The 68295-nt window shown below is 56.4% G+C and overlaps 6 protein-coding genes across 10 annotated transcripts in view; 1 reads left to right on the top strand and 5 right to left on the bottom strand.

Moving 5' to 3' along the window:
* AKT2 (AKT serine/threonine kinase 2) overlaps window positions 1–7597 on the bottom strand; it is a 29480-nt gene extending 21883 nt beyond the window's left edge. For all 4 annotated transcript variants that reach the window (XM_038767331.1, XM_038767332.1, XM_038767333.1 and 1 more), the window contains exon 1: window positions 7534–7597. The gene's annotated coding sequence lies outside the window, so the exon portion shown is untranslated. The remainder of the gene's footprint in view (window positions 1–7533) is intronic.
* A 4804-nt stretch (window positions 7598–12401) lies between these two features.
* C26H19orf47 (chromosome 26 C19orf47 homolog) lies at window positions 12402–22929 on the bottom strand. Of its 2 annotated transcripts, none has more exons than XM_038767124.1 (9): window positions 19790–19931; window positions 17940–18027; window positions 17381–17495; window positions 16618–16699; window positions 16365–16502; window positions 15170–15316; window positions 14722–14792; window positions 14275–14617; window positions 12402–12962 (listed from the first exon to the last, which is right to left on the bottom strand). In XM_038767124.1, the coding sequence occupies exons 1-9, from the start codon at window positions 19806–19808 to the stop codon at window positions 12868–12870; spliced, it is 1098 nt and encodes a 365-aa protein (XP_038623052.1). In that variant the 5' UTR covers window positions 19809–19931; the 3' UTR covers window positions 12402–12867. The 2 variants fall into 2 exon arrangements, with proteins under 2 accessions (XP_038623052.1, XP_038623051.1); XM_038767123.1 differs by adding an exon at window positions 22891–22929 and having other exon boundaries at window positions 12875–14617; window positions 19790–19862.
* Window positions 22930–26853: 3924 nt separating this feature from the next.
* Window positions 26854–36863, top strand: PLD3 (phospholipase D family member 3). Its single transcript, XM_038767223.1, has 12 exons — window positions 26854–26920; window positions 28982–29082; window positions 31240–31302; window positions 31800–31948; window positions 33452–33632; window positions 33903–34023; window positions 34402–34529; window positions 34902–35102; window positions 35219–35358; window positions 35522–35687; window positions 36385–36484; window positions 36627–36863. The coding sequence occupies exons 2-12, from the start codon at window positions 29056–29058 to the stop codon at window positions 36827–36829; spliced, it is 1479 nt and encodes a 492-aa protein (XP_038623151.1). The 5' UTR covers window positions 26854–26920; window positions 28982–29055; the 3' UTR covers window positions 36830–36863.
* Window positions 36864–38530: 1667 nt separating this feature from the next.
* Window positions 38531–44348, bottom strand: HIPK4 (homeodomain interacting protein kinase 4). Its single transcript, XM_038767482.1, has 4 exons — window positions 43884–44348; window positions 41185–41541; window positions 39317–40111; window positions 38531–39049 (listed from the first exon to the last, which is right to left on the bottom strand). Exons 1-4 carry the CDS (start codon window positions 44346–44348, stop codon window positions 38867–38869), a joined length of 1800 nt encoding a protein of 599 aa, XP_038623410.1. The 3' UTR covers window positions 38531–38866.
* A 3098-nt stretch (window positions 44349–47446) lies between these two features.
* On the bottom strand, window positions 47447–57886 carry PRX (periaxin). The gene is made up of 7 exons (XM_038767653.1): window positions 57831–57886; window positions 54814–54869; window positions 54095–54211; window positions 53851–53976; window positions 52855–53011; window positions 52384–52580; window positions 47447–51199 (listed from the first exon to the last, which is right to left on the bottom strand). The coding sequence occupies exons 4-7, from the start codon at window positions 53875–53877 to the stop codon at window positions 47447–47449; spliced, it is 4134 nt and encodes a 1377-aa protein (XP_038623581.1). The 5' UTR covers window positions 53878–53976; window positions 54095–54211; window positions 54814–54869; window positions 57831–57886.
* A 5592-nt stretch (window positions 57887–63478) lies between these two features.
* SERTAD1 (SERTA domain containing 1) lies at window positions 63479–65245 on the bottom strand. Its single transcript, XM_038767388.1, has 2 exons — window positions 65149–65245; window positions 63479–64300 (listed from the first exon to the last, which is right to left on the bottom strand). Exon 2 carries the CDS (start codon window positions 64294–64296, stop codon window positions 63595–63597), a length of 702 nt encoding a protein of 233 aa, XP_038623316.1. The 5' UTR covers window positions 64297–64300; window positions 65149–65245; the 3' UTR covers window positions 63479–63594.
* Window positions 65246–68295: the final 3050 nt, after the last annotated feature.

Here is a 68295-nt window from a genome sequence, read left to right as displayed (position 1 = left end):
CCACATGACCCCAGAAAGGGAAACGGACCCCCCCCCCCCCGCCCCCGGACACTCGACCTGCAGGGCCTGGTGGCTTAATATTAACAGAGGTCAGAAGGCAGCGCCAAACACCGGCACAGCGAGGACAAAGTCAATTCAGGGCAGGCCCAAAGGGAGATGGGTCCCTGGCCCAGCACGCAACTGCCCACTACTCCTGCCCCATGCCAATCCCTCCACCCACCGCTTCTGCCCCGCGCCATCCTCTTTGCCTGCCTGTGGTTTCCATTAGCAACCAGGCTGACTGGGGACAGAGGATCTGCCGGGGCAGGGGGGAATGACGGAGCCAGGTGCAGTGGGCACTGGCTGCCCATTTCAGTGAAGCCTGTCCACCTGTCCAACCCCAGGACTCCGGCAGGGGAAATCACAGCGGCCAGGGATGATTCTCCGTGGGAAACACACCGTGGATGTGGCTCCTCACCGTGGCTCTGTCAGGCCTCCGGGGCAGGAGATGGGGGAGGTTGCATGAGCTGAACAACAAAACCCTTCCCCTCAGGCCGCTGGGTCCCACAAACGAAGGCATCCCTGAGGCCCTGGCGGCTCTGAAGCCGCCAAGAAGCCAGGGGGGGACGCCCGGGGGGAGATGCCGGGAATCCTGGAAACGGCCAGGGCAAAGGTCGTGGTGTGGGTACATGTCACCGTAACGTCAGGGTGGACAGCCACCTGCTTTTGCTAACCCCAGAGCAACATCAAATTAAACATAACAATTCTGCCCCACCGGGGGGTGGGGTGGGGTGTGTGTGTGTAGAGTGTGGCAATGTGGGTGTCTGCTTCCATCGGGAGCCGCCGGATTGAGAAAACAAACCCAGATGGCTTGGGGGAGACGTTTCTGGGAGACATTTTCACCAAACACTACGGGCTTTTGCCTCCTACCAATCCCCATCCCCGTCCGGGGGAGGGTGTTGTGAAAATCCGATGCCCACACGAAGGGCCATTTTCACGGGAGGAAAAAAACGTTCCAGTCCCCACCCCCCTGTTGACTTACGACAATCCCACCTCCCCATTTAGCCTCCATCCTCTGCCTCGGACAACACTGGGAGGGCAGGACTGTCTCTGGGTAAAAACCCACCTCCCTGGACTCGCAGCTGATTTTGTACAGCGAACACCACCGCGGGAACGACGGAGCTGAGAACTTAAACTTTTAGACTGTGAACCCACCCTTTTAGATTGTGAGCCCACTGTTGGGTAGGGACTGTCTCTATATGTTGCCAACTTGTACTTCCCAAGCGTTTAGTACAGTGCTCTGCACACAGTAAGCGCTCAATAAATACGATTGATGATGATTAAACACTCCGCGGTCTGGACGAGAAGGCGGAGCGTAAAAGAAAGTTCCAACGACTGCCTGATTGTCACCGCCTGCCACTGGCCCCTGTCCCCAAGATTAGCCGACGGGTCCCGGCCTTCCCACGTTGTGGCGAGGGGGAATCCTGCCTCAGTGCCCCTCAAAAACCTTGGCGGAGTCCGGCCCCTTATGGGTCAGCCCGATCTCACCCCAAAATCCGGCCCGCCCCCAATCTAACCTGCTTTCACTCTTCATTCGGCGCTCAGTACAGTGTTTTGCATTCACTCATTCAACCGTATTTATTGAGCGCTGTGTGCAGAGCACCGTACTAAGCGCTTGGGAATTACAAGTCGGCAACGTATAGAGACGGTCCCTACCCAACAACGGGCTCCCAGTCTAGAAGTGTGCTCACTTGGCATACAGTAAGCGCTCAATACATCCTTCATTCAAGCGCTTAGTAGTCCTTTGCATACAGTAAGCGCTCAATACATCCTTCATTCAAGCGCTTAGTAGTCAATCAATCAATCGTATTTATTGAGCGCTTACGGTGTGCAGAGCACTGTACTAAGCGCTTGGGAAGTACAAGATGGCAACATATAGAGACAGTCCCTACCCAACAGTGGGCTCACGGTCTAAAAGGGGGAGACGGAGAACAAAACCAAACATACTAACAAAATAAGATAAATAGAATAGATATGTACAAATAAAATAAGTAAATAAATAAATAGAGTAATAACTATGTACAGACATATATACATACATACAGGAGCTGTGGGGAAGGGAAGGAGGTAAGGTGGGGGGTATGGACAGGGGGAGAGGAAGGAATGGACTCAGTCTGGGAAGGCCTCCTGGAGGAGGTGAGCTCTCAGTAGGGCCTTGAAGGGAGGAAGAGAGCTAGCCTGGCGGATGGGCTTTGCATACAGTAAGCGCTCAATATACCCTTCGTTCAGGCGCTTAGTATAGTCTTTGGCAAACAGTAAGTGCTCAAAACGTCCTTCGTTCAGGCGCTTAGTACAGTGCTTTGCACCCAATAAGCGCTCCATACGACTGAATCCTTCCATCCCGTTCTCCTGCCCGCCCTTCCCCTTCCGTCTTATGTACTGAGCGCCGACTGGGTGTAAAGCACTGTACAGAGCGCTTCCCCCGCCCCCCCCCCATCACCTGCTCGGGGGGGTAAGGTTGGGGGGGCAGGATGCGCTCTCCAATCATCATCATCATCAATCGTATTTATTGAGTGCTTACTATGTGCAGAGCACTGTACTAAGCGCTTGGGAAGTACAAATTGGCAACATCTAGAGACAGTCCCTACCCAACAGTGGGCTCACAGCCTAAAAGGGGGAGACAGAGAACAAAACCAAACATACTAACAAAATAAAATAAATAGAATAGATATGTACAAGTAGAATAAGTAAATAGAGTAATAAATATGTACAAACAAATAGAGTAATAAATATGTACAAACATATATACATAGATACAGGTGCTGTGGGGAAGGGAAGGAGGTAAGATGGGGGGGATGGAGAGGGGGATGAGGGGGAGATCATCATCATCAATCGTATTTATTGAGCGCTTACTATATGCAGAGCACTGTACTAAGTGCTTGGGAAGTACAAATTGGCAACATCTAGAGACAGTCCCTACCCAACAGCGGGCTCACAGTCTAAAGGGGGGAGACAGAGAACAAAACCAAACATACTAACAAAATAAAATAAATAGAATAGATATGTGCAAGTAGAATAGAGTGATAAAGCGCTTAGTACAGTGCTCTGCACATAGTAAGCGCTCAATAAATACGATTGATGATGATGATGATGATAAATCTGTACAAACATATATACATAGATACAGGTGCTGTGGGGAAGGGAAGGAGGTAAGATGGGGGGGATGGAGAGGGGGACAAGGGGGAGATCATCATCATCAATCATATTTATTGAGCGCTTACTATGTGCAGAGCACTGGACTAAGCGCTTGGGAAGTACAAACTGGCAACATCTAGAGACAGTCCCTACCCAACAGCGGGCTCACAGTCTAAAGGGGGGAGACAGAGAACAAAACCAAACATACTAACAAAATAAAATAAATAGATATGTACAAGTAAAATAAATAGAGTAACAAATATGTACAAACATAGATACAGGTGCTGTGGGGAAGGGAAGGAGGTAAGATGGGGGGGATGGAGAGGGGGACGAGGGGGACATCATCATCATCATCATCAATCGTATTTATTGAGCGCTTACTATGTGCAGAGCACTGGACTAAGCGCTTGGGAAGTACAAATTGGCAACATCTAGAGACAGTCCCTACCCAACAGCGGGCTCACAGTCTAAAGGGGGGAGACAGAGAACAAAACCAAACCTACTAACAAAATAAAATAAATAGAATAGATATGTACAAGTAAAATAAATAGAGTAATAAATACGTACAAACATATATACAGGTGCTGTGGGGAAGGGAAGGAGGTAAGATGGGGGGATGGAGAGGGGGACGAGGGGGAGATCATCATCATCATCATCATCAATCGTATTTATTGAGCGCTTACTATGTGCAGAGCACTGTACTAAGCGCTTGGGAAGTACAAATTGGCAACATCTAGAGACAGTCCCTACCCAACAGCGGGCTCACAGTCTAAAAGGGGGAGACAGAGAACAAAACCAAACATACTAACAAAATAAAATAAATAGAATAGATATGTGCAAGTAGAATAAATAGAGTAATAAATCTGTACAAACATATATACAAATATTAAAATAGAGTAATAAATATGTACAAACATAGATACAGGTGCTGTGGGAAAGGGAAGGAGGTAAGATGGGGGGATGGAGAGGGACATGAGGGGGAGATCATCATCATCATCATCAATCGTATTTACTGAGCGCTTACTATGTGCAGAGCACTGGACTAAGCGCTTGGGAAGTACAAATTGGCAACATCTAGAGACAGTCCTTACCCAACAGCGGGCTCACAGTCTAAAAGGGGGAGACAGAGAACAAAACCAAACATACCAACAAAATAAAATAAATAGAATAGATATGTACAAGTAAAATAAATAGAGTAATAAATATGTACAAACATATATACAGGTGCTGTGGGGAAGGGAAGGAGGTAAGATGGGGGGATGGAGAGGGGGACGAGGGGGAGATCATCATCATCATCATCATCAATCGTATTTATTGAGCGCTTACTATGTGCAGAGCACTGTACTAAGCGCTTGGGAAGTACAAATTGGCAACATATAGAGACAGTCCCTACCCAACAGCGGGCTCACAGTCTACAAGGGGGAGAAAGAGAACAAAACCAAACATACCAACAAAATAAAATAGAATAGATATGTACAAGTAAAATAGAGTAATAAATATGTACAAACATATATACAGGTGCTGTGGGGAAGGGAAGGAGGTAAGATGGGGGGATGGAGAGGGGGACGAGGGGGAGATCACCATCATCAATCATATTTATTGAGCGCTTACTATGTGCAGAGCCCTGGACTAAGCGCTTGGGAAGGACAAATTGGCAACATCTAGAGACAGTCCCTACCCAACAGTGGGCTCACAGTCTAAAAGGGGGAGACAGAGAACAAAACCAAACCTACTAACAAAATAAAATAAATAGAATAGATATGTACAAGTAAAATAGAGTAATAAATATGTACAAACATAGATACAGGTGCTGTGGGGAAGGGAAGGAGGTAAGATGGGGGGGATGGAGAGGGGGACGAGGGGGAGATCATCATCATCATCATCAATCGTATTTATTGAGCGCTTACTATGTGCAGAGCACTGGACTAAGCGCTTGGGAAGGACAAATTGGCAACATCTAGAGACAGTCCCTACCCAACAGCGGGCTCACAGTCTAAAAGGGGGAGACAGAGAACAAAACCAAACATACCAACAAAATAAAATAGAATAGATATGTACAAGTAAAATAGAGTAATAAATATGTACAAACATATATACAGGTGCTGTGGGGAAGGGAAGGAGGTAAGATGGGGGGATGGAGAGGGGGACGAGAGGGAGATCACCATCATCAATTGTATTTACTGAGCAATTACTATGTGCAGAGCACTGGACTAAGCGCTTGGGAAGTCCAAATTGGCAACATCTAGAGACAGTCCCTACCCAACAGCGGGCTCACAGTCTAAAAGGGGGGGGGACAGAGAACAAAACCAAACCTACTAACAAAATAAAATAAATAGAATAGATATGTACAAGTAAAATAGAGTAATAAATATGTACAAACATAGATACAGGTGCTGTGGGGAAGGGAAGGAGGTAAGATGGGGGGGGATGGAGGGGGGACGAGGGGGAGATCATCATCATCATCATCAATCGTATTTATTGAGCGCTTACTATGTGCAGAGCACTGTACTAAGCGCTTGGGAAGTACAAATTGGCAACATCTAGAGACAGTCCCTACCCAACAGCGGGCTCACAGTCTAAAAGGGGGAGACAGAGGACAAAACCAAACATACTAACAAAATAAAATAAATAGAATAGATATGTACAAGTAAAATAAATAGGGTAATAAATATGTACAAACAGATACAGGTGCTGTGGGGAAGGGAAGGAGGTAAGATGGGGGGGATGGAGAGGGGGACGAGGGGGAGATCATCATCATCAATCGTATTTATTGAGCGCTTACTATATGCAGAGCACTGGACTAAGCGCTTGGGAAGTCCAAATTGGCAACATCTAGAGACAGTCCCTACCCAACAGCGGGCTCACAGTCTAAAAGGGGGGGGGACAGAGAACAAAACCAAACCTACTAACAAAATAAAATAAATAGAATAGATATGTACAAGTAAAATAGAGTAATAAATATGTACAAACATAGATACAGGTGCCGTGGGGAAGGGAAGGAGGTAAGATGGGGGGGATGGAGGGGGGACGAGGGGGAGATCATCATCATCATCATCAATCGTATTTATTGAGCGCTTACTATGTGCAGAGCACTGGACTAAGCGCTTGGGAAGGACAAATTGGCAACATCTAGAGACAGTCCCTACCCAACAGTGGGCTCACAGTCTAAAAAGGGGGAGACAGAGAACAAAACCAAACATACTAACAAAATAAAATAAATAGAATAGATATGTGCAAGTAGAATAAATAGAGTAATAAATCTGTACAAACATAGATACAGGTGCTGTGGGGAAGGGAAGGAGGTAAGATGGGGGGGATGGAGAGGGGGACGAGGGGGAGATCATCATCATCAATCGTATTTATTGAGCGCTTACTATGTGCAGAGCACTGGACTAAGCGCTTGGGAAGGACAAATTGGCAACGTCTAGAGACAGTCCCTACCCAACAGCGGGCTCACAGTCTAGAGGGGGGAGACAGAGAACAAAACCAAACATACTAACAAAATAAAATAAATAGAATAGATATGTACAAGTAAAATAGAGTAATAAATCTGTACAAACATAGATACAGGTGCTGTGGGGAAGGGAAGGAGGTAAGATGGGGGGGGATGGAGAGGGGGACGAGGGGGAGATCATCATCATCATCATCAATCGTATTTATTGAGCGCTTACTATGTGCAGAGCACTGGACTAAGCGCTTGGGAAGGACAAATTGGCAACATCTAGAGACAGTCCCTACCCAACAGCGGGCTCACAGTCTAAAGGGGGGAGACAGAGAACAAAACCAAACATACTAACAAAATAAAATAAATAGATATGTACAAGTAAAATAGAGTAACAAATATGTACAAACATAGATACAGGTGCTGTGGGGAAGGGAAGGAGGTAAGATGGGGGGATGGAGAGGGGGACGAGGGGGAGATCATCATCATCATCATCATCAATCGTATTTATTGAGCGCTTACTATGTGCAGAGCACTGGACTAAGCGCTTGGGAAGGACAAATTGGCAACATCGAGAGACAGTCCCTACCCACCAGCGGGCTCCTTAAACACCGCCTTCTTTCCGAGGGACGGGCAAGGGGGGGGGGGGTCCCAAAGCTGTCCTAGGCACCCGCCCTCTTGACCTTTCACCCCCCCCCAAGAAGCCCCCCTCCTCCAGGGCGCCCTCCCGGCCGGGCATCTCAGGAGAGGGGCGAGCGTCCGTTGTCGCTCCCCCCCGCCCCCGTGTGGGGAGAGATGGTACATTCCACCCTGGGCGCCCCAGGGGGTCTGGGCGGAACCATCGGCGCGGGCGGGGGGGGGGGGGGTGGGGGAGGTTACTGGAATGACCCCGAGGAGGAGAACGAAGCCGCCCTCACCTGTCACCGCCGGCCACCGCGACTCCTCGGGGGGCCCCGGGTCCGGCCCATCGCCGCCCTCCGCCGGCCGCTGCTCCTCACCCCCCACCGTCGGTCGGGCCTCCTCCGTGTCCGCCCCGACGGCTCCCCCCCGCCCCCCCCCCACCTTTACTCCCCCACCGGAACTACCGCCCTCGCCCTCCACCAACAGGAATTGACGTCAGGGGCGGGAGGGGGGAGATGGGTGCGCGCGCAGCCGCCGGGTCGGGGGCGGGCGGGGGGATGCGCAGGCGCGAAGGTGGCTGTGCGCCGGCGCAGAACCAATGGGGGGGCGGGGCAAGAACCCCGTGCGCAGGCGCAATGAGGAAAGCAGAGCGTCCGCCCACCTCCGTTGAAGAAGCACCTGCGCAGGCGCAGGCGGGGAAAGCGGCGACAGGGCGCATGCGCAGAATCAATCAATCAATCAATCGTATTTATTGAGCGCTTACTATGTGCAGAGCACTGTACTAAGCGCTTGGGAAGTACAAGTTGGCAACACATAGAGACAGTCCCTACCCAACAGTGGGCTCACAGTCTGAAAGGGGGAGACAGAGAACAGAACCAAACATACCAACAAAATAAAATAAATAGGATAGAAATGTACAAGTAAGATAAATAAATAAATAAATAGAGTAATAAATATGTACAACCATATATACAGGTGCTGTGGGGGAGGGAAGGAGGTAAGATGGGGGGATGGAGAGGGGGACGAGGGGGAGAGGACTTCCCGGCCCCCTTTGCGGCTGATTTGCATATAATAATAATTGTGGCATTTATTAATAATAATAATAATAATGTTGGTATTTGTTAAGCACTTACTATGTGCGAAGCACTGTTCTAAGTGCTGGGGAGGTTACGAGGTGATGAGGTTGTCCCACGGGGGGGGCTCACAATTTTAATGCCCATCTTACAGATGAGGTAACTGAGACACAGAGAATCAATCAATCAATCAATCAATCGTATTTATTGAGCGCTTACTATGTGCAGAGCACTGGACTAAGCGCTTGGGAAGTACAAATTGGCAACACATAGAGACGGTCCCTACCCAACAGTGGGCTCACAGTCTAAAAGGGGGAGACAGAGAACAGAACCAAACATACCAACAAAATAAAATAAATAGGATAGAAATGTACAAGTAAGATAAATAAATAAATAAATAGAGTAATAAATATGTACAACCATATATACAGGTGCTGTGGGGGAGGGAAGGAGGTAAGATGGGGGGATGGAGAGGGGGACGAGGGGGAGAGGACTTCCCGGCACCCTTTGCGGCTGATTTGCATACAATTATAATTGTGGTATTTATTAATAATAATAATAATGTTGGTATTTGTTAAGCACTTACTATGTGCGAAGCACTGTTCTAAGTGCTGGGGAGGTTACGAGGTGATGAGGTTGTCCCACGGGGGGGCTCACAATTTTAATGCCCATCTTACAGATGAGGGAACTGAGGCACAGAGAAGTGACTTGCCCAAAGTCGCACAGCCGACAGTTGGCAGAGCTGGGATTTGAACCCATGACCTCTGACTCCAAAGCCCACGCTCTATCCACTGAGCCACAGCAGCTTCCCCGCGCTTACTCTGTGCCGTCATCATCGTCGATCGTATTTATTGAGCGCTTACTATGTGCAGAGCACTGTGCTAAGCGCTTGGGAAGTACAAATTGGCAACATATAGAGACAGTCCCTACCCAACAGTGGGCTCACGGTCTAAAAGGGTCAGGGCCGGGACCGTAGAGTAAAATTACTCTATTTATTTTATTACTCTATTTATTTTATTACTCCATTTATTTATTTTACCTGTATATATCTATTCTATTTATTTTATTTTGTTAGTATGTTTGATTTTGTTCTCTGTGTCCCCCTTTTAGACTGTGAGCCCACTGTTGGGTAGGGACTGTCTCTATATGTTGCCAACTTGTACTTCCCAAGCGCTTAGTACAGTGCTCTGCACACAGTAAGCGCTCAATAAATACGATTGATTGATTGATTGATTGAGCAGCATGGCTCAGTGGAAAGAGCATGGGCTTTGGGGTCAGAGGTCATGGGGTCAAATCCCGGCTGGGCCACTTGTCAGCTGTGTGACTTTGGGCAAGTCACTTCACTTCTCTGGGCCTCAGTTACCTCATCCGGAAAATGGGGATTAAGACTGTGAGCCCCCCGTGGGACAACTTGATCACCCGGTAACCTCCCCGTGCTTAGAACAGTGCTCTGCACGTAGTAAGCGCTTAATAAATGCCATTAGTATTATTATTCCACACGGTGCTCACAGCCCTATTCCCCATTTTACAGATGAGGTAACAGGCACATAAGTGAAGTGACTTGCCCAAGGTCACAGAGGAAACAAGTGGTGCAATGCAGACTCCTTTGAGGAATGGGTAGATACGTGGCATCCCGTCCCCCGCCGCCCACATGGCCTCTTCTTCCACCTCTTCCAGAGCAGCTCGGGTTGTTTCGGTCAAAACTAAACTTCTGAAGATGAGCTATTTAGGTTCTACATTGCTTGGTCCCTTGTGCTACAGGATCAATCTATTCAGTAGTACTTTGTAGGAGTTGAGGAGAAACGCCTCTGGCCCATCCCGTAGCGTTTTATTCATTCAATCATGCATTCATTCATTCATTCAATCGTATTTATTGAGCGCTTACTATGTGCAGAGCACTGTACTAAGCGCTCGGGAAGTACAAGTCGGCAACAAGTTTTAGAGGTACTCCCTGCTGACTTCCCTACTAGAGGGCCAAACATCCTTTGTCCAGTGGACAACATGAGTCCTATTTACCCTGACCTCTCACTGCTTCTCCAATCTCACATTTCTTCCAGCCTCCAGGGCGTCTCTTCATGGGTGTCCCACAGCACCTCAAAACTCGCTGCATCCACACTCTGTCATTCAATCGTATTTATTGAGCGCTTACTGTGGGCAGAGCAATATAAAAATAAAAATGATTATGGTATTTGTTAAGCGCTATGTGCCAGGCACTGTACGAGGAAATGGTGTGGATACAAGCAAATTGGTTTGGATGCAGTCCCTATCCCCCATGAGGCTCACAGTGACGATCTCCATTTTACAGATGAGGGAACTGAGGCACAGAGAATAATAATGATGGTATTTGTTAAGCGCTGTGTGTCAAGCACCGTTCTAAGCGCCGGGGTGGATACAAGGTATTCAGGTTGTTCCAAGTGGGGCTCACAGTCTTACTCCCCATTTTACAGATGAGGGAACTGAGGCACAGAGAAGTGAAGTGACTTGACGAAGGTCACACACCAGACATGTGGGGGAGCCAGAATTAGAACCCATGACCTTCTGACCCCCAGGCCTGTGCTCTAACCACTATGCCAAGCTGCTCCTCTAAACTAAGTGCTTGGGAGAGTACAAAACAAGAATAAACAGATATATTCCCTGCCTACAATGAGCTTACAGTCTAGGTGGCCAGGTGTAGGCCAGAGAATTGTGACTCTTGTGAGCTGGAAAGACCACAGTCCTGGGCTGGTTGAGGGGCGTAGGCATAGCAATGCAACGGGATTGCAACAATCCATAGCCAACAGCTTCCAGTTCCAGCGGTCAGGAAAGCCAGGACACTCAATCAAATGAGCCTTGTATCGGCCAAGCTCCTATCCAGGTGGGTTTTCCGTTTCTGCACTTCCTCTCTTCTCCCGTTTGTAAACCTGTCAGTAGATCACAGCTTCGGCTTAATGAACCAGACTTCTTAGGTCTGTGTGCACCGGCCCCAACAACTCCTTTAAGTGAAACCACATCCTCCCCAACCCTCCCGTGGTGCCCAATATAACGTGCATCCCTCCTTCCCTCAGGCTGGCCGCCCATCATGGGCACAGGTTGAGCCTCCTTCCTTTGCCCCTCTCCTAGCTCCCGGTGCAGAGTGACTACAGGAGTGGGCGTGCTGGCTCTCCTATCAGACTGAGACGGGAAGAGGTAGGGAAGGGCTTCAGAGAAGCCCATCACCTTGCCCTCTCCTACCTCACCTCGCTACTCTCCTACTACAACCCAGCCCGCACACTTCGCTCCTTTAGTGCCATCCTACTAACTATACCTCAATCTCGTCTATCTCACCACCAACCCTTCACCCACATCCTGCCTCTGGCCTGAAACACCCTCCCTCCTGTCTGACAATGACTCTCCCCGCTTCAGAGCCTTATTGAAGGCCCATCTCCTCCCAGTGGCCTTCCCTAAAAAAAGCCCTCTTTTCTGTTTCTCCAACTCCCTTCTGTCACCCTGACTTGCACCCTTTTTTCATCCCCCCTTCCCATCCCCATAGTACTTATGTCCCTATCTGTAATTTACTTATACTAATGTCTGTCTCCCCTTCTAGACAATAAGCTCATTATGGGCAGGGAATGTGTCATCTATTGTCGTATTGTACTCTCCCAAGAACTTAGCCCAGTGCTCCACACAATTGTCTGACTCCTTCCTTTGCCCCACTCCTAGCTCCAAATACGGGGTAAGTGTGGAAGCAGGTGTGCTGGCTCCCACATCGGCCTGAGAGAGGGAAAAGGGGTAGGGAAGGAGAGAGAGCAGTGTCTACTTCTCCCCATGTTCATCCCCCCATGCAGAGTACAGCGTGTGGAAGTGTGCCACCTCCCAGACTGGCCTGACAGCCCCTGTGGTCCCACGGGGCCCGGCAAGGCTGGGTGGCCGCCCCCGGTGCTGTGGTAATGGGCAGAAAGGGGAGCAGAGAGGGCAGCTCATGTGTTGACAGACACCCTCGCGATGACCCCCGGCCGGAGGGCCTGTTGCCCCGGAGAGGTGGGGCTGAGGGGGGGAGGGAGGGCCATGCCCCGGCTGGCGATCCCCTCTGCCAGAAAGGAGTCCAGGAGGGAGGAAGGAAGAGAGGGAGGCAGGACGGGACCGCTTTGCTCGCGGTTTGGTTTTTAATCGACAGGAGCTTGGCTCTCGCTAGCCAGCCGATGGGCCCGGCTGCACAAAGCAGGGAGCCATCTTTCAGCAGTCTCCCTAGCGCGTGAGGAAACACTCAGCCCACACGGGGTACATTGCTCTACGTCTAAAAATTACAGTGAAAAACATTTTCTCCTTTGCCCCATCAGGGCAAACAGTAGGAAAGTCACAAAAAATATATTAAAACCGGCTTTTTCCCCCTCCCTTCCTCCCCCACCCACGAGACGGGCAGGGGAGACGCTCACCTGGCCGGACCCGTGTGCACACACCCTCCCAACACACGCACACGTCCCTCCCTAAGACCCGGCCGCCGACCCCAGTCCGTCCCCCCCAGCCCCCGAACTCATCTGGACGGTGGGGGAGGTGACCCGGCGACCCCCGGTGACCCTGGGCAACCCGCGGCGGCCGGTCCTAACAGTTCCGAGCAGCCGGGCGCCACGGGCGGCGGCGGCGAGGGCGCTCCAACGGACGGACGGTGGTGGGCAGGGAGCGGCGGGTGGGCGGGCCTTCCCAGCGGCACAAGAAACAGAAGAGAAATGAGTGTGAAGGAGGCAGGTCGGCAGGAGAGAGCAAAGTTGGGGGGCAGGGAAGGGGCCGTTCGGTCCGCCCCCTCCCCACGGGGAACCACCGCCCGCCGGCCCACCTGCCCTCCCACTTCACAGCTGGCTCGGCGGGTTAGCGGGGAGAAGGACTGCATGGGGCAGGGATGCCGGGTGCCCTCCGCCTACCACTGCCACCCCTGGAGTGTGCAGAGGAGCTTCCCCACCCTCTGTCACAGAGAGACCACCGAAGGGCTAGGCACCAATGTCAGGGCCCAAGAAGCCCCTGGGACAAACGCCCAGGGTACCCAGCGTGGCCAGGGTGAAGAGCACCACTGGGCACCTCTCCCCTCGGTTGCCCCGCTCTCCCTGGGGACCCAGGGAGAAGACATCCCAGGGGGAGGGGGTGGATTCGTTCTGGGAAGCGGCCCAAACCCAACCCAAAGTCCGTCTCTACCACCTGCTTCGGCGGTTTGCAGGGGCGGGTACCGGGCCAGAGGGAGCGCAGTGGAGGGCCCTTGTACCCCAGGCTACTGCAGTGGCCCAAGTATTTGGTGGGGAGGAAGAGAAGGAGAGGGAGGAGGAGGAGGAGGTTAAAATGAGGTGGTCCACAGGTTCTACCGTGGCTAGTTTCAACCCCACCCTTTTCGCCCAGAATAGAGCAGGGCTGAATGGGTCCAGAAGTAAACTGAGTGGGCCTCTCTTTAGGGGTGCTGGGGGGAGAGGGAGTGCGTGCTGGCCACACACGGTGACCTCTAAAGGCTGCTAGGAAGTGAAGTCCCACCCCAGGCGGGCCCATGAAAATCTCCAGGCACTCAGTAGCGCCTGCGTGGAGGCCTGGCCACAGCCCGGCTGCTTTCCCTGACACCTTCCTCCCAGCACGGCTAAAGGCCCCCTCAGCCCAGCTGGCTCGGTCCAGGCTGGCCGGGCTAAAGGCCCCCTCAGCCCGGCTGGCTCGGTCCAGGCTGGCCCACCCAGGGCGCTACCGTCAAGGATGGGGAGGGGAACAGGCCGAGCCAGGCCCAGGTTGCGCAGCTGAAGAGGTGCGGCGGCCGCGAGGGGCCGAGGGCAGCGCAGACAGAGTCCAGCGAGGCCGCGGGGCAGCCAGCGAGGGGCTAGTTGCTCTTGCGTCCGAGTCTCTTGAACACGCTCACGGGGCCCGTGTTGTCCATCTGGGCACTGTGACCCTCGCTGGCGCTGCCGCTACCGCTGCTGCTGCTGACGCTCGCGGACGCCACGGTTCTCTGAATGATGAGCCGGAACCTGGCCGGGGACTTACTCTTGGTGCTGGTCACTCTGCAGTCCTGGGCTTCGGGGGGCGGGGCCGCTTTGCCCAGTCTCTGGACCACGCTGACTTTGGCGACCGGCTTGGCCTTCCTCTCCGGTGCCCCCTGCCCGGCGTCGAGCCGTCGGAGGGTGGGGGCGGCCGGCTTGGCTTGGGAGCTGGTGGCCTTGGCCTTGACGGGGACGCCGGGCTTGGGACTGTCCTTGGGCAGGAGCTTGGACGTCCTCTTGAGGACTCCGGCGTACTGCAGCACCGAGCTACTGTCGTCGTCGCTGTCGGCCACCCGATCTTCCTCGGGTTCCAGGGCGTCCCCCAGGCGGCTGAAGACCCCGGTGGGCTGTGGGAGGAAGCAGAGGAAAATAGCGAGTGGAAGCGGGTCAGCCACCCACCACACTGCCCTGGCCCAGCCCCCGCTTTTTAGGCTACTTCCCCCACCCCCACCTTGTTGGCACTGGTGGTGTCCGCCTTGGTTTCAGCGCCGAGCCGGTCGAACACGGACGTCCGCTGGTGTCCTGGCGGGGCGAGAACCAAGGACGTTGGTCAGGGACCGACACCCTCCCGGCCGGTGGCCGCTGCTCGGACACCCGCCTGGGCCACCGCGTCACCCAGCCCGGCTTCTGCCCCATTCTGGGAGCTGGAGAGCAGCTGGCCCTCGGTGGGCTGAGAGAGAGACCTTCCGTGGGAGACCCAGAGGGAGCGGCGGGGGAGGGAGGGAGGCGGGACAGATCCCACATTGGATGGGGAGGTAGGGGAGGGTGACCCAGGATTGTAGCAAGTACCAGAAGTGACAGAGGAGACCTGACAATGGGAAGGTGATGAAGAGGGGAGATGGGGCAGGTGGGCACAGGAAAGGGGGTGAACCAGAGGGAAGGCGCCCCAGGCTGAGTACCCCTGGCGGCTTGCTGCTCCAGGATCTTGCGTGTCCGCGGAGTGGTCCCCTTGGGCATGTTGATGATGTACTTCCCCTCCATCTCCGCCGTCACCCGGCGCCGCTTCACTGGGACGTCGGGGCTCTCGTCCACAGAGTCGGCCACAGCTGGGGACGGTGAGAGGCCAGGGGAGGGGTTGCAGCAAACCTGTTGCCGACCTGGCCTCCTGCCCACCCCCAGGAGACCCGATCCTAGAAGGGAGCTCTCAAACACACCAAACATGCTCACACGCGAATGCACTCAGAGACACCTTCACGCTCAGTCATCTATTCAATCGTATTTACTAAGTGCTTACTGTGTGCAGAGCACTGTACTAAGCGCTTGGAAAGTATGTCACACCAATACAAACTTACACATAGATAATCTCCCAGGCAGCCTCCCACATACGTGTTCACCTATGCCTATGCCAGGCTGGCCCCTTTCCATGCCCAAACCCTGCCTCCGGCCAGGTGCCCGGCTGTACCTGAGGCTTCGGCCTCACCAAACCCACCGACCCCAGGCTCCAGTGAGGCGGAGGAGGGGTAAGCTGCCCTGGTATGTGCCCAGAAAGATAATAATAATAATAATTAGGGTATCTGTTAAGCACTTACTATGTGCCAAGCATTGTAGTAGGCGCTAGGGTAGATAATCAGGTAATCAGGTCTGACCCGATCCCCATCCCACATGAGGCTCACAGTCTAAGGGGAAAGGGAACAGGTAATTCAACCCCATTTTACAGACAAGGAAACCGAGGCCCAGAGAAATTACATGCCTTCTCCAAGGTCACCCAGCTGTCAAATGGCAGGTGGTGGGGGCTTCCAGAGAGCAAGAGGGCACAGCTTCCCTAGGGATAGCATTCCTGCCTCGCGGTCCCGGAGCAAGGATGCCGGCCAGGTGTCGGGATGCCTGGTTCGGTGCCGGCTCCCGGGTCCCCAGTCCCACCTGCCCGAACAGCCCCCAAGATGGTCCTCTTCACCCCTGGAGCCTGGTCCCGCCCCCACAAAGCCCTCTGAGACAAAGTCCTGCCATCAGCCCCGCCCCAGAGAGCAAGCCCTGAGGCCAATCGGCCCCCACCCACAGGCCCCTCCGAGAATGAGGCCTGCGGCCAGCCCCGACCCCACGTCCCCCGCCTTCTGAGAGCGAGGCCCGCAGCCAGCGCACCCCCACCCCCCACACCTGCGGCCTTGGCGTTCTTCACTGCCATCTTGTTGGACACGGTGACGGAGATCTTAGAAGTGGCAGACTCGGGCCGCCGCACCGGAGTGGAGGGGGGTGAGTCCCGGCTCAGGCTGTTGGCGATCATCCGCGTGGCCGCTGGGAGAAGGGGGTGGCTGGGTCAGCGCTGAGGCCTCAGCAGGCTCTTCGTTCTCCCCTCCTCCCAACCCGACTCCTCCTCCTCCTCCTCGTCCCCAGCCAGGCCCACACTCACCGCTGTTGGCACTACGCCTCAGTTCCGACTGCAGGCCACCAGGGCTGGAGGACATGGACTCGGTCGCCGCCTTGCACACATCCTGGAGAAGGCAAGTTTGGGGGGTTCCGCACGGTTGTGGGGCAAGGCACAAAGCCCCCATCCGAACACCTGGGCCCCTGTGGGCACGGGGACTGACACACTGCCTGGAAGGGGAACGGCCCCCTCACTGCGTGCTAGGTATAGGCCCGCATCAGAGATGGCTCAATTGGGCTCTTACTTAAGGGGCCCAGGACCAAGGGTCAAACCTGGGATACCAACTCCTCTCCAAGACCCTCCTGGTCAGAAAGAACGGTTTAAGAGCCTTGGGTAATGTCAGTGACCTCTCTAAGGTCAGGCTAATCCAACTAGGAGGTGGCTGCCAGGGTGGATGCTACCTCAGGGGACGGGGAAGAAGAGGGTAGAGTGAGAGAGACACTCTGAGGAGCGAGCTCCAGGGCTGAGCCAGCTCCCGGCCTGACGGGCCCCAGGGCTCGTCGTGGGCAGGGAATGTGTCTATTTATTGTTGTTTGGTACTCTCCCAGGTGCTTGGTACAGTGACCCGCACACAGTAAGCGTTCAATAAAAATATGACCGAATGAATGAATGATCCCTCAAAACACAGTCTGGTGACATTAAGGAGAAGCGGACCCCTGAGGCTGGAGGTTGAGGCCGGGAGCCGGGACTGGCCTCCTGAGACCCCACCTCCCCAGCTGGCATCAGCGAGAGGGCCACGGGCACCCACCTGGCGGTACACCACCTTGGCGTGCTTGAGGATGGCGATGATGTCACCCACGACAGTCACCCCTAGCTCATTCATGATCTCCTTGTTGAGGTCCAGCAGCATGTTCTTCTGGATCCTGCCAGGGAGAGAGGAGCGCTGGGCTCAGGCCCAACGAGCCTACCTGGGGGGGGCCTCGACTCGGCCCGGCTGGCCATGGTTTGGCTCCTCTTTTCCATCGGCTTAAGCCCAAGCCTTCAGGGAAGCCTTCCCGCAACTCCTACCGCTCCGTGCCTCCTGGCTAATCCGTTCCCAGAGGGCGAGATCGGGCTTTCTACCTCTCCTGTGCTGTCCCCACCACGTTCCCCGGCTCTCGCACGCCACTATCTGCTCTGTGACCTTGGTCAAATCGCTTCACTACTCTGGGCCTCGGTTACCTCATCTGTTATTTGGGGATCGAGACTGTGAGCACCATGTGAGACAGACACTGTCCACCTCGATTTGCTTACAACCACCCCTGCGCTTAGTTCAGTGCCCGGCACAGTGAGCCCTTAACAAATATCATCACTATTATCATTACTACCTGTTGTCCACAAACATCACGGCGTAGTTAACGGCAGGTCCTGGTGGGATCCCAGCTTCCTTAAAGAACTGGATCCACTCTGACGTGGCTGCAAGAAGGAGGGGGAGAACTTGGTGAGACCCCCTTCCCCCCCACCCCAACCAACCTCTAGGCTGAGCTCATTGTGGGCAGGGCAGGTGTCTGTTTATTGTTATATTTTACTTTCCCAAGTGCTCAGTACAGTGCTCTGCACACAATAAGCACTCAATAAATACGATTGGCTGGCTGGCTGATGCATGGAGGACTTCGCTGGCTTTCCGAGCTGGCCCCCCAAACCAATCTCCGACCCCCTCAGAGCATAGGTTGCAAAACCCAAACCCGCACACCCACTCCCCGCCTGCTTGTGGCCTCCTTGTTCTCAGTTCCAAATCCCACGTCTTCTGGGAACCCTTGCCTGACCACCGCCAGCCTGTCCCGAACAGCATGGCGTGGCGGATAGAGAACAGGCCTGAGAACCAGGTCATGGGTTCTAATCCTGACTCTGCCACTCGCCTGCTGTGTGATCCTTGTCAAGTCACTTCACTTCTCTGTGCTTCAGTTACCTCATCTGTAAAATGGGGATTGAGTCTGTAAGCCTCACACGGGACAGGGACTGTGTCCAACTTGATTTGCTCATAACCACTCTAGTGCTTAATACAGTGCCTGGCACATAGTAAGCACTTAATACCATCATCACCATCAACTCCCAGCCCTGCCAGTCTTGTCCCCCAGTTTGCCTGCCACCTCCTCACGCTTACGGTCTGTGCCCAGGGAAGCCCACGCCCGCAGAGTCGGTCTGTCTGCCATCTCCGTGAACTAATTGGCTCCCCTTCCCTCCCCCGCCCCCCCCGAACAGGTCCAGCACAACCAGTCAGTTCAGCCCCAGGCTCTGGGAGGGGGCACAGGTTGGCAGAGCCCAAGCCAGCCATGCCAGTCAGAAGAGGTCCACGGGGGCTGCCCCTGAGGCACAGAGCTGACAGTGGAGCCCTGGGTGGCAGAGACACTGGCTTGGCACCATACAGACAGCTGGCTGGGCTGCGACCACTCTCAGTGTGGGGAGAGCTGATGGCAGGGAACCAGCTGGGGCTACTCTGGGGCTACTCCCAGACTAAGCCCCGCTTTTCCTCATCTCCCACTCCCTTCGGCATCGCCCCGACTTGCTCCTTTTGTTCTTCCCCCCCATCCCAGCCCCACACCACTCATGTCCATATCTGTCATTTTATTTATTTGTACTTATGTCTGTCTCCCCCCTTCTAGACTATAAGTTCATGGTGGCCAGGGAATGTCACTTTTTATTGTTGCACTGTACTTCCCCAAGCGCTTAGTACAGTGCTCTGCACACAGTAGGTGCTCATTAAATACAACTGAATGAACGAACGCTCTACTTCAGTAGTTAGCGAATGCCACCCTCTAGGCTGTAAGCTCATCCCTCTAGACTGTAAGCTTGTTATGGGCAGGGAATGTGTCTATTTTCTATTGTGCTCTCTCAAGCGCTCAGTATAGTGCTCTGCACACAGTGAGTGCTCAAATAAATACCACTGACTGGTGATGGAGATGACAGGGAGATGGAGCAAGGGACCTCAATGGGCATCCAGGAGTCCACGTGCCCACAAAAGGAAAACCGGTCTCTAGGCCTACCTGACAGGTGCAAGAAATCCCCTAAGTCCTGTGGCAAAGGGGCTCCAGGCCTCAATGTTGCCCCCACCCCCACCCAGCCCCGCCAGCAGAGCGGCATTCCCCAAGGTCGCAGCTGTCACTGCTCTTCCGCTGCCCAGGGACTCCCCACCCCCATCCCAGGGGCCAGGAAAGCCGGGAGGAGGGTACAGACTCACCCATGGTAACAGACACCATTGTGGAGGACCCTCCCGGGGTGGGGATGGGCAACTTGCTCCTTTCCAGAACAACCTGGGGGCGGGTGAGAGGAAGGAAAGTGGGAAGGGAGAGAGGGAGGGGAGCAAGGGAAGAGAGGAGGAAGGGAGAGAGAGGGACGGGAGGAAGAGAGGAAAGGGAGGGAGGAAGGAGAGGAACAGAGGGAAGGGAGAGAGAAAAGGAAGGAAAAGAGAGGGAAGGGAGGCAAGGGAGGGATGAGAGAAAGAGAGGGAAGGGTAGGAGAGGAGGAAGGGAGAAAGGGAGAAGAGGGAGGGAGAGGAGCATGTGAGTCTGGAGCCGGCGTGCCTGGGCCACGACTCAGGATACAGGAATAGCCTGCGAGCAGGAATTAGTCCCAGCTCCCCCCGCCCCCCTCCTTTCTCAGAAAGGTCTTTGGGATGAAGGCAAAGCTCCGTGTTGGGGGGGGGAGGGGGTCCCTCGGGGGGCGGGCTACGTCCCGGGTTGGGGGGTGCATCGAAGGAAGGACTGCTCCTCCGGGAGACTGGCTGGGTCTTGGGGAAAGGTCCCGGTGGTCGGGAAGGGGGAAGGGGTCCCCGGGAAGGGTTTCTGGAGGGAGAGGCGAGGAGGGGAGGACCAGGGATCTGGGCAATGTGGGAGGTGGGTCTCCGCGAGAGCGGGGCCCAGAGAGAGGGTCGCTTCCCGGAGGGGGCTTCTTGGGTCGGGGTCCCGGATCAATCAATCAATCATATTTTTTGAGCGCTTACTGTGTGCAGAGCACTGTACTAAGCGCTTGGGAAGTACAAGTTGGCAACATATAGAGACAGTCCCTACCCAACAGTGGGCTCACAGTCTAAAAGGGGGAGACAGAGAACAAAACCAAACATACTAACAAAATAAAATAAATAGAATAGATAGGTACAAGTAACATAAATAGAGTAATAAATATGTACAAACATATACACAGGACCTCAAGGCCCTACTGAGAGCTCACCTCCTCCAGAAGGCCTTCCCAGACTGAGCCCCTTCCTTCCTTTCCCCCTCATCCCCCTCTCCATCCCATCTTACCTCCTTCCCTTCCCCACAGCACCTGTATCTATGTTTGTACATATTTATTACTCTATTTATTTATTTTGCTTGTCCATATCTATTCTATTTATTTTATTTCGTTAGTATGTTTGGTTTTGTTCTCTGCTTCTCCCTTTTAGACTGTGAGCCCTCTGTTGGGTGGGGACCATCTCTCTATGTTGCCAACTTGGACTTCCCAAGCGCTTAGTCCAGTGCTCTGCACACAGTAAGCGCTCAATAAATACGATTGATTGATGATTGACTGTTGGGTAGGGACTGTCTCCCTGTGTTGCCAACTTGTACTTCCCAAGCGCTTAGTACAGTGCTCTGCACACAGTAAGCGCTCAATAAATATGATTGATTGATTGATTGATCTCGGGGTGGGCGGTCCCGCGGGGGGCAGGGGCTGAGTGCCGGGAGGGGGTCCCGGGCAAGGCCTCCCGGACCGAGGGGGATCTCTGGGTGGGGAGGGAGGCAAGGTCCCGGGGGACTCAAAGCTGCTTCCTGGGGGAAATTGGGGAGTGGGGCGCCCTGGAGGAGGAGAAGGAGGAGGGGGGGGAGCCCCATGCCCTGCACCCCCTTCTTCTGGCCCTGCCCAAATCAATCAATCAATCGTATTTATTGAGCGCTTACTCTGTGCAAAGCAATGTACTAAGCTCTTGGGAAGTCCAAGTTGGCAACATATAGAGTCAGTCCCTACCCAACAGCGGGCTCACAGTCTAAAAGGGGGAGAAAGAGAACAAAACCAAACATACTAACAAAATAAAATAAATAGAATAGATATGTACAAGTAAAATAGAGTAATAAATATGTACAAACATATATACAGGTGCTGTGGGGAAGGGAAGGAGGTAAGATGGGGGGGTGAAGGGGGGGTGAAGAGGGGGACGAGGGGGAGAGGAAGTCTCCTGCGATAAATCAATCAATCGTATTTATTGAGCGCTTACTGTGTGCAGAGCACTGGACTAAGCGCTTGGGAAGTACAAGGTGGCAACATATAGAGACGGTCCCTACCCCACAGTGGGCTCACAGTCTAAAAGGGGGAGACAGAGAACAAAACCAAACCTACTAACAAAATAAAATAAGTAGAATAGATATGTACAAGTAAAATAAATAAATAAATAGAGTAACAAATATGTACAAACATATATACATAGATACAGGTGCTGTGGGGAAGAGAAGGAGGTAAGATGGGGGGGTGAAGGGGGAGAGGAAGTCTCCTGCGATCAATCAATCAATCGTATTTATTGAGCGCTTACTGTGTGCAGAGCACTGGACTAAGCGCTTGGGAAGTCCAAGTTGGCAACATATAGAGACGGCCCCTACCCAACAGTGGGCTCACAGTCTAAAAGGGGGAGACGGAGAACAAAGCCAAGCATACGAACAAAATAAAATAAATAGAATAGATATGTACAAGTAAAATAGAGTAATAGAGTAATAAATCTGTACAAACATATATACATATATACAGGTGCTGTGGGGAAGGGAAGGAGGTAAGATGGGGGGGTGAAGAGGGGGAGAGGAAGTCTCCTGCGATCAATCAATCAATCGTATTGATTGAGCGCTTACTGTGTGCAGAGCACTGGACTAAGCGCTTGGGAAGTCCAAGTTGGCAACATCTAGAGACGGTCCCTACCCAACAGCGGGCTCACAGTCTAAAAGGGGGAGACAGAGAACAGAACCAAACCTGCTAACAAAATAAAATAAATAGAATAGATATGTACAAGTAAAATAAATAGAGTAATAGAGTAATACATCTGTACAAACATATATACATATATACAGGTGCTGTGGGGAAGGGAAGGAGGTAAGATGGGGGGGTGAAGAGGGGGAGAGGAAGTCTCCTGCGATCAATCAATCAATCGTATTTATTGAGCGCTTACTGTGTGCAGAGCACTGGACTAAGCGCTTGGGAAGTCCAAGTTGGCAACATGTAGAGACGGTCCCTACCCAACAGTGGGCTCACAGTCTAAAAGGGGGAGACAGAGAACAAAACCAAACATACTAACAAAATAAAATAAATAGAATAGCCCCTCACCTGTTAGCGGCAGCGGCTGCCCCGACCCATCCCACCAACTGACCCACCCCTCCCTCCCTCCTCCTCCACCCCTCCCGCCACACCGGAAGTGCTTCCCTGACCCCGGAAGCAGTTTCTCCCCTTCTCCCGCCTAGAGCGCCCTCCCCTCTTCCTCCTCGCCTACGCCGAGGCCTCCGGGAGAGGGGGGGTCTCTCTAGCCGCTCGGGAGCATAGAGTTGAAGCCTGGGGGTCCCGTCGTTCTGTATTAATAATAATGACTCGTTCATCCAGTCAGTCGTATTTATTGAGCGCTTACTGTGTGCAGAGCACTGGACTATATGTGTATATACCTGTATATATGTTTGTACCTATTTATTACTCTATTTTGCTTGTACATATCTATTCTATTTATTTTATTTTGTTAGTATGTTTGGTTTTGTTCTCCGTCTCCCCCTTTTAGACTGTGAGCCCGCTGTTGGGTAGGGACTGTCTCTAGATGTTGCCAACTTGGACTTCCCAAGCGCTTAGTCCAGTGCTCTGCACACAGTAAGCGCTCAATAAATACGATTGATGATGATGATGATGACTAAGCGCTTGGGAAGTACGAGTTGGCAACATAGAGGGACGGTCAATCAATTAATCGATCGTATTTATTGAGCGCTTACTGTGTGCAGGGCACTGGACGAAGTGCTTGGGAAGTACAAGTTGGCATGATTCATTCATTCATTCAGTCGTACTTATTGAGCGCTTACTGTGTGCAGGGCACTGGACGAAGCGCTTGGGAAGTACAAGTTGGCATGATTCATTCATTCATTCAGTCGTACTTATTGAGCGCTTACTGTGTGCAGAGCACTGGACTAAGCGCTTGGGAAGTACAAGTTGGCAACATATACAGACGGTCAATCGATCAATCATATTTACTGAGCACTTACTGTGTGCAAAGCACTGGACTAAGCGCTTGGGAAGTACAAGCTGGCAACATATAGAGATGGTCCCTACCCAACAGTGGGCTCACAGTCTAGAAAGTCTAGAGAGGAAGACGGCAAGGTGGTCCTGGAGGGAGCTGCCCCTCTCCCCCTGCCCCCTCCTTGTCTCATCATCATCAATCGTATTTATTGAGCGCTTACTGTGTGCAGAGCACTGTACTAAGCGCTTGGAAAGTACAAGTCGGCAACATATAGAGACAGTCCCTACCCAACAGTGGGCTCACCCGCCCTGGGCCCCCTGATCCCCGGTCGCCCCCCGACCCCGTACCCTCACCCCCTTCCCAGGACAGGTCGCCCAGTGTTAGGATCTGGGGGCCTTGCCGGGAGGGTCTCCCCCACCTTAGTCCCCAGGCCTAAGATGGGGAAGCAGTGTGGCTCAGTGGAAAGAGCCCGGGCTTTGGAGTCAGAGGTCGTGGGTTCAAATCCCGGCCCCACCACTTGTCAGCTGTGTGACCCTGGGCAAGTCACTCAACTTCTCAGGGCCTCAGTTCCCTCATCTGGGCAAGTCACTCAACTTCTCAGGGCCTCAGTTCCCTCATCTGTAAAATAGGGATGAAGACTGTGAGCCCCGCGGGGGACGATCTGATTACCTTGTCTATGCCGGCTCCGCCAATTGTCAGCTGCGTGACTTTGGGCCAGTCACTTCACTTCTCTGTGCCTCAGTTCCCTCATCTGTAAAATGGGGATTAAGACTGTGAGCCCCCCCGTGGGACAACCTGATCACCTTGTAACCTTCCCAGTGCTTAGAACAGTGCTTGGCACATAGTAAGCGCTTAACAAATACCAACATTATTATTATTATTATTATTATTAAGATCAGCCCCTCCCCTCCCTCTCATCCCTCCGCTTTCCGGGTGCCCCCGACCCCCGGGGAGTCCCCCCTCCCCACCCACCAGGGACTCAGGACTCCCTGCACCCCTGAAACTGCCCTGCTGGGCCTAAGTCGGGACGGCGGGGAGGGAGGGGAGAGGAATTTGTCCTTGGGCTCCCACACTGGGGACCTCGGCTCGACCCTCACCCCTTCCCAGAGTCAGTCGCGAGTCCGTGTTTATTATTATTATTATTATTATTATTATTATGGTATTTTTTAAGCGCTTACTATGTGCCAGGCTCTGTTCTAAGCGCTGGGGTAGATACAGGGTAATCAGCTTGCCCCACGTGGGGCTCCCAGTTTGAATCCCCGTTTTCCGGATGAGGGGGACTGGGGCACGGAGAAAGGAAGTGACTCGCCCAAAGTCACCCAGCAGACCAGTGGTGGGGTCGGGATTAGAACCCAGGTCCTCTGATTCCCAAGTCTGGGTTCTTGCCATTAAGCCGCGCTGCAGGGACGGTGGTGGTGCTGGGGAAGCAAGCGCACACAACACACACACACACACACACACAGAGCAGCGTGGCTCAGTGGAAAGAGCCCGGGCTTTGGAGGCAGAGGTCGTGGGTTCAAATCCCGGCTCCGCCACTTGTCAGCTGGGTGACTTTGGGTAAGTCACTTCACTTCTCTGGGCCTCAGTTCCCTCATCTGGAAAATGGGGATGAAGACTGTGAGCCCCTCGTGGGACAACCTGGTTACCTTGTATCTACCCCAGCGCTTAGAACAGTGCTTTGCACATAGTAAGCGCTTAACAAATACCAATATTATTATTATTATTATTATTATTATTATTATTATTATTATTATACACACAATCACACACACACCCGATTGTGGCACTGGCCGGCTCGGGATGCCCGCTGGGGAGCGCACACACACACACACACACACATGACTACACACACACACACACACACACACACACACACGGTTGTGGCACCGGCGCGCTCGGGATGCCCGCTGGGGAGCGCACACACACAAACACACCCGGTTGTGACACTGGCCGGCTCGGGATCCCCGCTGGGGAGCGCACACACACACAAAACTACACAACTACACTCACACAACAACACACAAACACACCCGGTTGTGTCACTGGCCCGCTCGGGATGCCCAATGGGGAGCACACATACACACACTACACACACACACACACACAACTACACAACTAGACTCACACAACCACACACAAACACACCCGGTTGTGTTGCTGGCCCGCTCGGGATGCCCGCTGGGGAGCGCACATACGCACACAACTACACACACACACACACACACACACACACACACACACACACACACACGGCTGCGGCACTGGCCCGCTCGGGATGCCCGCTGGGGAGCGCACACACACACACAACCACACACACACAACTACACAACTAGACTCACACAACCACACACAAACACACCCGGTTGCGGCACTGACCCGCTCGGGATGCCCGCTGGGGAGCGCACATACACACACAACTACAGACACACACACCCGGTTGTGGCACTGGCCCGCTCGGGATGCCCGCTGGGGAGCGCGCATACGCACACACAACCACACACACACACACACACACACACACACACACACCCAGTTGTGGCACTGGCCCGCTCGGGATGCCCGCAGGGGAGCACGCGCGCGCACACACACACACACACACACACACACACACAACCCCACACAAACCCCCCCCCCCCCACCCGTTGGGGAGCGCGCGCGCACCCCCCACCAACAACTACACCCACACCACCACACACAACCACACCCGGTTGTGGCACTGGCAACTACACAACTACACTCCCGCAAACAACAGACACACACACACACACAACTACACCCATGCACACGGAGCTACATAGCCACACTCACACAGACACACCGGGTTGCGGCACTGGCTCCCTCGGGATGCCCGCTGGGGAGGGCGCGCGCCCACACACATACACACACACACACACACACACACACACACACTGTCTCACACCCGGTTGAGGCACTGGCTCCCTCGGGATGCCCTTAGGGGAGCGCACACACACACACACACACAACCGCACAACTCCACAACGACCCAGGGCCCGCCCCCAGGGAGCAGGCCGCTCCGCCCTCCCCTTATTTTTGGGGGTGAGGGCCCGCCCCCGGCCTGGGCGGAGCAGTAGCTCGGGACCGACTCCTCTGCCAGGAGCCCTTCCTCGATTTCCCCGGATTCAGGTAGCCAAAATCCGGGGAGAGTCGGGGGGTCTCGGAGGAGGGGGTCCCCGGGGTCACCGGACAGTAGCGAGGTCGGGGCGGGTAAAGCCAGGGGGTCGCACGGGGCCCGGGTGGCAATCAGTCAATCAATCGTATTTATTGAGCGCTTACTGTGTGCAGAGCACTGTACTAAGCGCTTAGTACTAAGGGTCCTAAGTGACAAGTTGGGGGGCTCCGTCCTCGTCCCTGCCCTCTCCTTCCGAGCCCCGAGGAAGGGAGCCAAACCCCGTCCCCGGATCCAGGAAGGGGCTTCTTCCCCGGGGGATCAGTCATCATCAATCGTATTTATTGAGCGCTTACTATGGGCAGAGCATTGTACTAAGCGCTTGCTTAGTACAGTCCGAGTCCAGAATGCCAACGAGACTGGTGCATTAGCCCCGAGACTCAATCCATCCATCAATCAATCGTATTTATTGAGCGCTTACTGTGTGCGGAGCACTGGACTAAGCACTTGGGAAGTACAAGGTGGCAACGGATAGAGACGGTCCCTACCCAACAGTGGGCTCACGGTCTGAAAGGGGGAGACAGGGAACAAAACCAAACGTACTAACAAAATAAAATCAATCAATCAATCGTATTTATTGAGCGCTTACTGTGTGCGGAGCACTGGACTAAGCACTTGGGAAGTACAAGGTGGCAACGGATAGAGACGGTCCCTGCCCAACAGTGGGCTCACCGTCTAGAAGGGGGAGACAGAGAACAAAACCAGACATACTAACAAAATAAAATCAATCAATCAATCGTATTTATTGAGCGCTTACTGTGTGCAGAGCACTGGACTAAGCACTTGGGAAGTACAAGGTGGCAACGGATAGAGACGGTCCCTACCCAACAGTGGGCTCACAGTCTGAAAGGGGGAGACAGAGAACAAAACCAAACATACTAACAAAATAAAATAAATGGAATAGATATGTACAAGTAAAATAAATAGAGTAAAAAATATGTACAAACATATATCCATATATACAGGTGCTGTGAGGAAGGGAAGGAGGTAAGATGGGGGGATGGAGAGGGGGACGAGGGGGAGAGGAAGGAAGGGGCTCAGTCTGAGTCCATCCAGTCGTAGTCCATCTCCCTGCCAGGCAGCTAGCGCAGTGATGATGATGACGGTACTTGTTAAGCGCTTACTATGTGCAAAGCACTGTTCTAAGCGCCGGGGAGATTATAAGGTGATCAGTTTGTCCCACAGGGGGATCACAATTTTAATCCCCATTTTCCAGATGAGGTGACTGAGGCACAGAGAAGCCAAGTGACTCGCCCAAAGTCACACGGCTGACAGTTGGCGGAGATGGGATTTGAACCCATGACCTCCGACTCCAAAGCCCGGGCTCTTTCCACTGAGCCACAGTGGGGCACCCCGGAGCCTGGCAGGGCACCCCGGAGGACGAGGGGAAATTGGGGTGTTTGGGGGTGCCTCCTGATCAATCAATCAATCAATCGTATTTATTGAGCGCTTACTGTGTGCAGAGCACTGTACTAAGCGCTTAGGAAGTACAAGTTGGCAACATATAGAGACAGTCCCTACCCAACAGTGGGCTCACAGTCTGGGGAGGGGGGGGATGTCGTGCTGGGGGAGGCAAGGATCCGCCACTTGTCTGCCGTTTGACCTTGGGCCAGTCGCTTCTCTGTGCCTCAGTTACCTCATCTGTAAAACAGGATTAAGAATGTGAGCCTCAGGTGAGACACGGAGCGGGGCCAACCTTGTATCTACCCCAGCGCTTAGTACAGTGCCTGGTACATAGTAAGTGCTTAACAAATACCATTAAAAAAAAAAAGATTACGCAAGCGCCACGCATGGGACAAGGCGAACCAATTTGTTTCCTCCTTTTGGAGCCGGCCCCACGCCAATCCCCCATGACTGGCCGGGACCCGTGATCTTCTGGGGAAACTGAGTCATGTGGGAGGTAGAGTTGCCCCTCCCCTCACCAACCTCCCCTGGGGGCGGGGGAAGGGGTACTAGTCACTAGCCAAACCCTGGGTGGGGGAAGCAAACTTTCTCTTGTCCTGCTGTTTGCGGGGAAGGCCGAGAGCCCGACTCCGGAAGGGCCGACACCAACCACTGACCGCAGCCCGCCCCCGGCCCAGGACCGGGCAAGATGAAGCTGTACTCGGCGTACCAACAAGTAAGTGGGCACAGCGGGCACCAACAGGGGTCAAGGCCGTAACCAGCCTCAGTCCCCATGGCACAATCCACTCTACTATTTCCCCATGCCTACCGTATTTAAATGTCTGCCTCCCCCGTGGCACTTTATGGGCAGGGCCCACAACTACCAACTCTGTTTATCGTACTTTCCCAAGTTCTGGGCAGGGCCCACAGCTACCAACTCTGTTTATCGTACTTTCCCAAGTTCTTAGTACAATAATAATAATAATGATGGCATTTCTTAAGCGCTTACTATGTGCAAAGCACTGTTCTAAGCGCTGGGGGGGATACAGTGTGATCAAGTTGTCCCGTGTGGGGCTCACAGTCTTAATCCCCATTTTTACAGGTGAGGTAACTGAGGCTCAGAGAAGTTAAGTGACTTGCCCGAGGTCACACAGCTGACTTGTGGTGGAGCCGGGATTCGAACCCATGACCTCTGACTCCAAAGCCCGTGCTCTTTCCACTGAGCCACGTACAAAGTAATCAATACTCAGCACATAGTAAGTGCTCAGTAAATACCATTGATTGGTATTTTTTTGACGGTCAATTCTTGATATTTATTGAGCACTTACTGTGTGCATAACATTGTTCTAAACATCCATTCATTCAATCATATTTATTGAGCACTTACTTTGTGCAAAGCACTGAACTAAGTGCTTGGTAGAGTACAGTATAACAATGACCAGACACATTACCTGCCCACAGTGAGCTTACAGTCTAGAGGGGGAGACAGCTCCTGACTCTGCCTCTTGTCTGCTGTGTGACCTTGGGGAAGTCGCTTCACTTCTCTGTGCCTCATCACCTCATCTGTAAAATGGGGATTGAGACTGTGAGCTCCACGTGGAACAGAGACTGTGTCCACCCCGATTACTTAGTATAGTGCCTGGCACATAGTAAGCGCCTAACAAATGCCATCATCATCATTATTATTATTAGCATAGTAGTAATAATCATAATAAATAAAGCACTTGGGAAAGTATCCTAGAAATAGTAGCGGGAGACATGATCCCTGCCCTCAAGTACCCTAGAGTCACTGGGGGAGAAAGACATTAATATAAGTTACAAATAGGAGGAAGTAATGGCATATAGACATGTTTGTCTTTGCTAAGGGGTGAGGGGTGAGGGGGAAGTGCCTAAGGGCTCAGGGGACATGGAAATGCTGAAGTGTTATTTGGGGAGATTTGGGATCAGTCAATCAATGGTATTTATTGATCTCTTATTATGTGCAGAGCACCGTACCAAACTCTTGTGAGAGTATAAAACAACAGAATTAATAGTAATAACTGTGGTATTTGTTAAGCACTTATTGTGTGCCTGGCACTGTACTAAGCGCTGGGGTGGTTACAAGCAAATCGGGTTAGACACAGTCTCTGTCCCACGTGGGGCTCACAGTCTCAATCCCCAGTTTGCAGATCAGGTAACTGAGGCCCAGAGAAGTGAAGTGACTTGCCCGTGGTGAAACAGTAGACAAGTGGCCGAGGCGGGACTAGAACTCATGACCTTCTGACTCTCGGGCCCATGCTCTACCCACTACGCCATTAGCAGACATGCTCCTTGACAATGAGTTTACAGTCTAGGGTGGGTGAAGAGATGTGGCTCAGTGGAAAGAGCACGGGCTTTAGAGTCAGAGGTCGTGGGTTCGAATCCCGGCTCCGCCACTTGTCAGCTGTGGGATCTTGGGCAAGCCACTTAACTTCTCTGTGCCTCAGTTACCTCACCTGTAAAATGGGATTAAGACTGTGAGCTCCACGTGGGACAACCTGATCACCTTGTATCCCCCCAGTGCTTAGAACAGTGCTTTGCACATAGTAAGCACTTAATAAATGCCATTATTATTATTATTATTATTATTATTATTATGACAGATTAATCCGAGCAAAATTTCCAAGCACTATGATTTTAGGATAGAGTTTCTCCCCTGTTTACCCACACCCAAGAGTCCAGAATCAAACTAGGCAGGGAATGGAGAGGGTTGGTGGTAGTGCAGGTGGGAGGGTTGGGGTTAATGGGGTGCTGGGTTATACGGGAGGAGTTGGCTGGGAGGAGATGGGGGATTATGTCAACACTGGTCAAGGCGGGGGTTGGGGTGAGGGTCGGACAGAGGTTCTGACCTCCTCAAACTCTCCGTCCCTCCCAGCCGAAGCCACGAATGGAGGAACAGCTGCTTTCCCCAGTGATGCCCCGGGCCCTGGCTGAGAAGGTAAGACCCAGGCAAGGCCATCGCCACCCTTGCCCCTCTCTGCCCACCCCCAGGAACCCACTGCCCTGAGCAGTGGCACCATTGCCTAGCACCCTGGAAAACCCATCAAGTGGCCTCTGGCGTGGGGAGTGGTGGACAGATGAGATGTATTATTGTTAATAATAATGACAATAACTGTGGTATTTGTTAAGTGCTTAGGGTTAGTGCTGGAGTGGATATAAGTAAATCAGGTTGGACACAGTCCCTTGTCTCACATGGGCCTCCCAGTCTCGCTCCCCATTTTCCCAATGAGGTAACTGAGGCCTGGGGAACTGAAATGACTTGCTCAAGGTCACACAGCAGACAGGTGGCAGAGCTGGGATTAGAACCCTTGATCTTCTGACTCCCAAGCCCCTGCTCTATCCACTATGCCATGCTTCTTCCAAGGGGCTAGTGAGCTTGGCGAGGGGGGCCCCAGCCATGCCTCCTGCCCCCCTGATGCCCTCTTTTGTTCCCAGAATGCCCGCTGGGCCCTGCTGATCACCCTGTTGGGCACCATGGTGCTGTGCGCCTTGCTGACCCAGCTGCTCTTCTGGCCACGGCTCGGGGGTCCTCCGGGGGGAAAGAGCAACCAGGCACCTGGACCCATCTGCAAGGATCCCTGCCAGTGAGTGTCCACGGCAGCCACCGCATCCACCCCAGACAGATGTCCCGTGGGGCACAGGACCGCGGGGGCGTGGCCACACGGATAGACAGGCTATCACGGACACACACACACAGACTGTCGTGGATGCAGACCTGGGCACAAATCAGATCCAGATAAACACCCACCCGCATGGACACAAGGCACAAATGCACCACCCCCCGAAAAAAAGACATACAAATACAGATAATAATAGTAATAATTGTAGTATTTGTTAAGCACTTACTGTGTGCTGGGCACCGTTCTAAGCGCTGGATAGAAGCAAACTGGGCTGGACACAGTCCCCCTGTTCCACATGGTGCTCACACTCTTAATCTCCGTTTTAAAGATGAGGCACAGATAAATTACGTGACTAGCCCAAGATCTCACAGCAGACAAGTGGCGGAGCTGGGGTTAGAAACCGGGTGCTTCTGTCTTCCTGGCCTATGCTCTATTCGCTAGGCCACGCTGTTTTTCAGTTTCTGCCGACATGCACGGCTGCACGCACACACACTCTCTGTCTCTGTCTCTGTCTCTGTCTCTCTGTCTCTCTCTCTTTCTGTCTTTCTGCTCAATCCAGCCAGGAGTAGGGGAAACAGAGCCTGGGGATTAGGGTGAGAGGAATGGAAACCACATTGTGGGGCAGAAAGAAGTTGGGAGCTGTGAACATCCTGGCCTGCTCCGATGCCCACCGTGTTCCAGTGCCATCTGTTTACCTGTTGCCTGTTTATTTGTTTTGATGTCTGTCTCTCCCCTTCTAGACTGTGTGCCAGGTGTGGGCAGGGATTGTCTCTGTTGTTGATCTGTACTTTCCAAGCTGTCTCTCTCTGTCTCTCTCTCTCTCTGTCTCTCTCTCTTTCTGTCTTTCTGCTCAATCCAGCCAGGAGTAGGGGAAACAGAGCCTGGGGATTAGAGTGAGAGGAATGGAAACCACATTGGGGGGCAGAAAGAAGGTGGGAGCTGTGAACATCCTGGCCTGCTCCGATGCCCACCATGTTCCAGTGCCATCTGTTTACCTTTTGCCTGTTTATTTGTTTTGATGTCTGTCTCTCCCCTTCTAGACTGTGAGCCCGCTGTGGGCAGGGATTGTCTCTGTTGTTGAACTGTACTTTCCAAGCGCTTACTCTGTGCAGAGCACTGTACTCTGGATAGAAGCACAGAGTGAGTGCTCAATAAATACGATCGAATGAATTGAATGCATGAATTCAATTAGAAGCAGCGTGGCTCAGTGGAAAGAGCCCGGGCTTAGGAGTCAGAGGTCATGGGGGCTAATCCCAGCTCCGCCACATGTCTGCTGTGTGACCTTGGGCAAGTCACTTCTCTGAGCCTCAGTTACCTCATCTGTAAAATGAGGATTAAGACTGTGAGCCCCACGTGGGACAAGCTGATCACCTCGTATCCCCCCCAGTGCTTAGAACAGTGCTTTGCACATAGTAAGTGCTTAACAAATGTCATCGTTATTATTATTGTGAATCTGTGTGGCTCTAGGGCGGTGCTGGTGGAGAGCATCCCGGAGGGCCTGACCTTCCCCAGCGGTCCCACGCATCCGACCATCAGCCAGGCTTGGCTGGACTTAGTGGCTGGAGCCCACCGTACCCTCGACATCGCCTCCTTTTACTGGACCCTCACCAACCAGGACACACGCACCCAGGAGCCCTCTGCCCAGCAGGTGCCAGGAGGGCGAGGAGGAGGAGGAGGCCGGTTACAGGCAGCAAGTGGGAAGCTAGGGGCTGGGAGGAGCAGCATACTGTGTGTCTTGGGCTTTCCCAAGCCCCTAGGGTAGTGCCCTGCATTCAGCAGGCGCTCAATAGATAGCAGCCAGCTACCACCAAGTGGTGGGGGCTGGGCTGGGAATTGGGCAGAGCTGGGGGAGAAGGGGTGAGGTGAGGGAGCCCGGGTCAGGTGTTCCTACAGTCCTTTGCCGCTCTTGCCACCCCAGGGGGAGAGGGTCCTCCAGGAGCTGCTGACCCTGGCCCCAAAAGGCGTAAATGTACGTGTGGCAGTCAGCAAGCCCAACGGCCCCCAGCCCCAGGCCGACCTGCAGGCCCTCCTGGACAGTGGTGAGTATGGTGAGGGCGGGCGAGGATGGGCAGGGCGGCGGGCAGGGTGGGCAGGCGGAGTCCAGAGAGGGAGGGGGATGCCACCTGGATGCGTAGTGGATAGAGCACAGGTCTGTGAGTCAGAAGGTCCTGGGTTCTAACCCCGGCTCCATCACTTGTCTGCTGTGCGGCCTTGGGCAAGTAACTTCACTTCTCTGTACCTCAGTTCCCTTATCTGTAAAATGGGGATTAAGACTGGGAGCCCCATGCCGGACAGGGAGGGTGCCCAACCCGATTTGCTTGTATCCAACCCATTGCTTAATACAGTGTCTGGCACATAGTAAGCGCTTAACAAATACCGTAATAATAGTAATAAGCAAGCCTTCTCCCTGTCCCCAGGGGCCCACATCCGCATGGTGGACATGCGGCGCCTGACCCACGGCGTGCTCCACACCAAGTTTTGGGTGGTGGATCAGACCCATCTCTACATTGGCAGTGCCAACATGGACTGGCGCTCCCTCACCCAGGTTTGGGGGGCCAGAAGAGGGTCCTGGAGACCAGGCGGAGCCTGGGCAGGGGGGAGCAGGAGCCCTGGATGGAGTTGAGGCTGGGGGCGGCCAGGGCTGGGAGATGGGGAGGAGACTGGACTGTAAGCTCATTATGGGCAGGGAATGTTTCTTTATTTTTGTGTTGTATTCTCCCAAGCGCTTAGTACAGTGCTCTGCACATAGTAAGCGTCCAACAAATACAGTTGAATGAATGAATGAACCTCGGGCTCCTCCTGGGTGGATCTCCCACGAGCTGCAGACTCAATCTGGGGGGGCCACCTGCTCCGGAAGCGGGGACCCCTCCCACCCCCGCCATGAGTCCCCCGACCCCTTGGTCCCCTCTTCTGCCAGGTGAAGGAACTGGGCGTCGTGGTCTACAATTGCAGCTGCCTGGCGCAGGACTTGGCCAAAGTGTTTGAGGCCTATTGGTACCTGGGCCAATCGGGCTCTGCCATACCATCCCCCTGGCCTGACAGCTACGCCACCCGCTACAGCCTCGACTCCCCGCTCCAGCTGCAGCTCAACAGCACCCCGGCCCGCGTCTACTTCTCTGTAAGCCCCTTCCGCGCCCCTTCCCTCTCCACTGTCCGGCCTCTTCCCCTCCCTTGTATCTGAGGTCTCCCCTCTCTCCCACACGCCCCTCTGTGTCTCCCTCCCGACACCCGCAGAGCGCCCCACCCTCGCTGTGCCCGGCCGGCCGCACTCCCGACCTGAGCGCCCTGCTCAGCCTGGTGGACGATGCCCGCGGCTTCGTCTACGTGGCCGTCATGAACTACCTGCCCACAATGGAGTTTTCCCATCCCCGCAGGTGCGGCCCGGCGAGGGGCCGGAACGAGGGCCGAACCAGGCCGGGAAGTGGGAACGGGGGGAGAAGGGGTTAGAGCGTCCGGGGTGGGTGGCCGGATGGGAGAGGAGACCAGGGGAGGGTCCGAGCATCCAGCCGCCGCCGGTCCACCCCGTGCCCCCTGCAGGTTCTGGCCGGCCATCGACGATGGGCTGCGGCGGGCGGCCTACGAACGTGGCGTCAAGGTGCGGCTGCTAGTGAGCTGCTGGGATCACTCAGAGCCCTCGTTGCTGCCCTTCCTGCGCTCCCTCGCCGCCCTCCAAGACAACCGCACGCACTACGATGTGCAAGTGGTGAGTCTCTTCCACTACACCCCCTACCGACACCCCCAGCCCACCCCAACCTACTTGGTCTCCTCTTTCCCTGCCCTATCTCTCCTCCCTCTCTCCCTCTACCTGTCCCTCTCTCTGCCCTACCTGTTTCTCCTCCCGCCAAACCCAGCCCTGCCTCTCCTCCCTCTCTCCCCTGACCTGTCCCTCTCCCAACCCTGCCCTGTCTCTCCTCCCTCCCTCCTCCTGTCCCTCTCCCAGCCCTACCTGTCTCTCCTCCCTCTCTCCCTCCACCTGTCCCTCTCCAAGTCTTGCCCATCTCTCCTCTCTCCCTCCACCTGTCCTACTCCCAACCCTGCCCTGTCTCTCCTCCCTCCCTCCTCCTGTCCCTCTCCCAGCCCTACCTGTCTCTCCTCCCTCTCTCCCTCCACCTGTCCCTCTCCAAGTCTTGCCCATCTCTCCTCTCTCCCTCCACCTGTCCTACTCCCAACCCTGCCCTGTCTCTCCTCCCTCCCTCCGCCTGTCCCTCTCCCAGCCCTACCTGTCTCTCCTCCCTCTCTCCCTCCACCTGTCCCTCTCCAAGTGTTGCCCATCTCTCCTCTCTCCCTCCACCTGTGCTACTTCCAACACTGCCCTGTCTCCTTCCCTCTCTCCCTCCATCTGTCCCTCTGCCGGCCCTGCCCACTTGCCTCTCCCCTGACCACTCCATCTCCCTGGACAGAGACTGTTCATCGTCCCCTCCGATGAGGCTCAGGCTCGGATCCCCTACGCCCGCGTCAATCACAACAAGTACATGGTCACTGACCGGGCAGCCTACATTGGTGAGTGGCTTTCACTCCCCCTTCCCCCTGACCCTTCCCTACAGAGCCACCAGAACTGCCCCGAGCGGGCCAGGGACAGGCACATTTCCTCTGTAGGAGGCTGACCCCTCGCCGCCCCCTCTTCTCCCGACTTCTTCCTCAGGGACGTCCAACTGGTCAGGCAGTTATTTTACACAGACGGCCGGCTCGGCTCTGGTGGTGAACCAGACGGGGGTCGCGGGGACCGCGGGGGACCAGGGGCTGCGGGAGCAGCTGGAAGCCGTGTTCCTCCGCGACTGGGACTCCGTCTACAGCCATGAGCTGGATGACCCCCTGGCCGCCAGCAACTCCTGCCACCTCCTCTGAGACACCCGGACACTGCGGCTGGGGGCTGGTGGGGGAGGGGGCGGGTGGGAGGACCAGCCCGTGCTAACGGTCCCCCCCATCGCTTGCATCGGTCTGTGTTGGGGGTGTGGTTATTTGGACTTTTCTTCGCTGCCCCTGCCCCTGGCCCAGTGACCATCTGCACAGTGCCATTCGCCTGCGTGCCAAAGCCTCCGGCCACCTGGACCCCTGCCAGGAACAGGTCTTACGTGGTGTGGAGGAGGGGGCTAACGGGGGTAGCCCATGAGGGGATTAGAGGTGGGAAAGGGGACAAAGCGGGGAGCATTGGGGATTACCTGGCTGGGGACTATCACTGTGGAACCCAGGGATGGGGTGATGGGGAGAGGACACTGAGGCCCGGTCCAGGGTGGATCCCATCACCCGGGCATGGGGTGCCTGAGTCTCTGGGCTGCCCAGCCCCCGCCCTGTCTGAGTCTGGGGCGGAACCCCCAGGGAGAAGCAATAAAGAGCCTGTGGATTCAGCTGAATCGGCGAGTTTGGCTAGGCCGGGCTGGGGGCCGAACTGGTGCTTGGCCTGTGGAGACGTGTGTGGGCTGTGGTGTAGCGTGTGCTGGGTAGACCTTAGACGGTAAGCCTTTAAAGGATGTGGTTTCGATCTTACCACGTCATGTGATCCTAAGCTCTTAGTACAATACCGTGCAGCGTGGCCTGGTGGATAGAGCACAGGCCTGGAAGCCAGAAGGACCCGGGTTCTAGTCCCGGCTCCACCACTTGTCTTATGGGTCACCTTGGGAAAGTCACGTAACTTCCCTGGGACTCAGTTTCCTCATCTGTGAAATCGGGATGAAGATTGTGAGCCCCATGTAGGGCAGGAACTGTGTCCAACCTGATTTGTTTGTATCCACCCCTGGGCTTAGTTCAGTGCCTGGCACATAATAAGCACTGAACAAATGCCATCATCCTCATACGGCAGGCTTAGTGTCACTGCTGCGGCTTTATTTGCATGTGTGTACAAAGTATAATAGTGACGGTATTTGTTAAGCGCTTCCTATGTGTCAAGCACTGTTCTAAGCAGTAGGGTAGCTACAAGCCAATCTGGTTGGATACAGTCCCTGTTCCCTATGGGGCTCACAGTCTTAATCTCCATTTTACAGATGAGGTAGCTGAGGCACAGGGAAGTGAAGTGACTTGCCGAAGATCACACAGCAGACCAGTGGCGGAGCTGGGATTAGAACCCAGGCCCGCGCTCTATCCAGTTGGCCATGCTGCTTCCCTAAACTTGCTAGCTTTTTTTAATACTACTAATAATAATTATGGCATTTGTTACGAGCTTACCTGTGTGCCAGGCACTGTACTAAGCACTGGGGTGGATACAAGCAGATCGGGTTGGACACAGTCCCTGTCCCACGCGTGACTCACAGTCTCAGTGCCCATTTTATAGATGAGGTAACTGAGGCCCAGAGAGGTGAATTAACTTGCCTGAGGTCACACAGGAGTCGAGTGGCGGAGCCGGATTTAGAAGCCAGGACTTTTGGACTTCCACGCCTGTCTCTATCCACTACACCATGCTGCTTCTCACTATGCCAGGCTAGCACTTACTATTTGCCAGGCACTGTTCTAAATGCTGGGGGGCATGTTTGCAAATCCAGGCTCCCCGCCCCGCACCTACGGCCCCCCACCCAAGGTATGCACACAGAGCTGGACGGCAAAACAATCCTTTATTGCAACTGTTAGAGCCACCACGGGAGAGGGCAAAACTCTGGGTACATAAGGCTAACGCCCTCCCCCATCCCAGACTGCCCTTATGGCCTAGAGGGGCCGGCCAGTCGGGTGAGCAGACCCCTTCCCGGGCACCCCCCTCGGGGTGCAGTGGATGGACTCAGCCTCCTCCCCTCTGGATCTCGCTTCCAGGGGCTGGGGAGGGCCGGGGCTAGAGAGGGGCAGATTTGGGGGTTCAATTAAGGATTTTTAGGTTCACTTTGTAATTTGTGGATTGCTACGAAACGATCTGTGGCTGAAGAAAGCTCGTAAGGGGAGTGGGATGGGGAGGAGGCTCACTCAGGGGCGCCCGGCGATGCGCTGGAGGAAGCTGGGACCCCGGGCTGGACGGTGGGGGTGGGGGTGGTGGGGGTGGGAGCGACCCCGCTCCCTCTCCAGGCTCCTGTCGGACTCACCCACCCACTTGCCCACGCGGAGAGCCGCGGAGCAGGAGCCAGAGTCGTAGTGCTCGGAACCGGGTCTCTGCGGGGGGAGAAAGGAGACAAGGCTGGGGACGCGGTTTGGCCCAGGGCAGGACCCCCGTCCCTGGGGACCCCTGGGTAGATGGTAATGCCTCTCCAGCCCCTCGTTCCCAACTGGAGGCCAGCAACGGTGCATTCCCACCTCACTCCCCTACCATTGGCCTGTGGCTATTCAACCTGGGAGGTGGAACGGTCCCAGGAAGCTCCCACCTGGGCACGTGGCTTCTCTCTCCCTCTCTCCCTCCCTCGCCCCACTCCCCCCAGTTACCTCGGCCTCCAGCTCCAGTTCCAGTTCCAGCTGCTGCGGGCCGGGGGCCCCGAGGGAGCCGTTCCCCTCCCGCTGCGCGGGGGCGCGGGATGGGGTGGGCCTTCCAGGAGGCAGCACCACCCCTTGCCAGCCCTCGCCCGGCTCGCCCTCCTTTGGCGACGGCTGCCCGAGCAGGATCAGGTTCCCGAAGTTGGGGTCCGACTTGGAGCCGGCCGAGTACTTGCGGGGCTTGTGGCGACCCAGCCTTGTCCCGTAGAAGGCCAGGATGGGCTCGGGGGACTCGTGGCAGCGCCGCTCGCCCACCTTGGTGGCCGGCCTCTCGGCGGGGGGCTCCGGGGGCCCGTAGCCATCCCCCCACAGTCGCCTGTGCTCCTGCAGGCTCAGGTCATCCAGTTGGTCGATGGCACGTTGCACCCCGGGGCCCCGCTCCTCCCAGAAACAGGCCCCATCCCGGCCCGGGGGGTGGCCGGGGGGTCCGGGCTGGGGGGCTCGGCCTTCGAGCTGCAGTGAGGCCCGGCAGCTGTGCAGTGAGAGCTGGTAGTAGCGCGTGCCCTCGTGGGCGCTGCGCAGCTGCTGCAGGCCCACGAACGGGTGGCGCAGGGCGGCGCTGGGGCTGATGCGCTCGTGGGATTCCCAGGTCAGCATGCGCTTGATCAGCTCAACCATGGACTTCAGGTCCACCGCCTCAGCCAGCTCCTCGCGGTCCGGGAAGGCCAGTTTGCTGGGACCCCTGTTCACCGTCTCCATCTGGTCCAGAGACTTCAGCACGTACTTGCGACGCTCCAAGGGGCGCACCTGGAGAGGCCGAGGGGGGAGGAGGTCAGCATGGTCCTCCCTCGACCCGGCATCGACTGCCCCTGTCATTCATTCAGTCGTATTTATTCATTCATTCAGTCAGTCGTATTTATTGAGTGCTTACTGTGTGCAGAGCACTGTATTAAGCACTTAGAAAGTACGATTCAGATATCAAGAGAAACAATCCCTGCCCACAACAGGCCCACAATGGGCTTATGGTCTAGAAGGGGGCAGACAGACATCAAAACAAGTAAACAGGCATCAATAGCATCAATATAAATAAATAGAATTTTAGATATATTCACATCAAAACAAGTAAACAGGCATTGAGCGTTTGCTGCGTGTAAAGCCCTGTACTAAGTACTTGGGAGAGCACACTATAACAATTAACCACTCCCTTTCCCACCCTCCTTCCATTCTGTTTGCCACTTCCTCAAGGTGGGGCAGAGTTGGGGGTGATGGTCAGACTTGGGGGGCATAAGGAAAGGGTGGCCCGGTTGAAGAAAGGGAGGACCTAGAAATGGGGAACCCACCACCCGTTTCCCCACTTTCCTGTCTTCCCCCCACCAGAGGTAGAACAGAAGGGACGGGAATTAAACTACAGCCCAACGAGGAGGGTTGCGTGAACGAGGGCAGCTAGTCTTACAACCCGCACACGGGAGGGCTTTGTCTCTCAGATTAAAATCGATCCTTCCTCCCAACCCCACACTCCCTTCCTCAGACCGCCCCCTCCCCACCCTCCCATCACAGTCGCGCACCCCCGAGGCAGAGGACCGGCTGCATGAGCCCCCACTTCCCCCCGGGCTCCCTGCAGCGTGGCTCAGTGGAAAGAGCGTGGGCTTGGGAGTCAGAGGTCACAGGTTCAAACCCCGGCTCCGCCACTTGTCAGCTGTGTGACTTTGGGCAAGTCACTTAACTTCTCTGTGCCTCAGTTACCTCATCTGTAAAATGGGGATGAAGACTGTGAGCCCCAAGTGGGATAACCTGATCACCTTGTAACCTCCCCAGCGCTTAGAACAGTGCTTTGCACATAGTAAGTGCTTAATAAATGCCATTATTATTATTATTATTACCTTGGTCTCGGCCAGGTAGTCGGCGGAAGACTTGAGCTGCCAGGGACTGGCGGCTTCAGGGTGGAGGTTGCGCTTGAAGAAATGGTGAGCCTTGCGGGCGGCCTGCAGGACGTGGGGCTTGGGCGGGCCCTGGGTCTCGCAGATGTAGCGCACCTGGTCGAACTCGCTGTTGCCCGGGTAGAGGGGCCAACCAAGATGCAGCTCGGCCATGACGCAGCCCAGGGACCACATGTCCACCTTCTCGCAGAAGGGCAGTCCCAGGAGAATCTCGGGGGCCCGGTAGAAGCGTGACTGGATGTACGGCTCCTTCACGTAGCGCACCTCGCTGAAGATGCTGGCTGAGCCAAAGTCAATCACCTGGAGGGAGGGCGGGGGAGGAGAGGAGGATGTGGGTGCAGTCTTTTATTTCTTTTTAAGGTATTTGCTAAGTACTTATTACATGCCAGGCTAAGTGTTGGGGTATATACAAGCTAATCAGGTTAGATACAGACAATGTCCCACAAGAAGCCCCCAGTCTTGATCCCCATTTTACAGAAGGTAACTGAGGCACAGAGAATAATAATAATTATTATTATGGTATTATGGTATTTGTTAAGTGCTTACTATGTGCCAAGCACTGTTCTAAGAGCTGGGGTAAATACAAGGTAATCAGGTTGGACACAGTCCCTGTCCCACATAGGGCTCACAGTTTTAATCCCTATTTTCCGGATGAGTGAAGTGAAGCTCAGAGAAGTGAAGTGACTTGCCCAAGGTCACACAGCAGACAGATGGCGGAGCCAGGCTTGGAACCCATGACGTTCTGACTCCCAGGCTTGTGCTCTATCCACTGAGCCACTGTGAAGGGAGGGCCATGGAATGGGGTCAGGAGGGAACTGTGGGATGGGAATGGAGAGAAGGCCTGGAGGATAGGGAATGGAGAACGTAAGCTCATCGTAGGCAGAGAACAGGCCTACCAATTCTGTCATATTCTTCCAAACATTTACAACAATGCTCTGTACTTAGTAAGGGGGGTGGGGCGGGAGGCCCAGGGAATGTGGAGAGGGAACCTGGACATGTAGTGTTGGGGGAGACCCAGAAGATGAGGCAGGGAATGTCTGGGGGGTTGGAAGGGGAGAATCAAGGAATATGGGGAAGAGACTGGGGGGATGGGGAAATGGGAGTGGGAATGCCAGGGGTGGGATTGGGGACACCCAAGGGATGGGAGTGGGAATAATGAGGGAAGGAAGAGGGGGAGCCAAGGGATGGGAATGGGGAGTCCTGAGGAGTGAGGGCAGGAAGACCGAAGGGATGGGACCTGGAAAGCCCAGGGTATGGGAGAAGGGAGGTTGAGGGAAGGGAGTGGGAAGAACAAGGGATAGGAATGGGGAAATACAAGGGGTGGGAACGGTAAGACCTGAGGAGTGAGAGTAAGGAGACTGAAAAGATGTGACCTAGGAAGGCCCAGCGGACGGGAGGAGATTGAGAGATGGGAGTGGGAGATTATAAACTCATGTGGACAGGGAATATGTCTGTTTTTGTCATACTGTACTTAGTAGAGTAGCGTGCTGTGTACACAGTAAGGGCTCAATAAATATGACTGAATGAATGAGAGCGATGAGATCCAAGGGATGGGAGCAAGGAGACCCAAGTGATGGGACTGGGAAGACCCAGAAGCGGGGGGAAGGTTGAGGGATGGGAATGGGGAGAAATGATGGGAATGGGGAGAAATGATGGGAGTGGAGAAACCTGAGGGGTGGTAGTGGAGAAACCTGAAGGGTGAGAAGGGGGGAGCAGAGAGACCCAGGCAATGGGATCAGGGAGGCCCAGGGGATAAAAGAAAGGAAGTTAAGGGATGGAAGGGGCAGAAGAAGCCCGTTGTGGGCAGGGAATGTGTCTGTTGTTGTATTGTACTCTCCTAAGCGCTTAGTACAGTGCTTAGTACACACACAATAAGCACTCAGTAATAATTATAGTACTTGGTAAGCACTGACTATGTGCCCAGCACTGTTCTAAGCACTGGGGTAGATACAAGTTAATCAGGTTGGACAAAGTCCCCGTCCCACATGGGGCTCACACTCTTATCCCCATTTTACAGACAAAGTAACTGAGTCCCAGAGAAGTGAAGTGACTTGCTCAAGGTCACACAGCGGATAAGAGACGGAGCCGAGATTGGAACCCACATCCTTTTGACTCCCAGGCCTGTCCTCTATCCACTAGGCCACGCTGCTTAAATACGATCGAATGAATGAATGAATGAATGAGTGAGTGAATGAACAAGTGAGTGGAGTGAAGATATGGGAGCAATCAATCCCATGGAGTTGGCACCTCTGGAGACAGTGCTTTAACTTGCTTCTCCTTTCCCTGTCTTCCTTACCTCCATCTCTTCCCTGTGTTCCTGCTTGTTCTTCCCCTTTTTTTCCTTCCTTTCTCCTCCTTCCCCTCTTTATCTCCATTTCACCCTGCTTTTCCTCCCATTCCTTTTTATTTCTCTCCTGTCTTCCTTATCCCTCTTCCCACTGCCCCCAAAATATCCAACTTGTACTTCCCAAGCGCTTAGTACAGTGCTCTGCACAAAGTAAGCGCTCAATAACTACGATTGATTGATTGATTGATTGGAGAGACCTGAGGGGTGAGGGGTGGGACCCAAGCAATGGGGCTGGGGAGGCCCGGAGGGTGCGAGCGGAGAGGCTGAAGGGGTAGGGGAGGTGCCCGCGGCCCACCTTGATGCGGAAGGGGCAGCGGGCCTGGTCCACCAGCATGATGTTCTCGGGCTTGAGGTCGGCATGGATGATGGCCAGCTCCTTGAGCCGCGCCAGCGCCCGCAGTACCTGCAGCGTCACGGTGCGGATGTGCCGGACGGCCAGCGGGGCGAAGTTGTTCTCCTTCTGGTACTCGAACAGGTTCTGCTCGAGCAGCTCGAAGACCAGGTAGAACTTGAGGGCGTCGTGGAAGAAGTCGAGGAAGCGGATGACGTGGGCCTCGTCAGGGTCCAGCTCACGCATGCAGCGCAGCAGCCGCAGCTCGTTCTTGATGATGCGGCTCTGGTGGGCGTCGTTGCGCAGCACCTTGATGGCCACCATCTGGCCCGTGCTGCGGCGCCAGCCCTTGGCCACCTCCCCGAAGGTGCCTTTGCCCAGCACCTCGATGATGTCGTAGCAGTCCGTCTCCGACTGGATGGAGGCCATGGCCGGCCCGCCGCTGGTGTCCCCTCCTGCCCCACCCCCAGCCCGATTCCGATGTTGCCACGCGCGACGGGTTCTGTTGTCGGAGACCGGGTGGGCCGCTTCTAAGGGGAGGTTCTGGAGAGGGGGGAGGGGAAGAGGTGGGGTCGGCCCACCTGCTAGCAGGGGCTGGGGTCCGCATTCTAGGCCTGGCCGGCTGCAAACCGGAGCACTGTAAGAATCCAAAGCGTGGCAATGGTCTGTTCATATGTACGTGTTCATATCCACTGTTGGGTAGGGACTGTCTCTATATGTTGCCACTTTGTACTTCCCAAGCGCTTAGTACAGTGCTCTGCACATAGTAAGCGCTCAATAAATACGATTGATGATGATCTGTCATTGATTGATTTCTATCACTGTCTGGCTCCCCCTGTAGACTGTAAACTCCTTGTGGGCAGGGAATGCGTCTTGCTATATCGTTGTTTTGCACTCTCCCGAGCACTTAGTACAGTGCCTTGCACACAGTAAGCACTCAATAGATACGATTGAAGGAATAAATAAATGGCGGGATGTAGAAGTTAGCACGGCCTGGTGGAAAGAGCCAGGGCCTGGGAAGACCCGAGTTCCAATCCCTGCTCCGCCGGTGGCCTCCTGGGTGATCTTGGGCAGGTAGCTTCACTTCTCTGGGTCTCAGTTTCCTCATTTTTCTTTTTTTTTTAATGATATTTGTTAAACGTTTACTATGCCCTAGGCACTGTACGAAGTGCTGGGGTAGATTCAAGTAAATCAGGTTGAACACAGTCCATGTCCCTCGTGTGGATCACAGATTTAATCTCCATTTTACAGATGAGGTAACTGAGGCATAGAGAAGTTAAGGGACTTGCCCAAGGTCATACCGCAGACAAGTGGCAGAGCAGGGGTTAGAACCCAGGTCCTTCTGACTTCTAGGCCCGGGCTCTAATCACTAGGCCGCTATGTAAAATGGGGATTCAATCCCTATTCTCCCTCCCGCTAAAACAATGAGCCTCATGTGGGACAGGGACTGTGTCCAACCCGGTTAACCTGTCTCTACCCCGGTGCTTAGAAGAGCGGTTGACACACAGTGGGTACTTAGCAAATACAATAATAATAATGACGATAATAATAATAACAGTGAATAATACTGTTCTCCTTCTGGGTACAGTAACAGATTCCTATTTTAGCAATTGCTTCCCTCTCTAAATTCCTTGTGGACAGGGATCCTATCTACCAACTTTACTGTACTGTACTTTCCCAAGCATTTAGCATAGTGCTCTGCATGGTTAGTGCTTAATAAATATCATTGATTGATTGATTGACCGAAAGCTCCTGGGAGGCAGAGATTGTGTTTACTAATTCTATTGCCCCTCTCAAGCTCTCTGCGCAATATTCTGCACAGAATAGTGGCTCTGTAAATACTGTGGATTGACTGATTGATTGATTGCACTGCATGGTACTGAGCAATTGGGAGAGGAAAAGTTTAGGATGGGACACGTTCCCTGCCCCTAAGGCACTTCCATTCCTTTGAGAGTAGAGACATAAAAATATTCACAAATAGTGGAATTGGATTAAATAATTGAATATGGAGTTAATGATAATTGTGGTAAGCGTTAAATCTATGCCATGTGTCAAACACTAGGGTAAATACAATACAATCAGAATGGACAAAATCTCTGTCCCACATGGGGCCTGATGGTCTAAGGAGGAGGGAGAAAAAATACATAATTTCCCATTTTACAGATGAGAAAAGAGGCACGGAGGAGTTAGGTGACTTGCCCAAGGTCACACAGTAGGCAAGTATAAGAGCCAAGATTAAAACCCAGGTCCCCTGACTCCCAAGCCCGTGCTCTTTTCACAAGGCCTCGTTGCTTCACTGGTAGAGGAGGCGGGAAGTGGGATTTTAGGAGGCTTTGAAGGAGGGAAGGACTGAGGGCTGGTGAATTCTGAAGAGCTGGTTGATGGCCCCCTGGGTGGTCCGGATGGGGAAAAAGGCCTGAAAACTTGATTTCAGTGGGTCTAGAAGAGAGTTGGTGGCGAGGACGTGAAAGCAGCGGGTGTGGACGACACCGCACGATGGGAGTGAGAGGGACCTTGGACCCCTCCTTGGGTCCTTCTGACCACCTGGATGGGAACTTGGGGGTCTCCTTGGGGTCCCCGGGGCTGTCATGCCCACCCCCAACACCACACAAACCCGTGCACACCTGCTCCAAACACACCGGGCCTGATGGGGTCTGGGGAAGATTGAGACCGCTCATCCCCTTCACACACATACGGGCTTCCCGTGTTAAGGGTCTCATTTTAGGGCTCTCCCTCCTGTTGCTTCTGGACCCCCCTGGTTCTGGCCTGCCTACCTCTCCCCCAACGCAGTAACGGCCATCATGGTCGACGGGGCCGGGTAGACGTCCGGGCCAGGTACAAGCATTAAAGTGGGGCCGGAAGAGGTGGATGGGAGTAAGAGGTGTGTGTTGGGCTTGGGGGAGAAGGGGTGGGAAGCTGTGGGGGTGGGAAAAGAAGTGGTGGGCAGCTGTGGGGGCGAAGTGACGGCCAGCTGTTGGAGTGGGGGGAGAAGCGGCAGGCCGCCGAGGGGAGCCCGGGCCCCTCAGCATCACGTCTTGCGCCACCGACCCTCCCCACCACTGTCCTTTCAATCAATCAATCATTCAATCAATCGTATTTATTGAGCGTTTACTGTGTGCAGAGCACTGTACTAAGCGCTTGGGAAGTCCAAGTTGGCAACATATAGAGACAGTCCCTGCCCAACAGCGGGCTCAGCCACCAACTCTTGGGGGACAAGGACGGTCTCAACCTCCCATCCACACTGCCCCCTAAGAAGCCCAGACAAATTCCAGTCAGGGGAAGGGACCCCTTCTCCCCCCTCCCCCGGCTGGCAAGGGGTGAGCCCCGTTTCCCGGGTCGGCCGCGGTGCCCGCGAGGGAGAAGGGAGAGCCGGCTACGGTGGGCCCGATGGGAGGGTGCGGATTATTTTATTCACATGACTCGGCTGGAAAAATACACTTAGACCTAGGAGCGGCGAGGGGGTCGGGGGGTGGACGAGGAGGCCGGGTGGTTAGTGCTCCAGTAGCTCGGGCGGGCGGGCCCGGGCCTCAGACCCCCCCGGCCTCCCGCCCCCCTCCCTCGGCCCCGGGGGGCTCCCCCGCCGCCACCTCCGAGAAGCCCACCTGGGGTAGCCGCCCCTTGAAGCCCGCCGCCCCGTCCCCGTCCCGGCCGGCCTGCCCGCCCCCGGGGTGCCCCTTGGGGCCGAGGGACACCTTGGGGAAGTGGAATCTGGGGGAGCCCCCGTCCCCCTCCCCGTCCTCGGCCCGGCGGCCGGAGAAGGGCGAGCGGAAGCGGGGCACCCGCGGGCCCGGCGGGGGCCCGGCGGCCGGGCCGCGGGGAGGAGCCGAGAGGGCCACCCGGGGGAGGCGCACCCGGCCCCGCCGCCCGTCGCCCTCGCCCCCCGGCCCGCGGGCCTTGCCCGCCTCGTCGCCCTCGCCCTTGCCCAGGGCGAGCCCGAAGCGGGGCAGCTTGAGGCGGGAGCGCCGGGCCGCCTCGCCCTCCGGCCCCGCCAGCCGGTCCTCCGCCTGGCTGCCCACGGTCGGGGGGCAGAGCTCCACCGCGGGCATCCAGAAGGGCTGCTTGCCCTCCTCGCCCGGCGACGCGCCTGGGCCCGCGGAGAAGCCCACGGCCGGGAGGGCCAGGTGGAAGCCGGGCTCCGCCGGGCACAGGGGCTGGGTGTCCGTGCCCTCGGCCTCCCCGCCGCTCCTGAAGGCGGGCATCTTCAGGCGGAACTTGCCCTCGGCGGGGCCCGCCTTGGCCTCCCCGTCCAGCTGGACGCGGGGCGGTGCCACGGCCTCGCCCGGCCTCGGCTCCCCGGCCCCCCCGGGCACGGCGAGGTCCACCTGGGGCAGCTGCACCCGGAGGGCGGTTCCGTGGCCCGGGTGCCCCTCCGGCCGGGCAGCCGCCTCGCCCGCCCCGAGCCCGGACAGCTCCACCTGGGGCAGGGCGAGGCCCCGCCCGGGCGCCCCCGGGGCCTTCCTTTCCCCCTCGGGTCCTCTGCCCGGCTCGGCCTCCAGCCCGGGCACGGCGATCTCCAGGGCGGGCAGCCCGGTGCCCGTCCGGGGCTGGGCTCCGGGCCCTCCCACCGCCGTCGCCCTCTCCTCGGGACTGCCCCGCCCCACCCCGAAGGAGGGCATCTTCAGCTTGGGCATCTTGACCCGGCCGTCCCAGCCCCGAGCCTTGCCCTCGGCCTCCTCCGCCGCGGCCTCCGCCTCCTTGCCCCCCGGGGCCGGCCGCTGCCCCTTCGGCTGGACCTCGGGCGGCGAGGCGGAGGCGGCGGGCAGCTGGACGCCCAGGGAGCCCCGGGGGGCGGACACCTCCAGCGCGGGCAGCAGCGGCGCCTCCCCCGCCCCCTGACCCTCGGCGACCCCGGCCTCCGGAGCCCCCCGAACCCTGGGGAAGGACAGGCCAAACTTGGGCATCTTCAGCTTGGCCCCGCGGCCCGGCCCCTCGGCCTCCCCCTCCCCTTTGGCCTTGGCCCCCGAGAGCCCCAGCTTGGCCAGGGAGAACTTGGGCGACCTCAGTTTGATTTCCACCGACGACTGCTTGGCCGGCGCCTTGGCCAGCTGAGGGGCCGGGAGCTCCACCGAGGGCAGGGGCACGGCGGGCACCTCCAGGGCGGGCACCTGCAGCCCAGCCTCGGCCTGCAGCTTGGGCGTGGGGACGTCCAGCTCCAGCTGCCCGGCTCTCCCCAGAACCTCACCCCAGCCCAAAGCCTGGCTCCGGGCCTCCGCGCCCACCGCCCCTTCTGACTTGCGGCCGCAGGGCAGCTCCAGCTCCACGACGGGCAGGGTGCCCACCGACAGGCCAGGCCGCGCCTGGGGGGCCGATTCACCGCCCTCCAGGCAGGGCAGGACCCCTGGGAGCCCCGCGACCTGGAGGTCGGGCCTCCCGGCCTCCCCTCGAGGGGGTGACCCCGCCCGCCCTAGCTTGGGCAGCTTGAAGCTCCAGGCCACCCCCTCGGCACCCTCCTTGGGTGGGGGCACATCGGGCAGCTTCGCCGCCGGGGGCTTGGGCAGGTGCACGTCTGGCATCTTGGGCAGCTGCACCTCTGGCAGCCGCACAGCTGGCACCTCGGGCAGCTTCATGTCGGGCATCTTGGGCAGCTGCACCTCTGGCAGCCGCACAGCTGGCACCTCGGGCAGCTTCATGTCGGGCATCTTGGGCAGCTGCACCTCTGGCAGCTTCACCTCCGGCACCTCGGGCATCTTCATGTCGGGCATCTTGGGCATCTTCATGTCTGGCATCTTGGGCATCTTCATGTCGGGTATCTTCAAGTCGGGCATCTTGGGCAGCTGCACCTCTGGCAGCTTCACCTCCGGCACCTCGGGCATCTTCATGTCGGGCACCTTGGGCAGCTTCATGTCCGGCATCTTCATATCGGGCACCTTGGGCAACTGCACCTCTGGCATCCGCACGCTCGGCACCTCAGGCATCTTCACGTCGGGCATCTTGGGCAGCTGCACCCCTGGCAGCTTTATGTCCGGCACCTCGGGCATCTTCATGTCGGGCATCTTCATGTCGGGCATCTTGGGCAACTGTACCTCTGGCAGCTTCACCTCTGGCACCTCAGGCATCTTCATGTCAGGCATCTTCATGTCGGGCATCTTGGGCAGCTGCACTTCTGGCAGCTTCACGTCTGGCACCTCGGGCATCTTCATGTCTGGCATCTTCATTTCAGGCATCTTGGGCATCTTCATGTCTGGTATCTTCATGTCGGGCATCTTGGGCAGTTTCATTTCTGGCATCTTCACGTCGAACATCTTGGGCAGCTGCACCTCTGGCAGCCGCACCTCCGGCCCCTTGGGCAGCTCGACTGTGGCAGCGGGCACCGTGATGCTCACGCTAGGCACCTTAACCGCCGGGAGCTTCAGTTTGCCTTCGGCGCCAGGTTCGGGGACGGCAGGGCGTGGCTCTGGCCGGGAGAGCCCGAAGCTGGGCATCTTCAGCCTGAGGCCCCGGGCCCGACCCTCGGGGCTGCCCTCGGGCCCCTCGCCCTCCCGCGCCCGGGTCCCGAAGCGGGGGAAACTGAGCCGGGGCATTTTCAGAGACACGTCGGGTGCCTCCGCTGGGGCCTCCACTTTGGCCCCGGGCAGGGCCAGGTCCACTGTCACGGTGGGCGCAGTCACGTCCAGAGCAGGCACCGCCATGCCCACGGTGGGCCCCGCCACCTGCGGGGCCTCCCCTAAGCAAGGCAGCGAGGGCAGCTCCACCTGGGGCACCCGGACAGAGAGTGCCCCCGCCGCAGGTTCGGGGGCCACCTCTGCCGGGCTGGTCAGGCCCAAGGAGGGCAAGCGGAGGGCAAAGCCCCCCTCGGCGCTGGGGGGCACCTCGCCCTCCGCCCCCTTGGGGAGCCTCAAATCCAGGTCAACCTGGGGGGCTGCCACCTCCAGCAGCACCCCCGGAAGCCCCACCCCACCCTCCACGGCACCTGCGGGCCGAGGCACAACCAGCTCTACCTGGGGAGGTGCCAGGCGGGCACCGGCCTCGGGCCCGGCCGGCTCGGCCTTGGCCTTCCTCTCCCGAGTGAAGGGCTTGGCGAAGCGGGAGGCCTGAGCAGGGGTCGCCGCCTCCCGCACTCGGAGCCGGGGGAGACGGAGGCGGCGGCGGAGGGAGGGGGCCGGAGCGGGACCGGCAGGGGCTTCGGCCTTGGCCCGGCGGAGCCGAGAGAACTTGGGGAAGGAGAACTCCACATCCACCGGGGGGAGGTCCGCGGGGCTCCCCGGGGCCTTCGCCGGGGTCACGGCCACGGCCGCCCCCTTCTTCTTCTTCTTCTTGACCGGAGACAGGCTCTGGATGTTCTGGGGAAAGAGGAGAGAGGCAGAGGCGCGAGCATCACCGGGGCAGGCGACGACTCCCGGGCCCAGGTAGCGGCCCGTGGAAGTGGGAAGGGGGAAGGGGGTCCTGCATGGGGGGCAGGGGGAGCAGAGAGGGAAGGACTCGGGGGGCACTGGGAAGGGGAGCAGGGGAAAGCTAACCTAATCTCGCCTGTTTCGAGGCCTGGCCCACGACCTGCCTCCGGCCTGGAACGCCCTCCCTCCTCAAATCCGCCAGACAATGACTCTCCCCCGCTTCGAAGCCTTAATAATGATCATAATGTTTGTATTTGTTAAGCGCTTACTACGTGCTGAGCACTATCCTAAGACCTGGGGAAGATACGAGGTCGTCGAATTGTCCCACGTGGGGCTCACAGTCTTCATCCCAATTTGACAGATGAGGTCACTGAGGTACAGAAAAATTAAGTGACTTACCCAAGGTCACACAACTGACAAGTGGCAGAGCAGGGATTTGAAACCACGACCTCTGACTCCAAGCCCAGGCTCTTTCCACTAAGCCACGCTACTTCTCAATGAGGGCACATCTCCTCTAAGAGGACTTCCCAGACTAAGCCCCACTTTTCCTCATGTCCCACTCCCTTCCGCGTCGCCCAGATTCGCTTCCTTTGCTTTTCTCCCCCACTCCCCTCCCCACAGCACTTATGCCTATATCTGTAATTTTATTTATTTATATTGATGTCTGTTTACATATATAGATGTCTGCCCGTGTTTCCCCCTGCTCCCCGCAAGACCGTGAGCTCGTTTCGGGCAGGGATTGTCTCTCTTTATTACTGTACTGTACTTTCCCAAGTGCTTAGTACAGTGCTCTGCACACAGTAAGCACTCAATAAAGACGATTGAATGAATGAATGAAGCCTTTACAGAGAGGATCTCATCCTGAAATTGTCTGCCTGCGGATTAGAGGCAAAAGGCGCTCCATAGCTGTGCCCAGTGTCTTGCGGAGGGGCGAGGGGTGGGCGGACAGCGGGGAGCAGGAAGAGGCAGCGGGGAAGGGTGGACAGGAGGGACAGGCCAACAGACCGATGGATGGGCAGGCGAGCGGGCAGTCAGGGCCCGGCTTGCCCCGAGCCCATTCCCGGGCAGGATCCGAGGGCCGTGTCCGAGGTGCCAGGGGCCTCCGGCACAGGGGCCCGGGGCAACACGCGTACCAGCTTGGCCACCTTGGCCCGGGGCCCCTTGACCTCGTAGCCGGCCACGGTGCCCGGGCGCAGTGCCAGGTCCCCGGTGGGCACAGTCCGCTTGAGGCAGAAGGACACCTTATAGGGTTCGGCGCACTGGAGCAACCGCAGTGCATCCTCGTACTTGAAGTTTTCGAAGAAGACGCGGGCACTCAGCAACTGGTCTCCTGTGGGCACGGTGGGCATGGGGTCCGTGGGCTCCTCAGGAACCCCGGGTACCACCCCTTCCAGCTCCGATCCGCTAGGACCCTGTCCGCCCCTCAGATCCAGGCCCCACCCTCGGCCTTGCCCCCCAATGCCCGTGGGGGCCTGTCTCACCCCTCCCTTCCTCCTTCCACCCCTTTCCCAGTCATCCCTCCGCCCTCCCACTCCAGACTCCTCCCCACTCCCAGGCCCCGACCCTTCCTTGGCCTCCCCCGCTTCCGGAGCCCCCGTCCCCACCTTCTTGCAGGCTGAGGGACTTGGCCGCTGGTGAATCCTTGAGCAGGTCCTTGATAAAGATGCCCTCCTTGCCCCCACCCGCCACGTTGATGCCGCTGACCCCAGCCTCGGCCTCGGTCTCCACGATGATCTCCACTAGCTCAGCCCGCTTCAGCTCCTGGGGGTTGGAAGAGCAAGTAACTGACTAACTTGTACCTACCCCAGTGCCTACAACAATGCTTGGCACATAGCAAGCGCTTAACAAGAACCATAAAAAAAAAAAAGTAGCCGGAGTGCGGTGAGGGAGTATACCTCTATCGCTGTACTCCCATCTCCTCTGTCTCACCTCCGACCTCTCACTCACGTCTTGCCTCTGGCCTGGAACGCCCTCCCTCCTCATAGCCGACAAGCAATTACTCTTTCCCCCTTCAAAGCCTTACTGAAGGCACGTCTCCTCCAAGAGGCCCTTCCTGACTAAGACCTCTTTTCCTCTTCTCCCTTCTACATCACCCTTTTTCCCTTTATTCATCCCCCCGCAGCCCCAAAGCACTTACGTCCATATCTTTAATTTGTTTATATCTATTAATGTCTGTCTCCCCCTCTAGACTGTAAGCTCATTATGGGCAGGGGATGTGTCTGTTTATTGTTCTATCTTACTGTCCCAAGCAACTGGTACAGTGCTCTGCACACAGTTAACATTCAATAAGTAAGAATGAATAAATGAATGGGAGTGGGCCATTGCAGGAGCCCAGCCCCACTGGCCCTGCCCCCATCACCAAGCCCCTGCTCCCCAGGGCCCAGCGCCCAGCCCCCCAACTCCCCATTTGGACCGTGTCCTGCTCGATTTACTTGTACCCACCCCAGCACTTAGTACAGTTCCTGGCACATAGTGAGGGGTTAATAAATACCATCACTATTATTATTCATTCATTCAATCGTATTTATTGAGCACTTACTGTGTGCTGAGCACTATACTAAGGGCTTGGAAAGTGCTATTACTGTTTCGGCGGTACCCACCTCAGTGCTGCGGCTCAGAGCCGCCATGGTGCCCGGAAATGAGGTCGCTGCCCCTGGCGCCTCCTGCCTCTGACCCTTCTTCTGCAAAACCTGCTTCAGCTCAGCATGGAGGAGCCGCCGCTGCACCTTGGAAGGGGACACGAGGGGCTGAGGCCAGATTTGGGGGTGCGGATGGGGTGGGACCTGGGTCCAGAGGCCTCCTTGCACCCCCCCAGTCCCAACCCAGCAAGGCTCAGCTCCTCACCACTGTGGCAGGGCAGGGCCCCTCTCTGCGTGTCTCTCTGTCTCTCTCCCCAGCTGGGGCCTGGAGCCGAACAACTCCTGTGTTCACTGCTTTCTCCTTGCCGCTCTGGCCAGATGCCTGCTTGGAGATACCAGGGGTTTAGGAGTCCGGGGTAGGAGAGGGGAGAGGCCCTGGAGGGAGGTGGAGGGCACCAGGGGGGCAGGGGACAGAGGAAACGTAGGGTGAGGCAGTGCAAGAAGAGATAGCAAGTGGCACCCTGGGCAGCGGACCACAGGTGCCAGCCAACTTCTCATTGTAAGCAGGGACACAAAAAGGAGCAGGGAACTGATGGAATGGGAGGAGCAAGGCCCTCAAGAGCTAATCAAGGAGAAAACCACCATTTTAATAATAATAATAATTGTGTCCAGGCATTGTACTAAGCACTGGGGTAGATACAAGGTAATTGGTTTGACACAGTCCCTGTCCCACATAGGGCTTACATTCTTAATCCCCATTTTGCAGATGAGGTTACTGAGACACAGAGAAGTGAAGTGACTTGGCTAAGGTCACACATCAGATATGTGGCAGTGCTTGCTCTATCCATTAGGCCACACTACTTCTTCAGGGGTCTTCTCTGCTCCTAGTGGGAGCTTTCAGAGCTGGTCAGGGGTCTGGGGTGAGCAAGACCGGGAGTCCCTGGGGCATGGGGCAGGGGAGGGAGGCACAGGGTGGGTACTCACTGCCAAGCTGCTGGGGCCTCTGGTTGTGATGATCTTTGGAGGTTCCTTCTGGGGCCCTAGAGGAGGAGGAGGAGGTGAAAGGCTCAGGGAGCTTGTTGGGGGTGGGCACGGGCTGGTCTCAGACTGCTCCCTGCTGTTCCTGAGGAAAGCCTGGGGGCTGGGAATCCAAGTGGAGGTGGTGTGGGGGAGCTGAGAAGTCTAAGGGCATACAGAGGCACAGAGATCCGGGGCCATGCAGCACAGCAGAGACTCACGGGCATGCAGAGAGACAGACTCACAAGCAGGCAGAGAATCAAAAACAGAGACCTAAGGGGATGCAGAGAGACAGAGATTCACAGGCAGGCAGAGAGGCAGATACAGAGACCTGAGAACATGCAGGAAGACAGAGCCAGACCCAAAGGCAGGCAGAGACAGAGAAAATCCTTTGGGAATGCAGACATGATCATTAATAATAATACTAATTATGGTACTTGTTAAGCGCTTACTATGTGCCAAGCACTGTTCTAAGCACTGGGGTAGACACAAGTTAATCAGAATGGACACAGTCCCTGTCCCACTTGGGGCTCACATTCTTAACCCCCATTTTACAGATGAGGTAACTGAGGCTCAGGGAATGAAGCAACTTGCTGAGGTCACAAGGCAGACAAGTGGCGGATCTAGGATTAGAACCCAGGTCCTTCTGACTCCCGGGCCCAAGCTCTATGCACTAAGCCACACTGCTTCTCTTTCAGAGATGGAGATCTAAAGGAATAGAGAAGCAGAGAGGCATGCAGAAAGAGAGACACCAGAAGCAGACAGACAGACACAGGGACGGTCGAAAAACTCACCCCGACACAGACAGGGACAGACATAGGAAACTCACTCAGTGCAGGGACTCCGGAACATTTTTCTCTGCCTCCCCTCGCCCGCCTGCCTTCTCCCAGCCCTCTCTGCTCTCGTAGGCCCGCGGGGTCAGCATCCAGCCCCATCCCACCCCCGCCGGAAAGGTCAGCCCTCACGCGGCACATTCCTGGGGACAATGGGTTCGCCCGCCACATTCCCGCCCCCGGCCCGACCCAGCCCAGCCCAGCCCGGCTCTCACTCCTCTGGGTGTGGGAATTGGGGGGGCTCGGCTCCGTGGACCTCCCGAAGCAGCGACCACCGCCCCTCCCTTCCCTCAGCCCAGTCAATAGGACAAGGTCAGGCCTGATCTCAAGATGATCTTCTTTTCCCTCCCTTAAGGAAGGCACATCTCCTCCAAGAGGCCTTCCCAGACTAAGCCCCACTGTTCCTCATCTCCCACTCCCTTCCGTGTCTCTCCCCACCCCACGGCACTTATGTATAGAACTGCAATTTTATTTATTTATATTGATGTCTGTTTACTCGTATTGATGTCTCCCTCCCTCCCTCTAGACTGTGAGCTCATCATCAGTCGTATTTATTGAGCACTTACTATGTGCAGAGCACTGTACTAAGCTCATTGTGGGCAGAGATTGTCTCTCTTTATTGCTGAATTGTACTTTCCCAAGCACTTAGTACAGTGCTCCGCACACAGTAAGCGCTCAATAAATACGATTGGATGAATGAATGAATGATGATCTCAGTTTTTCAAGACTCCCCGTCTTTCCGTATCCCCATCCCTGCCTGTATCCCCATCTCCACCCACGGTATTGTCACTCTCCCACTCCCTGTCACCCCCTCTCTCTGCTCTCCCCCTCTCTTACATGTTCTAGACTATAAACCAGGTGTGGGCAGGGATTGTCTCTATTGATGAATTGTACTTTTCAATCGACTAGTACAGTGCTCTGCACACAGTAAGCGCTCAATAAATAAGATTGAATAAATACGATTGAATGAATAATCTCCTCAGTACTGGGGACATAATAGGTAGGAAAGGGGATGGCTAAAGTCAAAGCGCTAAAAAAAGTCAAGGAAGGTTCTCTCTGTTGGGGGTGATGGGGAGTGGGAGAACCTTCCGTTTCCGTTTCCACGGCCCTCTTCTCCCCTTCCTGAGCCCCCAGTCCTAGACTCCAGCCTCTAGTCTTAGCCCCCAGACTCAATTCAGTCACAACCTGGCCGGTCCTAGATCTCAGCCTCAGCCCCCAAACACACCCACAGAGGCAACCGCAGGCCCAGCCTCCAGGCTCAGCCCCAGCCTGGCCCCCCTGAGTCCAGACCTAACCCTGAACCCCCCTAGACCCCAGCCCAGCTGCAGCCCCAGCCCCCAATCCTAGCATCCCCCCCCAGCCCCCAGTCCTAGCCCCTGGCTCGAACCCCAGCCCCAGTGTGAGTCTCCAATCAGAGGGATGATGAGGGTTATTCACACTCTCGGAGAGGGGCCAGACCGGACCCTCACCTAATGGTCAGAACCACTATGGCACCCAAGGCAAGGGGCATGGTACAGCCCAGGGAGGGATCAGGGGGCTGAGCTGGTCACAGGCAGGGTCAGCCTGGTGTGTGTGTGTCTGTGTGTGTGTGTCTGCTGTCTCTCTGGGGTTGTGTTTGCCTGGGGGATGTCTGAGTTGAGGTGTGAGTGTGCATTTGAGTGTCTTTATCAGAGCATCCACATATGTGTGTGTGTGTGTGTGTGTGTGTGTGTGTGTGTGCAGGAGGAGGAACATAGGCAAATCAGTGGTCAGCAATCCAGGAACCCCCCCCCGCCCACCTCAGCCCCTCTCTCTTTCCCTTTTCCCAGGGCTCCGACTACTTCTGCCTCGGCCCAGCCCCCAGCTCAGCCCCCTGCCCCGCTCGTTAGAGTGAGACCCCCCTCCCCCCGGGGCAAAGAGCAGAGCCCATTAGTCTGCCACCTCCAGCCACCCACCGGCCCGGGGTCCCAGGCATTCTACCCCTTCGCCCCCTCCCTGTTCTCCATCTGGGCTTCAGGCACCAACCCTCCACTTCTCGCTCCACATTCGCTCTGAAAATCCAGGAGGATCCCGACTCCTGATCTCCACCCGGGCTACTAGAATCCCTGCTAAGAAGTAGGAAGGGGAATGAGCTGGGCTGAACCGGGCTGGGGGGTGGGAGAGGTCCCTTACCGCTCGGTCTCCTGGGTCCCCTCCCTCCCTCCCGGCCTCCCGGCCGGGCTTGCTGGCTCCCTGCTCTGGCTTGTCCGACTGCACCGCCCGCGGCCCGGGCCCGGGGGGGTAAAAAGGAGACCGGAGAGGTGGGGGTACCGGGGAGGCGAAGGGGGAGACTCCCGACCATTGGCCACTGCCATCCGACGTCGAAGTAGGTGGGGTAGTGTGTGTTTGTTTGTGTCGTGTGTGTGTGTGTGTGTGTGTGTGTGTGTGTGTGTTCTATCCATCCTTCCGCCTCCATGACATTTCACCGGCTCTGCGGGGGCACAAGGGGCGCCGGGGTCCCTGGGCCCGCTGCCAGGAGAGGGGGCACAGTGCCAAGGGGCTGGGAGGTTAGGGAGCCCATTCCTCTCCTTGACCCCCAACCCATCTCCCCCCAAAAGGGTAAAGCGTTAAAGTAGCCCTGTGCTTCTCCGTGCTGGGGCCTCTGGGCTGGTTCTGGGCTTTGTCCAACTGGTTCCATGCTCCTGGCCGCTGGCCACTGTGGCCCCCAGTCCTGGCTAGCAGAGTTGATGGGGGACTCAGAGCACTCGCCCCCCCCCCCCCGCCCCCAACACTTCGGCCTCCCCCACATCAGTTCCCTCATCTGGAAAATGGGGATTGAAACTGGGAGCCCCATGTGGGACAGGGACTGTGCCCAACCTGATTACACAGAGAAGCAGCGTGGCTCAGTGGAAAGACTCCAGGCTTTGGAGTCAGAGGTCATGGGTTCATATCCCGGCTCTGCCATTTGTCAGCTGTGTGACCTTGGGCAAGTCACTTCACTTCTCTGGGCCTCAGTTCCCTCATCTGTAAAATGGGGATTAAGACTGTGAGCCCCCCGTGGGACAACCTCATCACCTTGTAACCTCCCCAGCGCTTAGAACAGTGCTTTGCACATAGTGAGCGCTTAATAAATGCCATCATCATGATCCCTAGCCTATGATTGGCAGGGGCTCCTGCTTTGAAAAGCCCCCCAGGGATCATCTCCCCGCTGCCCCTGACTCCAATTTGACTCCCAGGACTCTCCAGGCCTCCAATGCTCACCCCCAGCATCCTCTCCCAGACTCCCACTTCCCACGTTCAGACCAATCCACTGCCTTCTCCATACCCCTGTTTTCACCCTCAGGCCCCTGCTCTCACTTATAGCCATTTCTCCCTACCCTGTCCCCAGAGGTTCTGACTTGCAGCCCCTTTGGGTTCCCCTTGAACCCCAACTCACCTTGCCTGGAGCGCCGACCCAGGGGGCAGACACAGTCCCACATGGCCTGTCCCGGGTCTGCCCTGCCGCCCTGTCTGCTCACCCTATGGCTCCAGTCGCTCTGAGCCCCTGGCCCCCGGGGGTAGGGGATTAGCTCAAACAGTACATCAGCAACTTTGGGCCTTGCTCCAGCCCCTCCATTGTCCAGTTTCAGCCACTCGGACGAGGGGCCCAGGCCACTGGAGAACCAATATCATCTATGCCCCCCCCAGCTTTTCCCCCAAGGGGTCCAGCTCTGATTCAAGTCCATCTGTGCCCCCCAACCCATCCTTCCCGGGGTTCAGCCCTAATCAAAGTCCATCCGTCCCTGCCATCCCATCCCTCCAGGGGTCCAGCCCTAATCCAAGTCTAACTGTGCTTCCGACCCCATGCCTAACAGGACCCAGCCCCACCCCACCCGTCTTGGCATTTAGTCCCGCAAAGCCCTAGGTCAACTTTATGGAGGTGAGAGCCCCCTCTACAATCCCCCAAGCATCCCACCCTTGCCCTTCCCCTCCCCTTGTCCCCCCATCCTGTTTGGAAGCTGGAATGTGCTGAGCTGTAGAAAACACCAGCTGGGCTCTGGGCCAGTCTCAGCCCTGGCACAGAGTTCCTTGGGCAGCCCCCAGTGGGGGTTGGTAGGGATGAAGATGCTGGCGGCCTCCCGGGGGACACTGAGGCTCAGATGAGTGAGATGTCCTGGAAAAGGCTCTGGCCATCCTGTCTTCTGCTGATATGTTGGCACCCTGAAGGCAGGGGAGCAGGGAAGAACCCTGGCAGGCTACTCTGGCTCATCAAAGGCAACTAGAGGGGGCTGGCATGGACCTGGGCATCACTATAATAATAACCGTTATGGTGTTTGTTAAGTGCTTACTATGTGCCAGGCACTGTTCTAAGCGCTTGGTTAGATAATAATGATGGCATTTATTAAGCGCTTACTATGTGCACTGTTCTAAGCGCTGGGATGGATAATAATGATGCATTTATTAAACGCTTACTATGTGCAAAGCACTGTTCTAAGCGCTGGGGAGGTTACAGGGTGATCAGGTTGTCCCACGGGGGGCTCACAGTCTTAATCCTCATTTTCTCATATGTGGATACAAGCAAATTGGGTTGGACACAGTCCCTCTCCAATGTGGGGCTCACAGTCTTAATCTTCGTTTTACAGGTGAGGGGACAGAGGCACAGAGAAGTTAAGTGACTTGCCCAAGGTCACACAGCAGACAAGTGGTGGGGCGGGAATGAGAACCCATGACCTTTTTACTCCCAGGCCTGTGCGGTATCCACTATAACATGCTGATTCTCTGTCTCCTTTCAGCCTGGTCCTTCAGGGTCCGTGGAGGGCCCCTGGGGCCCAGCCGGGGTACCCGCGTTGGCATTAGGGTGATCCAGAGGGTCCTGGGTATGGGGGAGGCCAGGGAAGGAGGGCAGAGAGGAAGTGGCAGGCCAGGGCCCCTGTAAACACAGGACATCCTCCGAGGAGGGTGAAGGGGGAGGGCAACTTCCGCCTGCCTGGAGACAGAGGGACAGCTGGAGGGGAGGGAGCCAGGAGGGTCCGACCGGATACCCCACCCCACTTCCCCGGGCCCACCCAGCCCCATCCGCCTCCACCCAGCCCCACTCCCCAACAACCTCAGCCCCCACTGCCTCTCCTCCTATATCGCTAATTCTTGCCCCTCTTCTCCTCCTTTCCTTCCCCAGCCCCAGGACCTTTCCTCAATCCCTGGCCAAGTGCGGAAAGAAATCGAAGGGTCTGGAAGGGATTTGAGGCAAATGAATCCTCTACCCTAAGAGGAATAATAATAATACTAATGATGGTATTTATTAATCGCTTACTAGGTGCCGAGCACCGTTCAGAGCGCTGGGGTAATAATAATGTTGGTATTTGTTAACTGCTTACTATATGCAAAGCACTGTTCTAAGCACTGGGGGGAACACAAGAAGATGAGGTTGTCCCATGTGGGGTTTACAGTCTTAATCCCCATTGTACAGATGAGGGAACTGAGACACAGAGAAGTGAAGTGACTTGCCCAAGGTCACACAGCAGACATGTGGGGGAGGCGGAATTCGAACCTAGACCTCTGACTCCCAAGCCCACACTCTTTCCACTGAGCCACGGTTGTCCCACGTGGGGCTCACAGTCTTAATCCCCATTTGACAGATGAGGCAACTGAGGCACAGAGAAGTCAAGTGGCTTGCCCAAGGTCACCCAGCAGACAAGTGGCAGAGCCGGGATTAGAACCCCCCGTCCTTTGAGTCCCAAGCCCGTGCTCTTCCCACTAAGGCACGCTGCTGCTCAAGGAGCCATCTGAAGACGGGCATAGCCGGAGAGACCAGGAGACAGCGATTCAGAGACAGAGATCCAGACGCAGAAAGATAGAGACCGACAGAGAGAGAGACCCAGACTGTGAGCCCACTGTTGGGTAGGGACTGTCTCTATATGTTGCCAACTTGTACTTCCCAAGCGCTTAGTACAGTGCTCTGCACACAGTAAGCGCTCAATAAATACGACTGATTGATTGATTGATTGATTGAGCTAGAGAGTCCGAGATACACAGACAGACCCAAGGCCAGAGCCAGTTACAGAGGCCCTCAGAGACCAACCCAGACTCCCACAGACGCGGGCAGGGAGAGGAGAGCGCCGGGAGCGGGACACAGGGGCTCTTTCAGCCCGGGAAGGGGGGGCGGCGGTCAGGAATGGTGTGGGCATCGGGGAATGCACCGAGGCCGGCGGTCCAGCGAGGGGGCCGGGATGGGCAGCCGGTGGGGGAGAGGCCACATATTGTGCCAGGTTCACCCGAGCGGGCTTTGGGAGGGCAGGGCAGAGCAGGAGAGGCAGGGCGTCGTCTCGGCTCGTGCCCATCGGGCCCGCCCCCGGTTGGCAAGGGTGGAGGCGGTGGCACACTGCCCGGCTTACTGCTGCCTCCGGCTGGCCAGCCCCGCTGGCCGGGCTCCCGGAGAAGAAGGAGGAGGAGCCGCCCCTTCTCCCCCCCCCACCCGAACTCAATCAATCAATCATATTTATTGAGCGCTTACTATGTGCAGAGCACTGTACTAAGCGCTTGGGAAGTACAAATTGGCAACATATAGAGACAGTCCCTACCCAGCAGTGGGCTCGCAGTCTAAAAGGGGGGGACAGAGGGAAAAAAAAAACCAAACCTACTAACAAAATAAAATAAATAGAATAGATAGGTACAAGTAAAATAAATAGAGTAATAAATCTGTACAAACATATATACATATATACAGGTGCTGTGGGGAAGGGAAGGAGGTAAGATGGGGGGGATGGAGAGGGGGACGAGGGGGAGAGGAAGGAAGGGGCTCAGTCTGGGAAGGCCTCCTGGAGGAGGTGAGCTCTCAGCAGGGCCTTGAAGGGAGGAAGAGAGCTAGCTTGGCGGATGGGCAGAGGGAGGGCATTCCAGGCCCGGGGGATGACGTCACTCCTGGGTCCCCTTTCTGCCTCGGACCCGGCCCGCCCCGGGGCCCCCGGGCTCTTTCCCTCCAAGAGCCAGGCCTCCCCGGCTGCCCCGCCCCGCCCCGCCCCGCGATGACACTCCCCACCCCCTGCGGGCGGGCCTCGGCTCCGGCTCCTCCCCGTCCCGGGGCAGGAAGCCGGGAGGCCGGGGGAAGGCGGCCAGACAGGAAGAGACCGGTCCCGGGGCGGGGCTGGTTTCGAGCCGGCCGACTCCTCTCCCCGGGCGGGGCAGGTTGTCGTCGTCCCCCCCCTCCCCGCCAACCGCCCCCGCTTCAAGGCCCCAGGGTCCCCTCGCGCCCCAAGACTCGACGCCGCTGGTTCCCCGTGCCCCCCCTTTCCTTGCCCCAACTGCCGAACCGGAAAGGGGCAGGGCAAATAGGGACGTCTCCGGACCTCTGCCCCAGGGTCTATCTGCTTCCCCCCCAGGCCCCTCCTTCGCCCCCCAGAAAACTAGGAACCAAGGCCCTCTGGGTCCTTACTCACTTCAGTCTCAGCTCCCCGCCCCCTGCCCAGGGAAGAGATACCCTCCCTCCGTGCCTCAGTTGATCCACCTGAGAGCCCCCCCTCCCTCCCTTCTCCTTCCCCTGCCCCCCGGGGCTTTTCGGATGACGGCCTGGAGGAGGACGCGGGTACCCGTGCCAGGCGGGTGACTGTGCCCGGACCCGCCCAGCTCGGGCCATTCCACTGCTCTAAGTGGCCCCAGGAATGTGGCTGGGCCAGGACCCGGGGTGGGTGGCCGGGAGAGGGAGGCGGATCAGGAGAACACCACCCGCCCCAAAGAGAGAGAGAGAGAGACACACACACACACACACACACACACACACACACTTACGACAGGTGTTTATACATATATTACTCATTTTCATTCAACCCCCGCCCCCCCCCCCCCCCCCAGTTTGGGATCGCCCCAACTTCTCACCCCATAGGGGGAGGTGTCTCGGCCCCACTTCAGTCTCTGGTGCCAGATTTTGGGGGGGGGGAAAGGCGGGGGTTGGGGAGGTTAGGCCCCCTCTCTCCCCCCAAGCCCGCTACAACGTCTGTGTGCTGACCAGCACGTCCATTAAGTAGTCCAATTCCGACATGTCCAACCCGGGCCCCTCGGCCTTGCCCACGGTCTCTATGGGGTCTGGCCCAGCCTTGAGGCCACCGGGCCAGAGCTCACAGTCATACATGGATGTGTCAATGTCCTCAAACAGCCCCTCCAGCCCGTCCTCCAGGAGGTAGCCGGCCGCTGCAGGCCCCAGCAGCTCCAAGGGCCCCAGCGACGGGGGCCGGTCAGTGTCCAGGCCCGGCTCAGGGGGCCCGGCCAGGGGGTCATCCTCAGGAGGGGGCACAGAGGGGGAAGAGGGGGCGTCACTGAGCCCCTCGATGTGGCTCAAGTCATCAAGCAGGGCGGCGATGGACGTGCAAAGGGGAGAGTCCGGACCCGAGACGGGGGGCTCTGGCGGCGGGGGGAGCGGGGCCGGGGGCTCCGGTGGCGGGGGCTGGGCCGGCTCGGCCCCCATGGCGTCCTGGAGCCGCCGCAGGGTGTTGACCACGAGGACCAGGTGGCGGAGGTCTGGCTCTCCGCGCCGCAGGCTGTGATGGAGTTTGAGGACGGAGAGATCGAAGAGGGAGCTGGACGGTGGGGGTGTGGCGGCGGGGTCCGGGGACCCTTCGGAGTCCGGCACCAGGCCCGCACCCCAGGCTGGGTCTTCTTCCCGCTTACGTTTCAGGCCTTTACCCAACATGAGTCTGGAAGTGGAGGGAGGTGGACAGGTCGGTCACGGGGACTGTGTGTGTTTGGAGGGGGCCCTAGGCTTTAGCTTCTAAATGTGGCTTGTTCCCCCCCCCCCCCATCCCGTCCCTCGATTCCCTCTAGCCCCAGGCCTCCTGTTCCCCCTGCCCGGGCCCTACGGATCCCAACCCCCGCTCCCTACCTCTCCCGCCTCCTCCTCCTCCTCCTCCCCTAGTCCCTGATCCGCACCTCGAGCACGGAACTTTGAACAGGAAACGAGCCTTCTGCGGCTCAGTTCCCTCTCCCCGGCCGCCCCTTCCCTCCCGCGGGGCCCGGGCGTCCCGCCCCCTCTCATCTGGGGAGCCAAGGAGGGGGTCGGGGGCCATCCCACTTATCCCCCCTCGCCCGGGTGGGACCCGCGCTAGGACCGCCCGACGTGAGCGAGGGGCGCCCGGGGGAGCCGATACCGCGCCCTCTTAGCGCCCCCGCCCCAGGCTGCTCATAAAGGGGGGGCGTCCCCATGTCCCCCCAGATCCGCTGCAGATTATCTCCCCTGCTCCAGCCCCCCGCTTCCGGGCCCGGCGAGGAGCGGAGTGGAGGCGGCTGCTCTCGGGGCTTGTGGCGGTAGCAGCGGCGGCGGCGGGGGCGGGGGCGGGTGAGTCACGCCGCCGGAGCCAGGGCGCCGGCGCCCCCGCCCCCCTCCCCGGGGCTGCCGCATGAATCACCCGGCTGGGCGCGCACCGGGCATCCCGCGCCCGGAACCCCCCGGGGCGCGAGCCTCGCACCAACCCGGGATCCGAACGGGAGACCGGGACCCCCCTCCCCCCCCCCACCGGCGGCACCTTCCCTCTCCTCATTTACATACCCGGTTCGACGGCGGCCAATCAGAGGGTCTCCGCCGCGGCCCGCGGCCAATCAGGAAGCGGCGGCGGCAGCATCGCTCGCGCGCCCCCCCCCTCCAGCCCGCAGGTCGCGAGACGCCGCTCTGGGCCCGGCGCGCGACCTGGGGATTGCTCCTTTCCTCCGGCCCCGCCCCTCCCCGCGGGGGCCCCGCCCCCCGGCGCCGCTGATTGGCTCCCGGGCCCGCCCCCGGCGCTGCTGATTGGTTCCGGGCGGAAGGGGGCGGAGATTGGGAGGGAGGGAGGCGAAGGAACGTGCGGCGGTGCGGGGGCCCCGCTGGGGGCTCGGGGGCTGCAGAGGCCCAGGCCCGGCGGGGCTCTGCCCACCCCCCGCCCCCGCCCCTTGGCAGCTGGCATGGGCTTCGGCCGAGACTGGCAGGCCCTCGGTGTGCCCCCACGCGCCTCGAGCTCCTTGCACCTGTCACCCTAGCTGCGGGGGGCCCCCACTCCTCTTCCCTCGGGAGGGGGGAGCCCGCCTGGTTTGGCCCGATCGGAGCCCCGAATGCCTGTCTCCACCTCCCCCCCAACCCGCGGCGGCGGCGGCAGCTGGCCCCGGAGGGAGAGCAGCTGGAGAGCAGATGAGGGAGGGGAGCTTAAACCAACGGGGGAGAAGCGGGGGGTGGGGGGAGAGGAGACGACGAGCAAACTCTTCTAGACCGTGAGCCCGTTGTTGAGTAGGGCCCGTCTCTATATGTTGCCGATTTGTACTTCCCAAGCGCTTAGTACAGCGCTCTGCATTCAGTAAGCGCTCAGTAAATACGATTGAATGAATGAATGAGAATCAATGAATGGTACTATGTACCAAACACTGTTCTACGTTCTGGGGTAGATACAATTTAATTCCCTCCTTCTTCTCCCCCTTCTCTCCTTCCCCTCTCCACAGCACCTGTATATATGTATATATGTTTGTGCATATTTATTACGCTATTCATTTATTTTACTTGTACATATTCTATTTATTTTGTTAATATGTTTTGTTATGTCGTCTGTCTCCCCCTTCTAGACTGTGAGCCCGCTGTTGGGTAGGGCCCGTCTCTATATGTTACCGCTTTGTACTTCCCAAGCGCTTAGTACAGCGCTCTGCACTCAGTAAGCGCTCAGTAAATACGATTGAATGAATGAGAATGAATGAATGGTACTATGTACCAAACACTGTTCTACGTTCTGGGGTAGATACAAGTCAATTCCCAAACTGAGCCCCCTCCTTCTTCTCCCCCTTCCTCCCCATCCCACCCCCGCCTTACCTCCTTCCCCTCTCCACAGCACCTGTATATATGTATATGTGTTTGTGCATATTTATTACGCTATTCATTTATTTTACTTGTACATATTCTATTTATTTTGTTAATATGTTTTGTCGTCTGTCTCCCCCTTCTAGACTGTGAGCCCGCTGTTGGGTAGGGCCCGTCTCTATATGTTGCCGATTTGTACTTCCCAAGCGCTTAGTACAGCGCTCTGCACTCAGTAAATGCGATTGAATGAGAATGAATGAATGGTACTATGTACCAAACACGTTCTGGGGTAGATACACGTTAATTCCCATTCTGAGCCCCCTCCTTCTTCTCCCCCTTCTCTACTTCCCCTCTCCACAGCACCTGTATATATGTACATGTGTTTGTGCATATTTATTACGCTATCCATTTATTTTACTTGTACATATTTATTCTATTTATTTTGTTAATATGTTTTGTCGTCCGTCTCCCCCTTCTAGACTGTGAGCCCGTTGTTGGGTAGGGCCCGTCTCTATATGTTGCCGCTTTGTACTTCCCAAGCGCTTAGTACAGCGCTCCGCACTCAGTAAGCGCTCAGTAAATACGATTGAATGAATGAATGAGAATGAATGAATGGTACTATGTACCAAACACTGTTCTACGTTCCGGGGTAGATACAAGTTAATTCCCAGACTGAGCCCCCTCCTTCTTGTCCCCCTTCTCTCCTTCCCCTCTCCACAGCACCTGTATATATGTATATATGTTTGTGCATATTTATTATGCTATTCATTTATTTTACTTGTACATATTCTATTTATTTTGTTAATATGTTTTGTTTTGTTGTCTGTCTCCCCCTTCTAGACTTGTGAGCCCGCTGTTGGGTAGGGACCGTCTCTATATGTTGCCAACTTGTACTTCCCAAGCGCTGAGTACAGTGCTGTGCACACAGTAAGCTTTCAATCAATCAATCCATCAATCATATTTATTGAGCGCTTACTGTGTGCAGAGCACTGTACTCAGCGCTTGGGAAGTACAAGTTGGCAACATATAGAGACGGTCCCTACCCAACAGTGGGCTCACAGTCTAAAAGAGCTCTGTGCTCTGCACATAGTAAGCGCTCAATAAATACGATTGATGATGATGATAAAAGAGTGGGCTCAATAAACACGATTCAATGAATGAATGAATGAATGAGAGGTGGGCGGGGGTTCAGGGACCCGACCCCCGCCCAGGCCCGGACCTATGCGGTCCGCCCTCGGGCAGCAGGAGGCCCCGGGGGAGAAAGGAAACCAAAAGGGAAACAGGCCGGTCGGATCCCGGCTGTGAGCCGAGAGGGAAACCTGAGGGTGGAGCAGGAGGCGGAGGAAGGCCGGGGTCCCTTCCTGCCAGATTGCTGGAGTGCGGCCCGGGGGAGGCCGGCCTGGGGACCCAGGCCCACCCCCTCCCCCCCTCCAGCAGGCGAATGCCGACCGAGCTCATCTCTCCGGCCCAGAGGAGGCCGACCCCGCCTCCTTCCTCCCTCCCTCCCTCCGGTCCCACCGCAGTCCCCCTTCCCCCTCGGTCGCAGGCATCCCGGGGGTGGCACCGTGCCAGGCTGGGGGGTCCACACCCTCCCGGCCAGCTGCAGGCTGCCTGGTGGCTTGCTTGCCCCCGCCCCCGCTGGCTCCGGGCCCCGCTGGTACACACTGTCCCAGCCCAGAAGGGCCCCCCCCCAACCCTTCCTCTGCCAAGCCCGGCCCCCTCCCCCCAGGCCGAGGAAGGGGAAGGGGGAGGGGAGAAGAAGGCCCCGGCTTGGCTCCACGTAGCCCGGGGACCAAGGCCGAGAGCCCTCTCCTGCTCGTGCCCTCCCCAACCCCCACCACCACACCTGGGCATCACCCAGCTCTGGGCAGGGCAGGGCAG

Source organism: Tachyglossus aculeatus, chromosome 26, assembly GCF_015852505.1.
Source record: "Tachyglossus aculeatus isolate mTacAcu1 chromosome 26, mTacAcu1.pri, whole genome shotgun sequence".
NCBI classification, from domain to species: Eukaryota; Metazoa; Chordata; class Mammalia; order Monotremata; family Tachyglossidae; genus Tachyglossus; species Tachyglossus aculeatus.
Note: the sequence above shows the minus strand (reverse complement) of the source record. Positions and strands in the feature narration are given on the sequence as shown.

Bases quoted from the DNA above. Each gene is read 5' to 3' on its own strand.
- PLD3 (XM_038767223.1), top strand. From the start codon at position 29,056: ATGAAGCTGTACTCGGCGTACCAACAA. The intron at 33,633-33,902 runs GTGCCAGGAGGG...TTGCCACCCCAG, and splicing joins AGGAGCCCTCTGCCCAGCAG to GGGGAGAGGGTCCTCCAGGA. The intron at 36,485-36,626 runs GTGAGTGGCTTT...CTTCTTCCTCAG, and splicing joins TGACCGGGCAGCCTACATTG to GGACGTCCAACTGGTCAGGC.
- HIPK4 (XM_038767482.1), bottom strand. From the start codon at position 44,348: ATGGCCTCCATCCAGTCGGAGACGGACTGCTACGACATCATCGAGGTG. The intron at 40,112-41,184 runs GTAATAATAATA...CGGCCTCTCCAG, and splicing joins ACTACCTGGCCGAGACCAAG to GTGCGCCCCTTGGAGCGTCG. The intron at 39,050-39,316 runs GTAACTGGGGGG...CTCCCCCCGCAG, and splicing joins AACTGGAGCTGGAGGCCGAG to AGACCCGGTTCCGAGCACTA.
- C26H19orf47 (XM_038767123.1), bottom strand. The intron at 17,496-17,939 runs GTAGTAATGATA...TCTCCCTGGCAG, and splicing joins GTGATGTTTGTGGACAACAG to GATCCAGAAGAACATGCTGC. The intron at 15,317-16,364 runs GTGTGGGGGGTG...CACCGTCCCCAG, and splicing joins GAAGAACGCCAAGGCCGCAG to CTGTGGCCGACTCTGTGGAC.
- PRX (XM_038767653.1), bottom strand. From the start codon at position 53,877: ATGGCGGCTCTGAGCCGCAGCACTGAG. The intron at 53,012-53,850 runs GTGGGTACCGCC...TCCAACCCCCAG, and splicing joins CTCTGAGCCGCAGCACTGAG to GAGCTGAAGCGGGCTGAGCT. The intron at 51,200-52,383 runs GTACGCGTGTTG...CTCTTTCCCCAG, and splicing joins GGGCCAAGGTGGCCAAGCTG to AACATCCAGAGCCTGTCTCC.
- SERTAD1 (XM_038767388.1), bottom strand. From the start codon at position 64,296: ATGTTGGGTAAAGGCCTGAAACGTAAGCGGGAAGAAGACCCAGCCTGG.